We start from the raw sequence: 72,089 nt of genomic DNA on the forward strand, positions 1-72,089 counted from the left end.
TGTGGGTACGAATTAAGGGACAGGCTGATACAGGTGGCACACCTGTGGGCATCTATTATAGACCTCCTGATCAGGACGAAGGAGTTGATGAGGCTTTCTACAGGCAACTGAAAGCAGCCTCACGACTACATGCCTTGATCCTCATGGGGGATTTTAACTACCCCGATATTTGCTGGAAGACTTACACAGCCAATCATTCACAGACTAGAAGGTTCCTCCAGTGCATTGATGATAACTTCTTAATGCAAATGGTGGACAAACCAACTAGGAGAGGAGCGCTGCTGGATCTAGTACTCACCAACAAGGAGGGTCTGGTTGAAGCGGTGATGGTCAATGGCAGCCTTGGCTGCAGTGACCATGAGATGGTGGAGTTTAGGATCCTGTGTGGGAGGAATAGAATACCTAGCAAGGCCACAATTCTGGATTTCCGAAGGGCCAACTTTGGCCTCTTCAATCAATTGCTAATGGAAGTCTCATGGGAAAGGGTACTCGGTGGTAAAGGGGTTCAAGATAGTTGGTCAGCATTCAAGGACCACTTCTTCCAAGATCAGGATCAGAGTATCCCAATGGGTAGGAAGTCAAGTAGGGGAGCCAGGAGACCAGCATGGTTAAACAAGGAACTGCTGGGCAAACTCATGCGGAAAAAGAGAATCTATGGATTACGGAAGGAGGGGCTGGCCACTTGGGAGGAATATAGGACAGTTGTTAGAGGATGTAGGGAGGCAATTAGGACAGCTAAGGCCTCCTTGGAACTTAATCTTGCAAGTCGGGTTAAGGACAATAGAAAGGGCTTCTTCAAATACATAGCAGATAAAACTAACACAAGAGGCAATATAGGCCCACTGCTGAACGAGGTGGGTGCCCTGGAGACAGAGGATATAAAGAAGGCAGAGATGTTGAATGCCTTCTTTACCTCTGTCTTTACTCCTGCAAACTCTCCCCGGGGGACCCATATTCCTATAGCCCCAGAAGGAGTCAGGATAAAGGAGGAGTTTGCTTTGGTAGATGAGGATTGGGTTAGGGATCAGTTAAGTAATCTGGACATCTATAAATCGATGGGTCCGGATGGAATACACCCACGGGTGCTGAGGGAGCTGGCGGAGGTCATTGCTGGGCCACTTTCCACTTACCTTTGGTAAGTTGTGGGAAACAGGAGAGGTGCCTGAGGATTGGAGAATGGCAAATGTCATGCTGGTCCATAAGAAGGGCAAGGAGGACCCAGGTAATTATAGACCAGTCAGCCTTACCTCCATCCCTGGAAAGGTGATGGAACAGCTTATTCTTGACACCATCTCTAGGCATATCAAGGATGAGGGGGTCATTAAGAGCAGCCAACATGGTTTTACCAAGGGGAAGTCATGTTTGACCAACCTTATAGCCTTCTATGAGGAAGTAACTAGGTGGCTGGATGATGGTAGAGCGGTAGATGTGGTTTTTCTTGATTTCAGTAAGGCATTTGATACTGTCTCCCACAGCATCCTCATAGATAAGCTAAGGAAGTGTGGGCTTGATGATCAGGTAGTGAGGTGGATCAAGAACTGGTTGAAAGGAAGAAGGCAGAGAGTTGTGGTCAATGGGGCAGAATCTAGCTGGAGCTCTGCAACTAGTGGAGTCCCTCAGGGGTCAGTGCTGGGACCAGGGCTGTTTAATATTTTCATCAACGACCTGGATGAGGGAACTGAATGTACCCTCAGCAAGTTCGCTGATGATACTAAACTGGGAGGAGTGGCTGACACACCAGAGGGCTGTGTTGCCATTCAGCGAGACCTGGACAGGCTGGAGAGTTGGGCGGGGAGAAACTTGATAAAATTCAACAAGGGCAAGTGTAGAGTCTTGCATCTGGGGAAGAACAACCCCATGTACCAGTACAGGTTGGGGGTTGACCTGCTGGACAGTAGTGAAGGTGAAAGGGACCTGGGGGTCCTGGTGGATAGGAGGATGACCATGAGCCAGCAATGTGCCTTTGTGGCCAAGAAGGCCAATGGCATCCTAGGGTGCACTAGAAAGAGTGTGGTTAGTAGGTCAAGAGAGGTTCTCCTCCCCCTCCACTCTGCCTTGGTGAGGCCACATCTGGAATATTGTGTCCAGTTCTGGGCTCCACAGTTCAAGAAGGACAGGGAATTGCCACAAAGATGATTAAGGGAGTGGAACATCTCCCTAATGAAGAGAAGCTGAGGGAGCTGGGTCTCTTTAGCTTGGAGGAGACTGAGGTGTGACCTCATCAATGTTTACAAATATGTAAAGGGTGAGTGTCAGGATGATGGAGCTAGGTTTTTTTCAGTAATGTCCATTGATAGGACAAGGGGCAATGGGTGTAAACTGGAGCATAGGAGGTTCCATGTGAACATCAGGAAAAATTTCTTTACTGTGGGAGTGACAGAGCACTGGAACAGGTTGCCATGGGGGTTGTGGAGTCTCCTATGTTGGAGATATTCAAGGCCTGCCTGGACAAGTTCCTGTGTGATGTACTCTAGGTTACCCTGCTCTTCCAGGGGGGTTGGACTAGATGATCTTTTGAGGTCCCTTCCAACCCTTGGGATTCTGTGATATGCACCAAATATGAAACATAGTAATAAATGAATTACCATAATAGAGATTATCACAGTGTCCAGCAGAACCTGAAGTTCTAAAGAGGAGCTGCAATACTTACTGAAGCTGGAGCCACAGACATTATTAGAACTTCTAGCCATTATGCAGATAGCTATAAATTTTCAGCAGTTTGGCAGTTCACCCATTTCCCACCAATGTTTACTTATTCTAAAAACATAAAGGTCAAAGCTGAAAAAGAATAAATTTAATTCCTTTATATCCAAACAAAATTAACTTGTTCTGGATGAGATACATAGATGAGAATAGGACATGCAGTTGTAAGATAACAATTTATGGATTGTCATATAATTTATAAACTGGGCAAACTGAATTTATGAACTGAATTTTAGAAGATTACAGTAATGCTGCCCCTGAAAAATATACACCATAAGGAGTTTCATAAAATATCCAGCACCTTTATTGTTTCATCTCACAAAAAAATTTTGATCATGAAAATGTTTCAAGGTAAATAAGTTTATATTAATTTTTAATACTTGCATATTAGTTTAAATTTTACCACTATTTATTTTATACTAATTTTTATTTATTTTTCCTGTCTTAAACTAATAAAATCTAAAAATTACAAAATTTGGGGGATTATATTACTTCTCTGTTTCCACATAATGAATTCTTCCTGCTACTGGAGGCACGCAAGTATTTATTAAAATCAATAGTGTCTCTTCACATGCTCTGAGAAGTATTTCCTAAGCAGTTTCACCTGCATTCATGGATTAATATTGCAGTCATTGAGAGTATGTACATTCTTGATGGTGAATCACATTGTAGTGCTCCTGCTCACACAGGTGTCCCATTGAAGTCAAGATAATTATTAGGGCGGCTAAAGTGTGTGAAATGAGTATAGTGAAAGGAAAATAATCCTTGCTCATTGATGTAAATGTCAGGATTACCTTCAGCTTCAATGGTGTGGGTTTTAATTCTGATGATATTCTTACATCAGGCTTTTAAAGTAACTGCAATCAATGGGATATCTACTTCTGGCATACTTGAACTGAGGATCAGCATTTGTAATTGTATCCTAAAAACCTTCTTGAAAAGTTCCTTTTACATTCTCCTGGATTTATGAATTTAAACGTCTCTTTTGGGATTTACACATTTAAACACATATTTCAAATGTATATCATAGTTAACACTCTTGTTTTCCATATGTTTTTAAATGCTCTTCCCAGAAACTAGTGAGTTAAGCTATACGCATAGTTCTCCAAGGGAACACATCTTTCAACAGGATTTGATTTAAAATTATTCGCTTGTGAAGAGTTAGATAATTGTTTATTCAAAAATATTTGGTGTCATACCATTTTGAAATGACAGCTGGGGCATGTGTTAGCATAACTTGTAATTACAATACATAAACATGTTAGCATGTTGTAACTGTGACACCTAATATCAGTAGCAAAAAAAATAGAATCACAGCAAGTACAAGTTAGGATGGCACCAGATTTTCCAGAAAATTCCTGATGTGTTACCTCTACATAGTTTGAGTTACTATATTTAAAAAAGGTCAGTTTATTTGCTTTCTCTTCAACCCAGATTGTGCTATCTATCTCTCAGATTCCTTGCCAGTCTTCATTATTTAGAATGCTTTCCATTCTGTTTAATTCCTCCTCGAAGTTTCCCTCAGATGACTAGCACTCTTCCAAACAGAATATATTCTAAGTGGAATCAGTTTGTCACTTTCTCCTTGGTACCAATCTAGTATTCTGAAAATTTTTTAAAGTCAGAATGAATTTTAACAATTAAATCTTCTGCAGCTTCCTTGGTGTGAGCTGAATGCTTAGAACAACTAAAAAACTAAGGTACAATTAAGATTGATAATAGTTTATAGTTAGAGACAAAATAATAGGACGTTGATAATAGGACAGTCAAATAATTGTGCCCCCACAACTGTTTGTCATTTCCATCTATGCAATGGTGTGAAACAAAAGAAGAAAAGCATGCAATAGCAACTAAAGAAATAATGGGTGGGAGAGACGCTCATCTGGTGAGATGCTCATCTGGCTATTTAATATGATGTAGTCCAAGAAAAACTGAACAAATAACATGAGTTATTTATTAATGAGATCAGTCAGGCTCTCCAGTGTACCTCCCATCCCATCTTCTCCAAGTTTTTCCACCTGTGCTCATGGTGAGGAGTTCCCTGGATCAGCCTCTGGAAGCAGAGCTGCCTGAGGAAGAGCTGAGAGAACCCTCACAGGGGGAGGTGTCACTGCCTGTTTTCCTGCTGCCCTCAGTGCTCCCCAGCCAAGTGCTGCTGCTCCCTGATAAGACCAATCATGAATGTACTTCCATCATGTGCATGAGTCTTAACAGTGATGTATCTATACTGTCTCCAAGATTCTGCCACTAATTGTTTTCTTGCCTTCTGTAACAGCTTCCATTAACTTCCCTATTCTTTTTCTTATGACAGTCCCTCAGCCAGGTTACAAATGTCCATCCTGTCTTTCCGATGCCATGCAGAAAGCACTTGGGGATGTCCTCTCAGTTTTAAGGCATCCACAGTTATTCTTGAGAGTCTGACTCTCTTTTGGTGATGCATTCTAAGGCATCTCAGGTCTGAGGGCCAGCAGAACACCAACAGGCTCTGACCAGCCTCATGGGGGTCTCCACTGACACCCCTGCTCTTGGCACCCCTGCACAGGGCTCCAGGATGGTGCAGAGAGAGGCTGCCATGGCTAAAGAGGTGGCTGGCCATGTTGCCACTCTTCGCTCCTGCCTGTTTCTGTATGCAGGCACTGGCCCTTGCTGCTCCCTGACCTTAGGTTAAGAGTTATAGCTTCCTTGTCCCTCAAACAACTGTTGTTTCTTAACAGTCCTATCTAGTGCATTTGATTCCTTCACGACTTTCTGCTAGTTTGGACATTTTTCTCCTTCAGGTCTCCTGAGGTTTCACAACCTCAATGTCAGTGCTGATGTGTTCACTGGGACAATTTAGGCTTTTTATGGGGAAATCTGAGAACACTGGAAACAGACTAGGATCTCTGGTCCTCTCAACTGATCCTCACCTGTTGAGAGGTGTTGACTAGTAGTAGATAGGTTCTTGGGCCGTTTTGTTCTCCTGGGCCTCCCTTTACAAAATCCTTTTCTCAGCTCGTGGGTGAAAAGAGAATGGCAGCCCTTCTAGCCCAGTAAATACAGTTGCCATTGCATAGGCTTTGTGTCAAACTGAAGAGACAGCGTTAGGTGTTGTTAGGCTTTGTACAGATTCGCTGGCCTGGATGCCAATGGCTTGCTGCATTTCCCCCCACAATCCAAATTGTAGCCATCAACCTTGAGACTCAGGGTGTCTGTGGAAGTGTGAATATAACACCAAAAAAGGGGATGACACTAAGAATTTGTGCATATTGTCTTAACAGTATACAAGTTGAATTATGAATGCTAAAAAAAATGGTGATTGGATGAACAATAATTCCTTGATTAGACTGCTAACACACTGTGTTTATTTTGCCCAGAACAAGACAGAGCTTAACAAATATTGGAAATTCAAGCAAGCTACTCTAACTTGGATCCCATAAACTGGTGACAGCATGAAGTGCCCCAGATCTGTCAAAATCTTGCCATGCATTGCTGTTGGTGATTGAGTCTCCTGCCACTTCTAATCGGTATGTTATACCTTCTTCTGTTGTATTTAGTCACTTAATAATGTATGGAATCCTCTGATCCTTTTCTGCCCCATTGTTCTTGTGTCACTGTTTTGGCTATTAAACAGACTTAGTATAAGGGTCTGTTTTTTAAAGTCTTATGCTGAATGTAGCCCTTTCTTTCTGCAAGGCTCTTTTAACATTACCTACTTTTGTAACCTAGCATATGATGTAAATATATAAATTTGATTTAGTTGATGGAAGGCCATCAGTTTGGCTTCTGTTGTCTCAGATCTTCAGCTTCTTTACCAGGTTATCTTCAGTAAAATGGGTAATGTTGATCAGGATATTTTAGTTATGTGTCCCGAAACAGAAATCTTGTTCTATTACATTACTCTTTGCAAAAGTCCAGACAAAAACTTAGTACAAAACTAAACTGCATATGAAGCAACTTTTAAAAACTGGTAAATACATTCCCTCAATTAGAAATTAAGAAATGTTAATGTATTATTAAGCTTTCTTCTAAACAACTCGTATGAGTCTATGTAAAAACTGAAATGCAATCTAAATTACTGTGCTATGGACCTCTAAAGCAATCATTTTATCCATAATTTCTTAAAAATATACCATTTAATTCTTTTCTAGTTAAGCAAGCCACTTACTAAAGAATCTTTGCAAAAAAAAAAAAAATCCTGTTATGGATTAACTTCATAATTTGGCTACTGCATTTTGTAAAAACTAAAACACAAAGGGATTGTTTGGATTTTTTCCTTACATATATTTTTATATATCCTGTAAATTATATCTACTTGATCAACCTGATAGTGGACTACTGAGCAGGAAAATTACTTTTGCTTTTATTTTTCAATTACAGCTTCTAATTTTTGTATTTGCTTTTGAATTTCACCATTTTGTAGTTTTTCTAGGTTAATAGAAGTGTAAAAGGCAATCATCAGCTGCAAAGATTAATTTTTAGAGTTTTATCTGTGCAAGGCAACTTTTAAAAACTTTATTTGTTAATAGGTTATTTTTGACAGAGATATTCCAGGGAATTCATCAACTTTTCATGCACAAATTTTATTTTTTGTAATATATTTTAATACTTTCCAGCTTTTATATTTCCCATATATAATTATCATGACTAAGAAGTTAAAAAAGACCCTGCCCAGAAATCACTCACAGAAACATTATTTTTGGCCAGGAAGATAATAGTTAGTGAATGAAATCAGTCTTAATTCTCCTAAACAAACAGAAGTTTTATGTATTAGAAACAGGGAAAATCCTTGAAAACCCCATGGCAAGTTATGCTGCATCAATAAAAACATGGAACAGAATTGTGTAATTTCAGCTTTGCTACACTTACTAGTAAAAACTTCCTGTAAAAGGCTGCAACAGTTTGAAATCTTTGACATTAAGACACTTCTAAAAAACCAAAGCAACAAGTTCAGGATTCATATATTTATCTGAATATATACCTGAAATCTAGACATAAATAGCTAGCTGGTAAGAATCCTTGTTCTGTTTGACTATAACTTGTAAAACTGCTACAAACCTCATTTAATCTTGATCCCTTGATTGTGAAGAATGTTGTATCAGACATGACAGCCATGCCTCAAAACATATTGGACTTTCCAAAAATGGAAAATATCCCTGTCTCAGAAAAATCTGAGATTCCTGAGAAAACTCCGGTATCTCTTCTTTCAGTGTTTTAGACAGGATATTCACCAGATATAGCAATAAAACTGCCCAAATCTAACAATCATATGACTTTGTCACCTATTTTGCAGTGCTGCCTCTAACACGCTACCAAGTTTCTTTGTATAAACATTTCTTTCAGAGATTTTTTTAAAGCACAAAGGGAGAGATTTGGTATACTCTCTAGATGCATATTCATAGGAATGTTCTCTGTTAGTAAAGAGGCAAAGTCAATAGTAACCAAAACTGTAACACAATATAATTCTACCACCCCACCCCCAAAAAAGTCAGTTTTTTTTCTGCTGCTGAAATCTTTTGTTTGTGATAGATGACAGAATCAGAGTGGTCAAGGCTGGCAACGACCCCTGGAGGTCATCTGGTCTAACCACTTGCTCAAACACCACTTCCAGCCAGGTGCCCAAGCGCCTTTTGAATATTTTCAAGGATGGAGACTCCACAACCTCTCAGGGAAACCTGTCCCAGTGTTTTATCAGCCTCACAGTGAAAAAGTGTTTCCTGGCATCCTAGCAACACCTCCTCTGTTTCAGTCTGTGCCCACTGGCTCTGGTCGTGTCACTGGGCACCACTGAAAAAAGCCTGGCTCTGCCTTCTCTGCATCCTACCTTCAGGTATTTATAGACATTAATTAGATTCCGCACCTCCATCATGCTGAGCCTACTATTCTCCAGGATGAACAGCTTTTGCCTACAGGAGAGATGGTCCAATCCCTTCACCAGTGTGGTAGGCCTTCACTGAACTCTCTATTAGATCCATTTCTCTATGTTCTGGGGAGAACTGGGCACACTACTCCAGGTGTGGCCTCACCAGTGCTGAGTAGAAGTGATCTTTGGATGAAGCCAGTGAAGCAGAATGAACATAGAGGGCGTGCACATTTTTACCTGCCATATAAATGTTATAAATAAATTAAACTCAGAGCTACTGGAAAAAAAAAAAAAAGGAGTTGCCATCATGGTGAGCATCTAAGAGAGAAAATTTGTGGATTTACCCGTTCCTGCTCTGTACATGTAGATTTTACTTACCATCATAAATGATTACTACCTGCCTACCACTAGAGGTCATGTATTTGCTAATGAAACAAATTGTGAAGCAGATAAAATTGAAAATTTGTTTTTGTTAAAACTGGGAACCAGGCAGAAATAAAACCAAAGAGACTGCCCAGTTCTTGAAAACACTGAAGCTAGTGTTTCTGAAGAGAAATTAAAAGAATTAGTTCTCCTCCATTAATCTGTTCATTAGATTCCAAAAGTAGAAAGTAATCCATGGAATTTACTATGTGAAAAATCAGTGACTGTGATAAGGCAGCACTGTTTTCTCACAGCTTCCTTTGAGTAAATTCTGACCTAGGCCAAGAAACTGAAAATTATGTGGAGAGAGCTACCACAGTAGAAATAAAATAATCCACAGAGGGAAAAGATTTTATTCAGAGTGCCAAAATATCAGAAATAAAGTTGTGGAAGTATCTGACATCTGAAAAATTCAGCAAACACTGAAAAGCTGCCCAGAAAATTAGTTTGTTAGGATCCCAGGTAATCTACTTTTCATCTTATTTATAGCTGGTAGAGTCAAAGGGAGCATTGTACTGACAAAATGTGTCATGTTTCTGGGAGATAATCTTCTTACAATGTGAGAGTGGGTCTGTGAACCACTTGGCCTTCAAATGAGAGGGGATGGCTTCAAGACACCTGACAAAGAATATCTTAAATATGCAGTTTTTGGTCTTATCTGATGGCAAAACTCAATCACTTTTGCTATTCAGAGACTGGCAGTTCTCAGACTTCTTGAAAAGCAACTGTTTCTTAAACAAATCCACAGGTCTTACCTAGCATTCCTCTGGTGGGTTTATGTCTGAACAAAAATGAGACACAATGCAATCGCACATTACACAATGCAATGCAACTTGAGAACTACCATGACTTCTGAGACTGCAGAAGCTGTAGCTGATCAAATACAACACTGTGAAGGTAGAAGAAGGCTACATGTTATAACCCTTCCACAAATTTAGCAATTTCTTCTTTAAAATACTTGCTTGCCTCTCTGCAAGGTATTCCAGTATGAATTTTATGATATTATTCTGAGTTAACGATCATTTTTTTCCCCCTAGAATGTAGTTTCCCATTACAGGGAAAAAGTTCCTTCACAGGAACTTTGGATCAGAAAAAGACATTCTAGTAATCTGTTTTCATATCCATATCCTAGCCATAATTTCATCAAGCTCCACCTAAAGTTTTAATATTCATTAAATTCATTAGAATTTTCGCAGAAAGCAGCTTACAGAACAACTTCAACAGGTCTCCATTAACTTGATAGCTAACGAACATACAAATTGTAGGTCATATTTGCCTTTTCTATGAGCAACCTCCATCTGGATCAGCAGATTACCTACCTCATTCTATTACCATTTGTATCTGAGCACTCCAAATACCTGACTGGAAAACAGTTGTATTTTATAGTTTTAGGCAGGTCATGTATTCAGTCTTAAATGCCAGGAATTTAAACTTCTTTAATAGCTTGTAATGATACAGCAGAAGCATAGCAGTTTATAAAAGCCAGTTGGATCTCTGCAAATAGCTTATTGAGGAACAACAGTATCACTCAGGAAACATGCCAGTTCAAAAATACATTATATTTCATTCCCTCTCTCTCTTCCTATCCCCGTGCCTTTCTCCTAAAATCACAGAATCAGTTGGGTTGGAAAAGACCTTTAAGATCAAGTCCAACCATGGCCACCACTAAACCATGTCATTGAGGTGTTCATCTACACGGTTTGTGAACACTTCCAAGTGACTGTGACTCCACCAGTGCCCTGGGCAGCCTGTTCCAATGCCTGACCACCATTTGGGGGAAGAAATTGTTCCTAATATCCAGGCTAAACCTCCCCTGGCACAGCTTGAGGCCGTTTCCTCTTGTCCTATTGCTTGTTCCCTGGTAGAAGAGACCAGCCACCTCCTGGCTCCATCCTCCTTTCAGGCAGTTTTAGAGAGTAATAAGGTCTCCCCTGAGCCTTCTCTTCTCCAGACTAAACACCCCCAGTTGCCTCAGCCATTCCTCAGCAGACTTGTTCTCAAAGTCCTTCACCAGCTCCATTGCCCTTCTCTGGCCCTGCTCCAGCACCTCAATACCTCAATATACTAGCATGGTATAAACTCTTTGAAGTGAACTTGTATTTAATCCCCTGAATTATCTGATTCCCTATTTAATTCTCAGAGTAGTTCTAGACTGGACACCACTATGATACCCTCCCCAGTATTCATAAAAATACTGTTTGCTTCAGCTGAACAGACTATTTTTCATCATGAGCACCACTTACTTCTCTTTTTCCCTTCCTTTCTGTCACCTTCCTCTGATGTTAAAACCAAAATCATCAGCTGGAACGGTGACAATTAAATGAAGATAACAACAAACCTAGCTGACCTGTCAAATTAAAGGAGGTTCTTATGTCTCATTAGCAGTGTAATACTTAAACAATTTAGTGGATTATTCTCACTACTCTAGCATACAGACACTGTAGTGAAGATCAGGATATTAGACCTCTGAAGAAGCTGTTAACTGGGTTGTATCTTGATAGCTATTTGAGGAAAACCCACTCCAGATTATTGTCTGAAATTATAGTAAAATAATTTCAGGATCTGGGGGCTGTCAGTGACCAGCAGTGGAACACTTCACTGGGGAGCAGCTGTCTGAGCTCCGGGCGGCTTGGGTGGCTGCAGGGCTGGAACAGTACTTGGGAAAGACCCTGAGGTGGCTGAGGCGGAGGGTGGGGAAGGCCCTATGTCCAGGGAAGCCCCCGGCCCTCCAGCTCCAGCCACCACTGGCTGCCCCTGCACACTGCAACAGCAACAGCTGATTTCTCACTTGGAATGAATACATAGTATTCACAAAATTATCTTCTCTAACGTACCGGTTTTCTTTTTGAAGAAGATCATCTCCATGTAGTTTCTGGACTTGAAATACTTTTTTCCTAATAAATATTTGAAAATGTGTGGTTCTTTCTGAAGAGCTGTGACACCAGGGAAGAGAGGACAGTTGAGAATTCATGAAGATGCCCTGGTTTTCATTGTGAAACCAAAGCCACAGTTCATGTTTCCAGTTTCAGTCTTATTTCACTTGTCTCTAAAACGTTTCAAACTCTTGAAAGGGGAAGGGCTCTTCGACAAACACGTACTACCCAGAAACTACATTAGTGATGGGTAATTGATTCCTGGACTCCTTCCCAGTTGCTCTTGTGCAGATGAGTGAAGTTAACTTCCACTGTATGCAAACAGACTCAACACTTCCTTGAACTCTCGACAAATTCTCATGGTCTGCAACTGAATTAACTTGCTCAATGGCCAGAAGCTCCTGCGGGTGGAAACTGTAGTACAGGAGGGGAAATAATACTTCCAAAGGATGGCATTTGCAGATATCGAGGTGTTGTTTTTTTTTTGGTTGGAGAGGGGTTTCCACACCCAAGCAGGTCATATGCCAACTCTTGCCTAAAGTGGGAAAGTATCTGGAAAAAAAAATCCCTTTCAGTTTTTCCAACACTCACAAAGAACATCTTGAGGTTGGGCTCTTTTTTGTGGTTTTTTTTTCTTTCTCGGAAGAAACATTATTTTCAGGTGCTTGACTTTCAATTGTTTTCAGAGCAAACCCTTCCCCGAATACGGACGTGCCCTTCTGCCGCTCAGCCTCGAACTGGCAGTCAGAGGAAGAAGTTGATTGGACACACGAACCCGAAACAGAAAAGACCCCGGCCCTCACCCCTGGCCCTCCCGACCTGATAATGTCGGTCATGCTGTGACCGTTCCATGGTTCCCGGAGCAAGGACTCCCCCGTCATGGTGCCCGTGCCCGCGGCGCTAGGCCCGTTGCACCGGCCGTCCGCGGGACAAGTGCTGGCGCGGTCGGCGCTGACACCAGCGGCAAGCGGGCTCGGAGGCATCTTCCGGACACGACCCCAAGAGGAGCAGAGTGGGGCGGGGCGGGGCGGGACGGGCAACCCTCCTCAATAGGAGGGGGAAAGCGCCGGCACCTGACCGCCCTCGTGGTATTTAGAGGAGCGCTGCAGCCGGTGCTCCGCCGCGGCATTCTGACGGGTGCCATGGAGGGTCGTGGCATCGAGAACCCGGTGTTTGACCCGCCCAGCCCCGACGCCGGCAGCCAGCGCCAGGCGAGCTCCCCCAAGGTAGATGGCGGCATCCCCGCGCAGTTTGGGGAGGGGCTCTGCGGTTGGGGCTGCTTTACCCCTAGGGCTCTGCAGGTCTGCAACAACCCTGAGGGCTTCCTGGCGATGTACAGCCTGCTGGCCATCTTCCAAGGTAAGCTTCTCCGGAGACGCAGTGAGGTGCTGCACTCCTCCCCAGCTTCGTTGTGGGGCCTTCCTGCTGCCCTGGGCGCATCTTGTTCTCCGTTCTGCAGCTGTGGGGGAGCCTGGTTTGGGGCAGGAAGGTGAAGAGTGGTGGTGGTGGGTGAGGGGAGATAGGGTTCCTCCAGCTGCCTGAGTCTAGTGTTAGTGCTGAAAAGTGACGTTAGTCACTAGACTGGCTACGGGAGGAAGTGTCCCAGTGTCCTGAATAGTACTGCTCTCTGTACTTCTCTCAGTTCCTCATTTTCTTATTTTCCCATCCACCTTTTTGACCACTGTCAAGCCCACGGCCCCATCAGCTCTGTGCTTCATGCTCTGCTTTTCCCTCTACTGGATCCCCATTGCTCACGTTCAGCTAGTGCACCATATGTGCTGTGCAGGTTGAGACAGCTGGTCCAGGGAAGAAAACAAATGCTGTAAACTTATAGACAGCAGTGTAGTGCCCTAGCATGTACTTTGTTGCCTCCCAGTTAGAAAGGTACCTTAGCATGGTTGAGTGGGACTTCGGGTAATTTATGTGGCTTTAAAAACATTTGGTTTGTTCCGTGAATCCCAGTGCAGCCATTTTTAGCACATAGCTAGGGGATTAACCTTGAGGGGAACCTGAAATTTTGCTTGCTCTTAATATCAGTTGTTCAGCTCCAGATATTTTTTTTCTGTGTTTTTGGCTTTCTGTAACAAGATCTATTGGGGCCTTTCCAAGATATTGGCCTAGGAAACAGTAATAATTGGATTAATGTTCAGAACCCTTCAGCTTCATTGGACTAGCCAGAAAAGAAAACTTTTTCCTGAAAAAAAACAGGAAGCTTTTAAGCTCATCCTTGTTGCACATGAGAGTGCTGTAGGGGGGTGTGGGGTTGGGGGGGGGCATGTAGAAGAAGAGATTCGGTGCTGGGAGAGTAGGCAGCATATGTCAAAGACACAAGGTTACGGATGGCTGTATTCCTGCCTGAAACACTGAAGTAACTGGGATGGTCTGAGGAGAACTGAGCAGCAATATCATAAGAAACTCTGCCCCTTAGGATGACGTGGGTGTTGGTTATGCCACTTATGTAGCTCTTGGTCCTGTTACCTAAATGGCGATGTATGCCAGACCTCATAGAGGTACCTACCTAATGTAACTCAAATTTAGGGCCTAATGTGAGGAAAATTCTGATGCTTGTTTTGGAGGCTTATGTAGGTGTAGCTATTACAGCCTTTGTGGCATTATTAATTATATGTCATCTGGATTTTCACAAGTACCCTTCCTTTTCCTAGATTATAGAAAGGAAATCGGGCACTGATTGCAACTCTTTTTGAGATGTGGAAAAAAAAAAAAAGGATATTTTCACACAAGAAATTCACTACTGCATGTGAAACTTTGGAAAGATATTCAAGGCTTGCAGCTCCAGAACTTAGATAAAAGCACTGGGTTTTGAAGTTGTGTGAGCTACTACTGTACTGTAGCTTTCCCCTCCAAATTACAGAAGGCATCACTAAGGAAGATAAAATACGTCTCTAAACTTGCTAATATTTAATGTACCTCCAGGAAAGTTTATTTCCTAATGTGCTGAAGAATAATGAAATAATCCTTAACACACTTTTGATTTATGTAAGCTGTTACACTAGACTTTTTTACACAACGAGTGAATACAGTAGGTGGTTTACTGCAGAGACATGGTACAAGTGTATAAATTTCTGTATGTGTGTTTCTAACTGAAGGCATGTATTTATTATGCTATCTTCTAGCTGCCCTAGGAAATAAGTTATTGTTATCATTAACATCTGATATGCTGCATTTTAGCTTCTCAGGAGATTGCAGGTGAAACTTAAATCTTCATTTCTGGCTGTTTCTGTTTCAAGGACATGTGAAACCTGTATTTCAAGAATAGAAGACACTACTTTGTGTAGAACATGGAATACATGACTAATACCTGCTTTCTGTAATGGTACTCACAGGTGCATAAATGTATGATTGCATCTTGTCATGCAGTAATCAGATATGCTGCAGTAGCAAAAAAGTTATCTCACTATCTTGGGTACAAGCAAGACAGTTTTTTGTAATGTCAGTAATAATTTTGGTAAATGAAACAGCAGAACCACTGTTTGAGCCTAGCCTGGTCTAATCTGTCTGAAGACTTTGAAAGCACTAATACTTAATATGAGGACATATTGTGGACAATAAGATTTGTTGCTGGAAAGACTTTTAAATTATTATTTATTTTTTCTTTTTTAATTGTGTGCCTGCAATCCACGGCTTCAAAGCCACAGTACTTTCAAAACCTGTAAAGTGCTTTCTGTTGAGTGGATGAATTAAAAATACTCCTGTGTCTTGTTCGACCAAATGAAGTTGGTTTATGATTAACCTAGATTTTGTGGTTCAATGCACACTGTACCTAAACGTCTACTACATCTTCTAAACAGATGTGGCAAGACAATAAGGGTTTGGATGATAGTTAAAAAATAATTTGTACTACTCTTTAAGTGTTGAGATGTCCTTGTAGGATTTGTTTTTCAGATCAAGTTAGTGTCAACCAGGTTCCATCTTTCCTGAAGAAACTTTAGTGATTAATCACTATATGAATGACAGCACAACTTCTCCAATGCAATCATCACATTTACTTTTTTTACAGATTAAATGTAATTATCCAGTAAGATTAACTGCAAGGTTTTATGGCTGTTAGGATGTAAATTAAAGGTGACAACTTAAACTACACATAAAGACACTGTCCTGAATACTGCTATTTAATCCTATAGGAATTTAAGTGTGGTGGTCAGACTTAAAGATAAAATCATAATTGTTAATGAAAAGGCCATAGTAGGATGTTAGGAAGCTATGATTATGCCAAGACTTAATTCATTATAGAATGATGAAGTGTTTAGTTATGGTGTGTATTTCACTAATAAGATAATAGCTGGTTGATCACAGATTTTGAGTGATATCTTTTTTTTAATACGTAGAGCACTCCAGGCAGAACTGTTGAACTTCAGACTGTGTAGTTGCACTTCTGGATGGTGCAATGCTTGTTGAAACTTAACTTAAATACATGGTTGTCCCCAGTCATCTGTCATTCTGTTCTTAGAATGACAATAGAGAATTGTTTGAATTTTAGAAAGAGGAAGGATAACTGTGGGGTCCGTGTCAGACTGCAGAAGTCTTGACCTTATTTGCAATTGTGACTCCAAGACTAACAACTTTTTTTTCAGGTTGTATATTTTATTATGAGCACAGTTTAATTAGGCTACCATGAAGTTATCTGACAGCTAGAAAGTATGGTTATTCATCTCACTTGCAGCAGAATACTATTTGGGAACTGTCAGAAGTAAACTCCTGAAAGTTTAACTACTTGGTGTTGGAAAATGTGAGGCAGGATGGGAGATTCAAGTTTGTATGTACAAACAACACATGTAAAAAATGAACAGTGTTTATAAGCATGCATTGGCAGCTGCAGCTTATTTGCTTCTACTCCTGGATCAGTTTTTTGGAGTTCACCTGTGCTGAAGTATGGAAGCTTGTGCAAGGTCTTTTCTCCAGGTTGTTTTGACGCTTCTGGAGCTTGAAGATTCAGAGGGCAAACTTTTTTCTCAGTTATAGTAAATCACCTCAGTTAACTCTGAAACAGTTGCATCGTACTTTTAAGTATGTTTTATATTACAGAGAAAGGGTGTCTGTTCAGAAGCTGCTTGGTATCTTCCCTTCATGGTGGCAGAGAGGAAATGTTTGACAATTTTTATTTGAAAGCTGTGTCCTGAACTCTTCCGTTGTAGCTTGTATTCTAATGCAAGTCAAACTTGACAAATTTTCTTTTAATTTGTACAGAATCTTATAATGCTGCAATGCATTTTGTTTGAAATCTGTGCCTCAGACTGAATCTGGAACCTTAATACATTAACGGAGTTTGAGGCATGTTTTTTTCCAAATTAATATTTGAGTGTTGAATCTTTAATGCCCACAACAGAGAAGAAAATGGAATAGTTCTGTGCAGTTTGGCTGGCTTAAGTTAGCACTGTATCATTCTACTACCTACCTGGATTTTAAAGCTAATTAAATACCTTTAAGTATAGCTTTGTAAATATATTTGTTTTAACCATTCCGGCATACAGTGGTAACTTTACCCTTGCAACTTTATCAAATTAAAGTACCTTTGAGTAATTTTTTTTTTTTTTGTAGGTATGGTGGTAAATGGCCTGATCAACATTAGTATTTCAACAATTGAGAAGCGTTACGAGTTGAACAGTTCACTCACTGGCTTAATCTCTGCAAGCTATGATATTTCTTTTTGTATATTGGCACTGTTTGTATCTTTCTTTGGAGAAAGAGGGCACAAACCACGATGGCTTGCTTTCTCAGCATTTATGCTAGGACTGGGCTCACTTATATTTTCCTTACCACACTTCAGTAGTGGAAAATACCACTTTGGAACTAAACTTGAAGGTAAGATTATCCTTATGTTTTGGAAGGGATTTTAAAAAGTCTGTGTAGCTACTTGGTGAAACTTTTACTTTGGTACAACATAATTAATCTGTCAGAGTCCTAAAAATATCTTTAATCTGAAAATAAAATGATTCTGTGAAATTGTGAAGTTCAAGAGGTGCCTCTTTGCACAGTAGACTTCCGTTTTCAGAAGAGATCTGTGTGTCAGTGTCAGTTCTTTCTCATAAGCAATACTTGAATAAAATTTTTTTGACTTGTGCAGATGAATGCAGTTGAAATTTACTTTGTGTAAAAATGATCTGGCATTTCTTTGAATAGAAATGCAAGTTAGGTCAGTGATTGTCCTGAGGTCAGCAGTAGCAGTCATTTTTCTCTTTCTTAGTAGCTGGTGCAGTGCTGTGTTTTTGACTTTCAGCCTGGGAACAATGCTGATAGCACCGATGTTTTTAGTTGTTACTAAGTAATGTTTACTGTGACCAAGGACTTTCTGAGTCTCATGCTCTGCCAGGGAGGAGGGGAAGCCATGAGGAAGCAGAGACAGGATACCTGACCCCATCTAGCTAAAGGGGTATTCCATACCACAGCACATCATGCCCAGTATATAAACTGGAGGAGTTACCCAGGAGAGCTAGATCACTGCTCGGGTCGGGCTGGGTATTGGTCGGTGGGTGGTGAGCAGTTGTATTCTCTTCCTTTGTTATTTCCCTTATCATTATTATTATTGGTGGTAGCAGTAGTGGTTTTGTTATTACCTTAGTTACTGGACTGTTCTTATCTCAACCCATGGGATTTACATTCTTTCCATTCCCTTCCCCATCCCTTCAGGAGCTGGGGGAAGAAGAAGTGGGGAGAGTGAGCGAGCGGGTGCATGGTTCTGAATTACCAGCTGAGCTTAAGCCCTGACAGTGACGTAGAATAAATGTTAAAACCGTTACACTTGGTCTTGCTGGAAGGTGACTACATGTTGCAGTTCTTTTAGGCTTTGAACTATTAAAGGCATCTTGTAACAAGTTTCATCAAGGTCTTCTAATGTTGATAGAAACTTGTGGGTTTCTTTGAAGTAGAGGTAACAAGCAGTACTGAACTATACTGCACAAAGCAGTACTGAAATTGTGGGAGTAGCCAGCTCTCAGGAGGTCTTGTATATCTTTTCCCATAAAGCCAGATTTTAAGTGTAGTGTGCTTAATGCATCTCAGCTTAGTGTGGTACACCTGTAACTAACAAACATTCAGATATGTTTAAAGCAAGATGACTTAATATTTCAGGATTGTCTTAATTGTTACTGCAGTATTTAATCAGATTTATGCCTTCAGTGACTAAGCAGAGTAGTGCTCACTAAAAAAAATAAGTAGCTGTTAAGCAGTCTGATGAAAGGGTCTCAGTATTCTGGTGGCTGATTCTCAAATTAGTGTTTTTCAGGTGTTAGTCACATTGCATACTATGCTGTCCAGACATCAAGCATTAGTTCAGTAACTTTGGCAAGCTATTGTTCCCCATCTAATAAGTGAGGATGTGAGGCAGAAGTCAATTTAACTGTTAAGGCCAAAAGGAAAAACTCTTCAGTGTTTGGAGATAGAGCAGATGATTACTTGTTCCTGGCTCTATTACTGTCTGCAATTTCACTGTTGTTCTCCCTACTACACTAGTATGGAAGGGGAGCTGAATTTAATGCAAAACAATTCCAACTGGCAAGGTGGGAATCTGAAGGGAGATGGCCAACTATTGCAGGTGATCTCTCTCTCTCTTATCAATTTTGGTTGAAATCTCAGAATCAGTTACTGTTTCATCAGAGATCTGTCCCTTTGCCTGCCATTAAAGATGCTGAGGTGTGATATCTGTTAGGGGTCATACTCTATATGGACTTTTGAAATCTAAAAGCTGTAGGAAGAATTTTAAATGGAGCATATACTTTTTTCTCCATGGCAGTGTCAGCATGAATTCATGCTGGTTTGACTATTGTAATGCAGCTACCAGTGCTGTGACTGTGGTGAGCAGATTTAAGGACTTAAGCTGACTTAAACAAAATGTTGTCGAAGATAAATGACTACGGAGTGCAGGGATTGTCTGCACCATGACAAATCTGCAGGTGCTGTGTAACAGCATCCTTTAACAGTTAAATTAACCGCAGTGTATGATTTTCTAGGATGTCTGGTTTAGCTAGTTCTGATGATGAAGCATCTTAACCATACGTTTAGCTGCAGAAGTAAATAGGACCATACCCTGAACACTTTGCTTGTAAAAGTCTTTTATTCGATGCTTTGTACTGAAATTTTTGAACAGTTCCTAGTTGATTACTTGAGTATTTTTTTCATGTGTCATACGCGAGTACAATGAGCTTCAGCTGCAGGACAGCTTCAAAGTATGATTTAGCCTGGTATTTGATATATCTGCCAGGTTAATTAACAGATCTTGCCTGGAATACGAAATACATCTAGTGTTCAATATAAGGCTGACAGACTTCCTGGAGCTTAATGTTTTACCTTGAGATTAATTTAATTTTGAGTATATACATATCCTACTCTACAAAACTATTCAGTTGCAGATCTTTATCACAGTAACACTTTAGATAGTTTGTTTTCTATTGAAAGAGTAGCTAACCAATGGTCTACCTATTTACAGAAATCTTTAGCAACATCAAACGTGCCTTATCTCTAGAAAAGCTTCAGACTCAAAATTGTAATGCAGATGTAACCTGCTGGTTTTTCTGCTTTTTCAGGTTACATAGGGTCGTCAGTGTTGCAGCAGGCTCTGATATTGATAGTCAGGAGCTCCATCTACTGGTTTGTCTGTGATAAAACCATTTGTTATTGGTTACCCATAGTACAGAGGACTAACAACTGCCGATGCTATAAGCAATGTGCTTTTTAAACTTCCATCTCGGATCTCATTGAAACATACTTAAATTTGTGAAAGATGTCGGTTACAGCACATGTGAAGTGTAGATCTTCACTTGACACAAGATAACTTTATTGTGAAGTTGGTCAAGCACTGGAACAGATTACTCAGGAAGACTGTGCAGTCTGTTTTGCTTTTAAAACCTTGCTTGGTGAAGTCCTGAGCAACTGATCTACATTCTGCTTTGACACTGTTTGGATTAAGTTTGACAACATGACTCCCTGATACCTCTACCAACCTGAATTATTCCGTGAGTCTCTTCAGTGACAGCATGTGAATGACTTCTTTGGGGGAAAAAAAAAAAAAGAGCTGTCATTGTTAATAACACACCCTAGCCATTTGAGTTGAAATGTGTGTTGTGTGATCTAAGAAGAGGGAGAATGATTTGAACACTTTTCTTCAGCTCTCTGTTCCACTGGAGACTCAGGTGATAGCCAAGTCATTTAGGGTATGAGAGTGAACCTTCTCAGAAGGGCATTAATTGACCTTCCTTCCCAGAACATGCCAAGGGCAATTTAAGAGTAGAGAAGACTGTGGCATTTGTGTACTAATGGTGAGAGAATGTGTGTGATGCTCTGCTCTAATTTGACATCATTAGTATATCTGTGGTTTTTCTGTTGGGTTTGTTCTCTGAAGAGATTATCTAATTAGTCAAATAATGGGTAGTGCTGCTCTTCTCTGTATTGCTTGGCCTAATTCTCTATAGCATTTAGATGTGCTGTAATACTGTAACATCTGCCTTTAGAAACAAAGACTAAGTCTTCATTCAGTGTGTCCATTGAAGCTTTGAGTTTCTTATTCAAGACTTAAAGGTGAGACATATTTCTGTTTATAAAGGAACAGAAAACAAGCTGTTCTTTATTTCTCACTCCTGGCAACTGTAAACTATTCCCTGCCTGCCAAAAGACAAAAAACCCCCACACCTGCTGGCTGCAGTTCAAGGTACAAAGAAAACCAAGTCAAGAGACCTGTCTTCGGTCTAATGTAATTGGTAAAGCATCTCACAGTTGGTTCTATACTCTTGCCTAGTATGTTGTATTAGATACTTGGGGATATTTTGGCCTTTGCATAACTTGAATTCAGGTAGAAAATTTAAAGCATGCAGGAAGGCTTATAATGACTAGCTCTGTTGGATGGTGTTGCCTTTAATGCACTTCTGCTCTTTAAAATGCAAGTCTAATCCACTGACTTTTAGAAGGAAAAGAAATTTAATAAGAAAATCTAGTTAAAAATGGTCAGCCACCCATCTTAAACTTCTCCCAGAGTCTTGCTTAGCTAAGTTTAGAGTCTCTGGGTTGTATAAAAGGCAGTACCTTTTCACCATTGTTCTTATGACAGCAGCAAACAGGCTTGTGGATCTAATCCAGGTTAGATTTAACCTGTGCCACTTTTAACAATCTGCTTAAACCTTTGACTGGTACAAGATTGGTACTCTTAGCTTTGTGGTAAATGATCTTTGCTTTTAAAATGTTTCTTGGGAACATGGAATATAGTCTATGACTCCACTCAGCAAGTGCATGTGTACTTGGTGACTTTAAAAAATACCCAAGTCTGATAACAAATAAGAGTACGGTGATTGTATTAAAGTGCATATTGATGGTTTTCTTAATTTTGTAGTTACACTAGATTACGTGATTCTGAAAACAAAGTAATGTAGTAAACTTCTCACCTCAATGTGAGGATAAATTTCCTAGGCATTTAAATTGAAGAGCTAGAAAAGTGAAAGTATCTATAATCAATTAGTTTATGGCAGTCTAAAAGCCTGAGACAGTGTAGGTGGAGATGGGAATTCATGAAGAGCCACATTCTGTCAAGAGTTTGATTTATATTACCCTACACAATCTACTTATTTTGTGAAGATCAAATTAGGCTACGCTTTAGTCATTAGCATAATTTGTGGTATTTTCTTGCTCTGCGTTACTTGTTTTCTGATATATTTTATCAAGTTACTATTGTTTGTGTACTACAATAAAATACCTAGCTAGCTGCTGTTTTAGGGTAGCCCGGTAGGTATTGGAGACTAACTTATAACTGCAGGTATATTGCATATATATGCACTGCACATGAATACGTGTATGTTAACAAGATGTTGCAGGACATGTTTTTTTATAATCAGTTTTAGATCCTGTGCATTTAAATAGTACAAAGCTAACCTGATTTAAAGATTTGATTTCTTTCAGAAAAGAGGAATCATAGAATTATATGTTGGGGTTGGAAAGGACCTTAAAATCACCTAGTTCCAACCCCCCTGCTGTGGACAGGGACACCTCACACTAAACCATGTCACCCAAGGCTCTGTCCAACATGGCCTTGAGCACTCCCAGGGATGGAGCAGTTCCAGTGCCTCACCATCCTCACAGTAAAGAACTTCCCCTGTTTTAAGTTTAAACCCATTACTCCTCGTCCTATCACTACGGTCCCTAATGAAGAGTACCTCCCCAGCATCCTTATAGCCCCCCTTCAGATACTGGAATCTGCTCTGAGGTCTCTGCTCAGCTTCTCTTCTCCAGGCTGAACAGCCCCAACTTTCTCAGCCTGTCCTCATACAGGAGGTGCTCCAGTCCCCTGATAGTCCTTGTGACTCTCCTCTGGACTTGTTCCAGCAGCTCCATATCCTTCTTATGTTGAGGATGCCAGAACAGTACTGCAAGTGTGGTCAGATGAGAGCAGAGTAGAGGGGCAGGATCACCTCCTTCGATGTGCTGGTCACACTTGATGCAGCTCAGAATATGGTTACTTTCTGGGCTGTGAGTGCACACTGAAGCTGGCTCATGTTAAGTTTCTCATCAACCAACACCCCCAAGTCTGTTTTCACAGGGCTAGTCTGAATCACTTCTTCACCCAACCTCTAGCTATGCCTGGGATTGCCACAACCCAGGTGTAGGACCTTGCTGCAAAAGAAAGCAAATAGAGTATGTTTTCCATTTATTCTCAAAACCTTTAGTCTTCAGAGTAGTGATTCATAATAAGCTTTTCCCTGTGTGGCTTCTGCATAGCATTAAAATGAGTATTGTTCAGAAGTGGAAAGAGGAAAATTTTAATGATTCCTTCTCTTGAAGTGAGAATTTCCCATTGCTCTATATTGGCTGGTTTCTGTGCAACAGCACTGAGTCACCTGTTGTGTGCTACGTGATTTCACTTCCGCTATGGTGTTGTTCTTTCAGGAAGAAGCCATGATAAAGCCCATGGATGCATTTATAACATCAGTGTCGACAGTTCTCTCTAAATATTTGCTGTGTGGGAAGCACTTCCTTACGTTTTTATATCCTGTGAGACCAAAGTGTGGGCAAGTTAGCCCTTTGTGTGCTTAAAGTCTGAAGTGTTTTTAAATGTAAAACAACCTGAGAAAAATCATGTAATAATTGTGTAGTAAAGTATTGAGAACTTTTTGGTGTACTTATTTAATCTGAAGTGTGCTTTCATATATTTGATCAATGTGTCTTGTTTCTACCGCACTGGTGGGTTTGTCCTGTTCTTTAGTGTTGTGTGCTTTTCTGTGGACAAATCTGAAAACAGCTATGATGCTCCTTTGATCTTGTCCCTGGGGTATCTGCTATTAAAAGTGCAGTGATAGCAAGGGGAATAAGAGAAAACCTACTTCCTGTCTTCACTCTTTTCTCTTCCATTCTTATAATGCCAAGCATGACAGGATCAGATGCAACTTCAGGCTGCTATACCTCTGCTTCCCTCTTTGTATGTGTGGACAAGTTGAAAAGCTTTACATTAGCTTCTCATTCTGTAGATACAGCAGTGTGTGCCTCATGAGCGTTAGTGGTGTGGGATTTTAAGGTTGGTTTGTTTGTTTTTTTGGTTTTTGTTTGTTTTTTTTTCCTCGAGAAACACTTCTCAATAGAGTGTATGAGAAGAGAGGGTTATCTGTGACTGACAACTGCACTTTTCTCTCCAGTAGTCCAACTTTACCTAGGTTGTCCAGACTGTTTTGTCACTTAAGAGCAGAAGTTGTTAGTGCTCTCAGAATAATTAAAAAGTACAAGAACAAAATTGTCTGTTTCCTAGAAGTATTCAGTAACCTGTTGCATGACAATTTGACAGGTTTGGCTTGCTTTGTTTGTTTTTCATATTTGGTCAATAATACTTTCAAAAAGCCAAAGTGTTTTAATAAGCCTATTTTACCCATCTTTCCTTCCTGGTAAGGGAAAAAAACCTGAGCCATAATAGTATTTCTTTTGGGGGATATGATGTCACTGTCAAGTGGAGTATATTACTAGGCCTGAAAATGATAATTGTGTGCAGAGTACTTTGTCTATAATTTAGCTTTCAGTATAGGGTTATTTTTTATTTCTGTGTGTGGGTTTTGGTTGGTTTTTTTTTTTTTGTAGTATGAGGGGGTTTTTTTGTTTTTGTTTGTTTGTTTTTGTTTTCTTCAGTTAGACTGTGACAAGCTTGGAAACAGAATTTCAAAGTCTTGCTCTCTGTCTTTCAGACACGTGTCAAATTCCAGGAACAAGGTCTGCTAACTTCACTTGCAGTGCCAGCGCAATGTCTTCACTTTCCAACTATCTGTATGTTTTTATCCTGGGACAGCTGATGCTGGGAGTTGGAGGAACACCACTATATACTTTGGGGACAGCTTTTATTGATGATAGTGTCGCAAAACACAAATCTTCCCTTTATATAGGTAACTTTTAAAACTGCTTATAACACATTGTCTCGATAGGTCACAGACTGCAATGCCTTTGAAATGTTTTTATGAGTTTCTCTAATTAAATCTGTCTTGTCATTGTTCACTTAGGTGCATAAAGTGTTTATCAGCTACTGTGCATGTTAGGTGGTAGTCTGGTGTGTCAAGTCTTGTCAATAGTTGTTTGGGGGAGTGTGGTAATGCTACTTTGTACCTGTCTTGCTATTTTTTCATGTCAGTAACTTAAGGTTATTAAGTGGCTAATATAGCCTGCCTGTCAAGAGCAGAATGAGCTGTAAAGAAAGTTTGCTTTTAGTGTCAGTCTTTGAAAACTACTGTGTATCAGGCTAGTAGCCAGGCTTTACTGTGTCCTGTATCAGATTTATTTACCTTCTAACAGTAATCTGTGCATCATGTGATCAATGTAGTTCTCTAGCCACATACAAATTTGCACTTCAGGAGGAAATAGTGGAAGTATCTTTCTTTAATTGACAGTAAACGGATTGTTTAGAAACATGGAGAATGTGTCTTACTGCAAAGCTGTTTGAAAACAAAGCAATAGTATTTCTTAGCAGTGGTTTTTAATTTTTCCTAATCAGCATGGCTATGTGCATTTTTACTGCCAAGTTCGTTGCAGTATAAGTGTGTTTTCTGTGGGTATGAAGATGTTTACTATTATCCCCATTTTAGGTGTAAGCTGGTAAAAGTATGTTAGCTATACTGGTAATTGCAGGAGGAATTCAAAACATCTTAGATTCCTGGACTGTTTTCCAGACTAAAGCAATATTTCTAGGGGGCAAAATTGAAATTATCATCTATTTACATACAGCTCTTGCTTAATTGTTCTAGACAAGCCACTTCATTTAGTGCCAACAAATAGAATAGTTGCACATGTTAAATCTTAAATAACAAAGACAACTTTTATTTTTCCTATTTCTTTATATTGAGAGAGAAGATTACACTTTCATTTGTTTCTTCTGAGGCCAGTGAATTAAATAGAGCAGAATTACAGATGTCTGCGTGATGGGGGGATCATGAAGTAGCCTGAAAACTACTAGGAAAATGCTGTCACTGTTCAAACTTAAAAATAACAGATCAATACAATAAATTAATGTTTGTGCAACCTTCAGACAACTGCTGAGTTCAGAAGAACTCCATTTATATATATTCTGTCCAGTATAACAGGACTAAAATGCGAGTGGACAGGTAGCTACAGTAGTCCTTAATTATTTTTCTTGCTTCTATGCAATGTATCGAAGATTTAAAATACATTGTGTTGCTTTGCCTAATGTGAGGATTGTGCATCTCAGCAAAAAGAAGCAAACTAAAACTTTCTTTTAGTGTCTGTAAATAGCTCCTAATATCTTAAAATGTAAGCTTGCAACTTGTAGGTTGGTATTTTCTTTCTCTTCTGAAACTGGGTGCATTTTCATGAGTGTTCTCTTGCTGAACTGAGGTATCTGCGTCTAAAGCCAATAAAAAGTTAAGCAATTCCAAATGGTAATTTAAACTGAATGGTCTGTAGGAGGAAATAGGTAGCTTCCTAGCTAGGTTTGATGTTCTGTAGATCGAATGTGGACTTCCATTGGAAAGATCCTTTCAGCATGTCATTATTTCCAAAATATAGGAAAACCTGGGATATGTCAACTGAATGTTTATTTTACTTACTGATACTTAAAAGTCCCCTTCTGTGTCCCTTCCTCCTCTTGCACTCCTTCCCCACCCCCAATCCTCTTGCTGTCTAAAGAGCATGAGATAATGCTGAATAGTGAGGAAGCAACTTTGTAAACAACTGAGAAATTCAGATTCTTCAACCTGAAGAGTTGCATCAGGCTGAACCTCTGACTTGCAGCTTTTAAGGAGAGTTTCAGATTTTCTTGTTAAGAGACAAGTACAAATTTTGTCTTCTGCATGCTGTAGTTGAAGTATGACACTAAAAAAAACAGATTGAGTTATGGAAACCATTTGGTCTGAAGCTGATTCATGGTGTTTTAAAACAAAGCTTTAAAAATGTATGGTGAACTTGATGTATTTTGTCTTCTAGGAATTGGTTATGCCATGTCGCTGCTGGGTCCTGCTGTTGGCTACATCTTAGGAGGACAGCTACTTAATATTTATATTGATATCGAGATCCCAGAAAGGCAGGCTACAACTTAGTCTTTTGCTTTCTGTTTTCTTCCCCATTAATTCTTATTAAAATCTTCATCTGTTCTCCATGTAAGGAGGAAAAAGTGGTTTTGTTTGGAAAATACTGCATTTTCAAGAGCTTCTTTAACTTGGTAACAAGGTGCATTCACAAGGGCTTCTAGCAAATGAGTTACTTCCCACAGTGAGTAGTCACTCCATTGTGTGTGAAAGTTTCGCTGTAGTGCAAATACTTTGTTCTAGCTTTTTCAGATGCTAGCTGTTTTAAAGCTGATTAACAAAAAATGCTTTATCTTCTGCTGAGTTGCTAATTTAGGGTTAGATTGCAACTACTGATTTATTGTGCAGAAAGTTTCCCTGAGGTGGGATATGGGGAGTAGGATACTGCTACTTACCTTCTGGGGAAGAGCTTGCTAGAAAATTTACCAGTTGAGTAGTCAAAAAATGACAGAAACTGTATTACTATCCAGAAACTTCATTTGCATTTTTATTTCCTCTCTTTTGGGGACTTTAGATCAATACAGTGATACTCTGAACTTCTGTATTGTCTTTCACTTAACTCATTGACTTTGATTCTTTCTAAAAACAGTTTTCTCAGTATCTTAATGCTGCAGAATCTTGAAATCAGAGTGAAATAGTGACCTTCAAATCAGAATGAATTTGACTGAGTTGAAAGCTATATTTAGTAGAATGCAGTATTATAATAGAGCTGGTGATTGTGCTTTAAACAAGCCACCAATAAATTAAATACATGTAGAAAAGAAAAAAATTACAAAATTAAAATGCCTTCTGTTAAGTTAGTATTTTAAACAAACGAAAGATCTAGTTCACTGACATCTGAAATTACCGATTTAAATTCACAAATTGTAAACCTACCTTTTGCAAATTATTTTTCTAGTACAAAGATGGATCCAGATGACCCACGTTGGCTTGGAGCTTGGTGGATAGGATTTCTTGTGTGCTTTGTCGCAGTTTGGCCTCTTATAATACCTTTTTCATGCTTTCCAAAATACCTACCAGGTAAACATTTAACAATAATGGGCTATATTGGAAGAGAGATTTGTTTTACTTCTGGGTTACAGGCTGCCGGGCTGAGTGATTGCTCTTTGTTTCTGTTTATCAGTTAACTGTTTTTTAGCTAAAACCTGGGATAAATACCTTGTTTCCAATATGCAGCCTTTAAAACAAGCAAATTAGGGCTTTGTGTATGTACTGTTGTATGGTAACACTGGAAACCAGTAGAGCATGGAAAGTGATGGTCACAATTTGGAAGGTGCTTGCAGCTGAGCACCCAGGACTATATTTGAAGATACTGTGTTACCCATCAAGAAACATATGGAAATTTCATTGACTTAACGCATGCATGCATGCATGCATGCATGCATTGTCTTTGACTCTGTTGCCTTATTGTTTTGGGTGGAATAATAAGACATGGATCAAAGTATCCCAGAGCATTGTTCTAAAAAATAAGTTTAATACAATTTCTGTTCAGGTAGTTATTATCTAGCAGTCCCTTGAAAGAACATCTAAAGTGAATGTATTGTGCTTGCCTGGAAAGAGAAATGATGGAGGAAAAGAAACAATGGAGTAGGGGCCTGGCAAGAATGTGAGGACAATTAAAAAAAATAAAATTGAATGAGTTTCAGGATAGCTTGAAATTCTTAGGATATTTCTAATAATATCTTCTTACAGCCAAGGGTTTCTAATGGAAGCATGATGCTTTCAGCCAAATACTTCTTTCTGCAGCAGTATGTTGTTGATACTTTTATGGATCTGTACCAGTAAAATAGTCAAGAATACCTAAAATGTCTGAGCTAGTTTTGTGAAGGAAAGTAAACATTTACTTTGTTTTTTCTGACTTCAAGTCCAAGAGCACGGGTTTTCAATGATTTTGTTGTCAGTAAATATGTCCATTTGTAGGAACAGCAAAAATACAGTCTGAAAAGATCTCTGAAACACATGATGATGGAAGTGAGCTGCTTGTTGAGACCCAGGATATTGGAAAAAGCTTTAAAGACTTTCCCGTGGCTCTCCTGGTAAGGGAATTGTGATTTTACTAAAACTGGTATATTCTGAGAAATGATTTTTTTTTTTTTCAGGTAAAACATAAATGTCCAGAAAGGTAATTGCTTCTTTTATTGTGTTGTGGTAGGTAAGTCTCCAGTGCTGCTGCTAATTTAATGCATATTCATTTTGTTGATGCTTAGCACCGTTAAAGTAAGAAAAGCATATTAGTGAAGTTCCAAATGAGAGTATCTGCTTTAAAATATAGTGACTTCTAGATTACATGGTACTACAATGAAATAGCTTTGAGTGTAATGCTAATTTTCCCCCATAGATACTGGTGAAGAATCCAGTGCTTATGAGTCTAATAGTAGCCAGTACTTCAGAAGCTTTAGTTGCCACAGGCTTTGCCACATTTCTACCAAAGTTGATAGAAAACCAGTTTGGGAAAACATCAAGCTTTTCAGCAACCCTTGCAGGTAATGTGGCTTTTCATTTTTACATGTTCAATTCATTTGTGCTGAGTACCTCATTAACATTATAGTTTATATTGGCATCTTGTGTTTGTCAAGATATTGCGAATAGACTTGCATGAAATGCAGTTTTCATAGCCGAAATTATATTTTTGAATTTTCTTTCCTGTCCCGTGAGATTAATTCACCAAGGGTAATTCACCAAGGGTGCAGATCTAATCATTGTCTGATAGTAACCATAATTTATTCCTTCTTGTTAAAAACACATTTAGTTTTCCTGATTAAAAATCAGCTAAAGAAACATTAAGCCTTAGTCCCTACTGCCTATGAAAGGCAGCTGGAAAAAAAAGCAGTGCTTACTACAGGTGAGCCAGGGCTTGACCTGGCTTTTCTGTTCTTCAGTTCTACCAAGTTACAGTGAGATAGCTTACCATAAAATGGCTAATCAGGTTATGTTATAAAATTACTGTGCAGCTGCTTCTATGGTTGCCTTATTGTCGCTTACTCCCATTATCCAGTATGCAGACCTAAGAGGTAGAACAGAGGAAGATTATGAATAGATGAATATTGGAGAAACAAATGAAAAAATCCAATGGAAGAGGTGCACTAGGTAGGGTCACATAATTAACTCTGACACAATTACTTCTGAAGAACAGCATCCAGATCAAGGCAGATAGGCCAACAGATGCTTACAGTATGGCAGACTTAATATTTCTGGAATATGTCTTGCTAAATTACTTCAGCTGTATAGTGCTGCAATGTAAGCATATGCTAGTTGAAGTGTTCTAAGAGAAATATATCTTTGGGAGACACTTTCTGAATTACTTATTTCCCTGGATAATACCACATAGTACTTTCCCTATTCAGACATCATAGCTTCAAAATTGAGTATTTGCAAGTTTTGCATAGAAATTCATTGGATTACATGCTCAATTGTTAAGCAGTAATCAGCAGTGAAGTGGAAAAGAGGATATTCCTTTATTTGTCTGTAGATCTATACACTATTGCCTGTAGAATTTCTGACTGGAAAATATTGGTAGCATTAACTAGATGTACAGCTTTAAATGCCTACACTAATTTTGAAAGCTAGCTGTACCTGAACTAATGTTGAGCTAGCTAGTCTCAGTGTTACCCATGGCTATGTTAACTACTTAAAGCACTTTTGACTCTGTGTATGTGGCCTGTGCAGTTCTGCTACAGTACTTGAACTGTCTTTAAAAATAGCTGTCTCAGGTCAGTGCATGTTAAACTGAGTTCTGTGTGGTATTGTAGATTAGCCATAAAAGTGCTCAGCTATGTATCTGGACTCCTAATAGTATGAAGATTAACCATGGGTTATATAGACAGTGAAACTGGCACACTGTTCTAGACTTTCTAATCTATTTTTTTCTAATCTTTATGTAGATGCCTTATTGTATCTTGTGCTGTCTCTTGTATAGTGGTGATTAGGTTTTTTTATTAAAAAGCTCAAAATGTGAATGTTTAACAAAGAACATGAATGTGAAGAATGGACTGAAGCAGTGAAAGAGCATTACCTGTTTTCATTGAGTGGCTCAGAGATTCCTGCCCAGTATGTAGTACACTTTAAGTAATTGAGGTTTGCTATGTTGAACTTGGGTTTTGGACAACTGGAAGTCAATTATGCTGTCAAGTTGAACTTCTGGAAAGGCTAAAGATAGTGTGAAGGCAGAATAAATTGCTTATGCTAACACATTCTAGTAAAATGGTTTGAAAATGACATCACATGGACTTCATCTTAAGATACAGGTAACTTCTGTGATTTTTTTTTTTTTTTTTTTTTTTTCCCTTAGGATAAAATTGCATTTTAAATTGCTTCACTAATTATATCTTTCATTTTTATGTAATTGCTGGTGTCTTGTTTTCCTCTAGGGCTTGTATTAATTCCAGCAGCAGCACTAGGCCAAGTCGTAAGTGGCATCTTGGTTTCGAAGTGCAAAATGGATTGCAAAAGCATAATCAAGTTCATGATAGGCACTTGTTCAGTGGCCCTACTATTAAACACAGTGTTTTTATTTGCTAAATGTGGAAATGAACCTTTCGCAGGTGTCTCTGAAACATATAATGGGTAAATATGTTTTAATGAACTCTCGGGTTTGGTGATAATGTTTAAAATAAGCTACTTCACAGAATGCAAAACCTTTAAAAATGTCATATATTGCCTTTCTGTATGCAATGGAAGTGCTTTACGGAACTCTAAAACCTTGTTCATGGAATCTTCATGTAATAGGTGATTCAGAAAATGTAATAGTACATTGCCTACAGAATGTTCTGAGCAGGCTGGTCCTGCTTGCAAAAATCCCAGCTTTTGTGACCATTTTATGTGTAGCCATGGTATTGACTAAAGCTAATTTTCTAGCCCTGCAGAAGTGGTATGTCTTTTTGTGTCTGGTTAACCAGCTCTTGACAATCTTGGCAGTTTTTGAGTCTGTTTGTCAACGTTTTCATGAGAGCCCTGATGTGAACTACACCTTACAATGGTTGCAGATTTTTCCCTAGAAAAACTAAGACATTATTGTAGCATCAGATTCTAGCATATCTAGCCTCCATTTACAGTGAAAGGTTTATTTTTTTTTTTTAATGGTAAAATGGCTGATAGAGATAGAAATTTAATGCCCAAGAGAGCATAGGTCAATTGACCAACTTGAAGAATAAAATTGGTGGAGTAATATGGCTAACTGAAACATAATTAAAAATACTTTTGTCTAATGTGTATAGGAAGACTTCTCAAGAAAATACATGCTTTCCCTTAAACAACACAATTCTCATTCCTTATAAGAATGTAGTGTATTGCACATCTTTAGATATTTGTAGTAATTGCAATAAAAATTCTAGGATGAATGTTCTTCCTGTTTCTGTGAACAAAGCTTACTCTGGAAACCAGTAGAGCGGTGGGGAAAAAGAGTCAAAAAAGAGAAGACAAAAATGAAGCAAGATTAAAAAATAAATACCTGCTTTGATAAGCATTCTTTAGAGAATGGATTTCTAGGTCTGCTTGTTTTAAAAACATTGTATGTGATTATATCACGATCATAGGCACTATGTTGTATAAAATGTCTAATCTTGCCTTATTAAGGCATTAATTATAAGATTATGATTTCTCAATTCTCACAGTTTTAAATAGCACACACTTCCATAGTGTGAGCAGTGTTTAAAAGCAGAGGAAGGTAGATAGCTGTGCCAAAACTGTGCTCTCAAGTGGTCAGTTATTCTGTCATGAATTGACAGAGGCAGAGGCAACTTCAGCTGTTTGAAGGTCTGCCAAAGAGCCAGATACTGCTGTGCAAAATAACTCGAGTAGACTGGTAGCTAGGGACTAGCTACCATTTGAAAAAAAAATCATAAGTATGAGCAGCCTGCTGTGTAACTTACTGTGTGAGTAATTTACCAAAATATTTTTGTTTTCCCCAAATCCCCCATTTTAACAAAGTGCTTAGGCAGCACTATCTTGTACAAAAACTGTATCTGTAAGCTATGCTTCGATGCATAAAAAGGCATTTGAATCCTAGGATGGGGAAGAGTGTCTCTACACTTTACTGACACAGTAGCATGAAGTATGCAATGAAAATACAGAAGATGGGTTGAGGGGGGAAGTTAGTTTTGTAGCCTCTCATGCATATAGGTAATACTTCTGGGAAAAATGGTAAACATCTAATAAACAGACATACATAGTTTCTTTACTTGGCATTGTCATGCTTTTTGACTGACTTAATATAAACATATAACAAATAGAAGAATGCAGGAAAGTCACATCTTACTCACTGAGGCAACTAAGTGCACAAAAATCACACCATGTGAAGTCTCTTAATTTTCCTAGATCTTTCAAGGGTATCATTGACATAAACATAACTGACATATTACAAAAATTTCCCCAAAATAGTGGCATGAAAGACTAATCAGATATTTTTCAAGTGTCTCATTTAGGTAAATGTAAAACCAGTAAAATAGGTAACCTTAGGTTAACAGGACAGAAATTCAGAGGGCTTGGAGACAGTTGTGATTGAAGGCAGCTACTTAGTCTTCCCGTTCTCTAAGAGAGTAGAAATTTAATGCCATGATACCTTAACTATTCATTTGTACTTCCTTCTTCTTAAAGCAAAGTTAACACTCATTCTGATTTCATCTTTACAGCTTGATGTATCAATTGACAGGAAATTCAAAGGTCAGGGTTGACATTTGATGCTTAAAACATAGCTCTAGTGTGAAAAAATGCTAGCTGTAAGATTACTGTGGACACTTCAGAACTGTGATAACTAGGATGCAGACACTGATTTGGGAAAGTTTATAGTTACAAATTGAGCAAAAGAATCTATACTCAGCAACTGAATACTGAAGAAGTTATATAAAAAATAGTATGTGAAGCTATCTAGATTCCTACACCAGGTACTGTGATAATGAGAAGCTGACAAAAGGTAAAGCTGAATTGATTTTCTTCCTTGGTTAAATACAGTTGACTTGTGTTTTATAGTTCTGTGTAACTTCAGCAGTTGTGTAGGTTAGGCGTTGCTGAAGACCTGTCATATGCAGAGTGTGTGTGTGTGTGTGTGTGTGTGTGTGTGTGTGTGTGTGTGTGTGTATATATACACATGACATTTGGAGTTTACGAGTCCTGAAATAACTCTGCTCAGTATCCATTATAAGCAATGGTTCAGTTTTATGTAATTCCATGTTACATGTTGGATTATATTTTGTTGGATATACAGCCTGCATCAAAATAGTGGCACTAATGTAGTGCCAGTTCTGTATCTGCTGTCCATGAAGCAGCAAGCAGCTGAAATATAAATTTGTTAAAGCTTCTAGTACATAAGCTTGTGGAAGAGTAGGCAAGTGCCTGATTCCTGCTTATGTTATTGAACAAATTCTTCTGAAATAATAAATTAAGAGAGTGTTCTGAGAGTCGAGTTGGAAATGGATGCAGATTAATTTTTGTGGAGATTTTAAAATTATTAATGGCAAGCATTCTCTTTCTTTGAAAAATAGCTTGGAGCTGGGGAGTGGGGAAGGCTTTTGTAAGTTCAGTACTAGAGCCACGTGAGTACAGGGTCCCTTTTGAGTCTGTATTTTGGTGAACAAAGTATGTTGTTTGTAGTAACTCTGCTTATTACTAGATAAGGCTATAAACAGAACTAATGTGGATTACTTTATCTGTTAAAACCTTCAAGTTTTATTTTTGTCAAATTCTTTTGCCCAGTATTTCCTTGAAAACTGGAAGAAACGGAAATGCACTACTTCTGTAGTTCCGTGCATTCCAGCAGGTCTCTGGTGCTCCTTGTTTTGCTTTGCCGTGAAAGAATACCCAACCTATAGAGCTTTAGAAGACCACTTAATGCTGGGCTTCTTTAGAAAAGAGATGTTAGAACAACTTCCATGTCAGAAGAGCCTACACTAAATTGTGTTTTTTGTGTATGTTACTATCTTCCTCTAACTATGCATAACTAAGTATTTTTTTTAGTCCCTCTTTGTAGGTCAGGGAACAGAGATGTTTTCTGCCCATGTAAACAGAAGAAATGTTGCTACTGAATTGATTACATACTTCTAGGCTTGACATGCCTCATAGGTTAATGAGTCTCTGTTCAAACAAATCTGTGATTAGTGAATTTATGGTTCACTGTAGTAGTGCTTTAAGCCAAAGCAAACTAACTTTGATTCTTCTATCTATGAAGAATGAACTAATGTAACTTAATAAGATTCAACTGTACAACCACCAAACTAAGTATATTGGTAGTTAGGATGTCCCTAATATTTCATGTGCAGTTTGAATTCTATGTAAGTTATTGCTTTAATTATTAGATAAATTATTTCTCCACTTAGTATTTGTGCCCATTTTAAATTCTCTTGAAGAAATCTGTCTCTTAGGTAGTGAATCTGGTAACTTTCAATTGACAGTACAATATTTAAATTACTGACAGCGTTAGTATCCTGGTATCAGCTGACTGAGCTCTTAAGCTGTGAAACTTCTTTACTTAGTAATGCACTGTTAGAAAATCAAGGGGTGTAATCTGTTTTCTTCAATGAAAACTTAAGAAGGTCCCGCACATCATAAACTAATACTTTATTTAGCCCTACTTACAATAAAGTGGGGCTACTTCAAATACAACCATACTATGTCCTATACTGGAAGTAAATGCCTAAATCGAGAGTAGTTATAATAAGCAAGAGCTAAATTACACTCTGTTCATTAGTTATTCCCAAAATAGTGAGAACATCTTTGAGGTCCTTGTGGGTGTGATAAGACTTTGTATGTCCTACCCCTCTGCATTTAGCATGTGCAGCCATCTCAATGCTTAACAATGTAGATGTCTGTGTAACTGTTAAAAATACTAAAATGCAGTGGGATTGCAAGTGCACTTTAATCCAAAGCATGGAAAAAATCTGTGATCAGCAGAATAAATAACACCAAGTACAGCTTTTAATCTTCTTGATTTTATTTTTTTTCTTAAAAATCTAAAAAGAACAAAGTCAAATTAATGAGTGTGGGGGAGGGAGGAGATGATACAAGAATCATGTTGAGACACAGTTTTGTCATCTGTTTTGTGGAATGGAAATTAGAGGAATAATCTATGAAAGGAATAGTAGTATGAAAAAAACTTGGTATAGAATAAATGGGAAGAGTTGTAAGTACTAAGAACATGGCTTATTTTTAAACAAAAAAGTGCATAAACCACTTGAATATTTTGAGATTTATTATCCTGTAAATAATGCATTACTCATTTATGTCTTCTGGTTTTAAGCTACTTTATTAAAAGCTTATTAACTTTTACCTTTCAGAACAGGCATGCTACATAACTTAACAGCACCATGCAATGCTAACTGTGGATGTTCACGGTCTATGTACTACCCAGTTTGTGGCAGAGATGATGTACAGTACTTCTCTCCTTGTTTCGCAGGATGTGCATCACTTGTTATTAACAAGATGGAAAAGGTACTTTATACTGTGAAGGTAGCTAACATGGTCTGTTCTGGTTACCTGCAAAATACATTCTGTATTGAAAATATTCTTCCCTTAGTATGACAGCAAATAATGGTATTTATGAATCAGTGATAGTTACTACAAGAAAAATGGGTGTGGATTGGAAACACATATCTAAGTAGGATGAATGTTGGTACGTGTCATTGTCCAATACTCTGACCAGGTGCTTTTAGATATTCCTCTTGTGGGGGTGTCAAATTTACTTGTGACAGATGATGTTACACAGGAGTTATGATTCAGGAGTGTGATAAAAATATGCTGAAAATACAGTACAAGTTACATTTAACAAAACAGCGATTTCAATACGAAGTTCAGTCACAATACCAATGTGATTCCTGCTACTGGTCTCTATTACATACTCCTATCCCTGTGCTGAGCCTTCCTCATCACTTGGAGTGCATACCTGGGTTGAAACTAGGTCAAATCCATTTAAAGCTCTCTTCAAAATTATTTTGCTGGTTGCTTGATTTTTATAATTTATGTTGGGCTGAGCTCCTTTCCTCTCCTCGTGCTGGTCTGTCTAACTCAGGGAGATTTTCACAATGTATTAATGAATTCGAGGAGAATTGCACCACTAGTTGATCTGGTCAGCTGACATAGCTGTTTCTTTTCTGTATGGATTTTTTTGCAATAGATGTGGTCATTCATATTTTTGTATAGTATTATGTACTGCATATCATCATGCTGCTAACTCTAAAATCTTTAGTTTTAAGATTTTGCTTTGTTTGAATTGTGTGGGCTTTTATTTTAATGCTTGTACCTAAAACTTGCTCCACACAAAATGGAGACTATAGCGGTCTTTAGATCCTCAAACCAAAAATACCTTTTGCTCAGGTGAGCTGGATCAGTCAAGCTCTGCTGAACCAGTTTTAAAAATGAGGGTTACAGTGTCATGTAATCATCAGGAAATGGACTGTTTGTCCTATGGCAAAGTCAGGAGTTATTCCTTACATTTAGTGTGATGCTAACCCAATTAACATCTGCCATATTAGTATTACTTAATGTCATTCTTGACCTAATCTTTCTTTTATAAATTATTTGTAGATGTACCACAACTGTTCCTGTATTGGGAAACCAGAAAGACAAGCTGGTTTAGAAGACCTCTTCTGTGAAGCTGTCTCTGGGAAATGTCCAACACAATGCAAACTTTTACCTTTATTCCTGACCTTCTTCTTTTTTGCTGTTGTTTTTACATTTATGGCTGTTACTCCAACAACTGTAGCCATTCTCAGGTACCCTTTTTAGAGCTGAGAAATAGGTAGATTTCTTGTGAAAGCTCAGATGAGTGAAATATCCTAATTTCTTTTGCTTTGGAATGTGGACTTAAACCAATGTGCAAGGGACTTCTTATTTTAGTACTTTGTGTAGTAAGCAAGCAGCACTTCAAGCAGAGGCCTGTCATACCATTGTTCAGTAGTTCTGTAGTTACATTTGGTTAGTAGATTGAACATTTCTACATCTTTCCTACTTGTGGTAAAATCACACTTTTATGGGAGCAGTCCTCTGACTGTTTTAGTCAAAACAAGAAAGAATAAATGTACTATATGCTCGGATAAAGAAAGTATAAAAGTGGCCTGTGAAATCCTGTGTGCCAGGATTTCAGATTGTACCAGAAAAAGAACAAAATAGCAATCAGTGTTGTATTCTCAACCTCTCATTCTTGTCTCAGTTCAGAGTTCTGACTTGCAAAATTGAAGTCTGTTGAGAACTACAGGCTACCTTTCATATGATATTGATGTTATATGTATGGTAGTCTATTATATAAAATACGACAGCATGTATATGGCTGTTAACCAGTGGTTTGACTCTTTCAGACTGGTGAAATTCATATGCAAGGAAGCTAAATTTTTTTTTTTTTAAATAGATGGACCTCGTTCTGAAAGTAAAGCTCTTTCACTTTATGTTGAAATCTGACTTGCACCTCTAATACTTCTAGAGAGAAAATGTTCATGATGTGTAGGAATACATGCAGTATACATATGATGCTTTGGGAGGGTATGATTAGATGCTCTTTTTACAACTTCCTAGGTAGGGAGTTCGGGAGGGGAATGTTACACTGCAACAGTGATTTGTAGAAGCCTCTGCTTCAGGGTTGGTGTAAATCTAGAATTAACAGCTTGGAATTAACAGTTTGTTGTGTTAGTGTCAAATCAGAATGACGTGAAGTGTTGCATCATCTTCAAATCTGAGCTGACATAGTTTTGTAGTCATAGTTTTATTTAGATAATTCTAAGCACTTGGAATTTTTAATCTTTGTATACTTCAACTGAAATATTGAAACAGTTTTTATGGAAGACTGTAGAGCAGTTTAAATGTGCAAACCCTAATTTAAATACCTAAATCATGGAATAAATTACTACACTATGTTCTGATACTTTTTTAGCAGGCCTATTTTGTGTAGCTTCAAATTTAAACCCATGTGTTTGTAAGAGTGTTCTAGTGGTAGGAGTAACAACCCGCACTATGCAAAACTAATTCTTTCCTCTACTTTCCTGTATGGGTATGGAGGTCCTAACAGTGGCTGCTCATAATCTCTCATTTTGGATGTTTTTCTGTGGTTGTCGTACATATTCCAGAGTGGTGGAATAATTCCTGAATATAAGAACTCATAGCAGCCTTCCAGTATCTGAAGGGGGCCTACAAGGGTGCTGGAGAGGGACTCTTCATTAGGGACTGTAGTGATAGGACAAGAGGTGATGAGTTCAAATTTAAACAGGGGAAGTTCAAGTTAGATATATGGAGGAAGTTCTTTACTGTGAGGGTGGTGAGGCACTGGAATGATTTGCCCAGGGAAGTCGTGAACTTCATCCCTGGCGGTGCTCAAGGCCAGGTTGGACAGAGCCTTGGGTGAGATGGTTTAGTGTGAGGTGTCCCTGCCCATGGCAGGGGGGGTGGAACCTGATGATCTTAAGGTCCTTTCCAAACCTAACTATTCTATGATTCTATGATATTGTGCTCTAATGGGATCTTAAAGTTAGAAAAAATACTTAAATTTAAAACAGGTATCTGTTTACTAGGTAATGTAAACCAGAATCTGTTTACCAGATAGCAAATGGTAAATCAGTGGTATCTGTGGGGCATTCCTCTTCTTTCTGTTCCTATCTGTAGGGGTTAATTCATATAAAAAGAAGAGCAGAATTACTGTAAGTGTACTGTGAGTGTGCTGAGGCACTGGAACAGGTTGCACAAAGAGTTGTGAATGCTTCATCCCCGCCAGTGTTCAAGGCCAGGTTGGATGGAGCCTTGGGTGACATGGTCTAAGGAGAGATGTCCTTGCCCATGGCAGGGGGGTTGGAACTAGATGATCTTAAGGTCCTTTCCAACCCTAGTTATTCTATAGTTGTATGATTCTAATATTTAAGTAGTAGAGTCTTTTTCGCACTGACACTGCTTCAAAGATACAGTTTGTTAAAGAAAACAGTGCTGAAACTAAATTGCCTAAATGTAGTTAGGCTATATTTAATCTTTATCGTACTATTTTAAAGACACTGGCAGGAGAAAAGTGGTGCTGGTGAAATATCTGAGAGAAATAGGTAGGAGATGAGGAGGTAAATTTTGGTAGTTATTAAATCAACATGTTGATTTGTATAACATAGGCCAGAACTGATTAATTGTAAGGTCGGGTAACTACATATAAAGGTTATGGGAAATACAACAGCTTGTGATTTGCTGAAGTCTCAGTTAATCTATTACTTCTTTAGGAATAGTAGCTCAAGATTGCATTTTAGCACTGTCCTTTATTTTCTTACTTTTTCTGTGGAAAAAAAGATGCTCAATAGTATTATCAGGGTGCTGCTGGTAAGCTAGCTTTTTATTTATACTATTTGTTAAACTAGTTCAATCTAAAATTCTTGGAGAAATTGGAGTTCCTCTTTTGTCAAAATACCTTTTGAAGTTATTTGCTTACTTGTTCTGCATACTGGTTTTCTAAAACTTTCTGCAACTAACATGTTAAAAGGGTGTATTAAGAAAAGCATATTCACTGAGGGACAAAGCAGAAAAACAGAACAGGTAAAAGTTGTTTACTAAGTCTTAAACTGCAAATCTTGTTTACAGGTGTGTGCCAGATAAACAGCGCTCATTCGCTCTTGGAGTGCAGTTAGTGTTTGTACGACTACTGGGTATGACTTTCTTGTTGAAACACTTGCCTCTGAATAATCTACTTGCTTGATGTTTTTCTAGGCTTAAAAAATAATGCAGTAACAAGCTTTCAGAGGAGCTTCAAGCAGCCTGTTGTTGGCTTATAGAGTACACTTGTTATAAGGCAGATGCCTTATAACAAATTCCTTTTAAATAGGGCATGCATGCTCATTTTAGCCTTTCTTCTTATCAGAACAAACAAAATAAAAGTAATTACTATTCTTTAAGCAAAAGGCACCTGCTGTTGCTTCCCCAAGAAGAAAACCTATTCTGAAAGTTAAAAAATAAGAAATCAGCGATGTAATAGACAACAGCTGTTTGTAGTTAATATCTCAAGTTCCAGAAGTTAAAAGAAAGTGACGCAGTCTCACACAATCATATTCTTATTGGACATGGCAATATATTTTGAAGTGGAAAGGTTGTCTTCCCTCTTCTGCCTTCCCTTTAAATTCCTTTGACTAATTTTAGCCTTTATTGAATTTGTAGATATTTGTACATAAGTAATTACTAAGCTTATATGTGGGAAATCTACTAATTAAATTCTAAACTTAAGTGCCTCCAAAATCTCAGTAAGGTGAATCGCCTTAAATAAAACACTAACTTAAATGTAGGTATTCTCTGAACCACTGATTTGATTTTTTTTTTTTATTTTTTTTTCCTCTTTAAACTCTTGTTTTAGTCTTTACCATTTTAAATAGTATATGTAGTTCAAGACTGGCTCAAGGCTCAGTTACTGGTTAGGCTTTTATATTTATATTATATTTAGTACTGCAGCCATTCCCTGTCATTTGAGATCAAATATCATAGAATCCAAGAATGGTTTGGTTTGGAAGAGACCTTAAAGCTCATCTAGTTCCAGCCCCCTGCCATGAATAAGGACACCAGCCACTAGACCAGGTTGCTCCAAGCCCCATCCAACCTGGCTTGTGAGTTCTGATTTGCTCTACTTACTGGAATTCCAATTATTCCAAGTCATTCTACTAATAAAGCACAACAAGAGTAAATATCGTCACAGGTATTAATTAGCAGGGAGGTATTGTTAAGTGTTTTGTGAGGGCTTCTCTGATTCATTCTACTCGGTTATCTGTGGCAGAATCTCAACTCTTGACTTCACTGTGTAGCAGAGGATAGTAGAACTTCTTGCACTGTCTGTATTAACTGTCACTGAAGAAGGTGGCAACAACATTGATACCAGCAGGATATTTATGCTGTACATTTTAGGAATCACACAGGGGTCCTAGACAGAATAGCTGTGTTGAGGCCGTAGCTGCTGAGTAGCTCAAGAACAGTTTAAGCCTTGAATAGGTTAGGTAGACATGTAGTGGTCAGCCTGGAGTGTTTATGATAAAATTGGCTGGATGCAAAACACTTGTGCTTTACAAAGCACTGTGTAACAAAAATCACACAAGTTTTGACATATTCTATGCGAATCATTTTAAACACTACTCACTTTATGTTAGTTTTTCCCTGGAAGCTTGGCTGCATCTAAGGAGTGGGAAAAAAATAAACATTGACATTGACTGAACATATCAACATAATAATATGTTTGGTTTGTGCATTTGGAACAGGTTAGTGATGATCTGAGTGAAGGGACTTTTTTCCTTCAGTTAAAATCCTTCTTACTAGCTGTTTTCCCCTGATTTCAATCACACTTTTTTTTTTTTTTCCAATAAAAACTAAGAAAGCTGAGAAGGTCGAATCTTTTGAACAAATCTCTTGCTTGATAAAATGAGACCTGTATAAAGAATTAATTAACCCACACCCTACCTGGTGAGAATCATGGAAGAGGCACACTTGCTATGTAATATGAGCCCTATGATTTTGATTAAAATGTTTACTGTGTGGCTCTCCCATTTTATCCTCTCACCATGTCTAGGCATTTCACCATACTCATTAAGATCAGGTAAGGTTATTCTGAGTAACTGAAAATTCTTACACGTTGCTGTGTTTTTTTAGGTACTATTCCTGGACCAATTTTGTTTGGTGTTGCTATAGACAACAGTTGTACTCTGTGGGATATTAATGACTGTAACACTAAAGGAGCCTGTTGGGTTTATGACAATGAAAGAATGGCTTATCTGCTGATGGGCATAAGTAAGTGGCTTCTTCATATTAAGTACATGTACAGTGTAAGAGATATACTGACTTGGACTGCTACATAGGTATTACTTTAAAATGGAACCTTAAACTTGTTTTTAGCAACAGTGTTTTTTAAAAAGTGTTAATTTTTCATAAGTATTTAAACACAAAATAATAATTGGAAAAACCACATTGAATGGCTGTTAGAAATTACCTAAAGAAAAATATTTCCAATAACAATAATATAAAAATAGTTTTGTTCTTTGGTTTTTCTTCATTGTCACACTTTATCTACTGAATTCTAAGGGATTGAGCACATGTTTTAGTCTTACCCCTCAGTTTGTTGGCATGTTAGGGTCTGAGGAATATTCTTCCTTGTCATATTTCAGTTTTTTTCCCCAAATTAATATCAAGGTTTTGAAAATATCTCAAACACTAGTCAGAAATTTTCCCAACTTATATAACAATCTGTTCTCTTACAGTATGTGAGATATGTTATGTCTGGGGGAGGGAAGGCAGGCTAAGCTTGCATCTGTGATAACTGCTTTTGTGCTGTCTTCTAGCAACTGTAATACAGTGCATAAACTGAACTGCTGACACCTAATCTTGAAAGTGAAACTACAGGAGTCACAACTTGAGGTTTCAGTATCTCTCAGGCATATTTGTAATAAAATATAATGCCTCCTCTTTTTCACCCCTCTCTTTGTCCCACACCAAGTTGCACAAACACCACTGTACCAGTGAGTAGTAAATGAACAACCTTTTAGGGTAGCTGAGGAGAATACTTAACAGGTATGTATGTGGGGAGTTTCAGTTTGTGGCAAAAAGAATATTGGTACCATGAAATACCATATGGGAACAAGAAATAAGGCAGACTTGCACTTCAGGTTAGAATGTGGTGAGTAAATACAGTACTGAAGTAATGGCAATAGCTGCTACAAGCAGGAACTCTCAGGCAGGTGAGTGGTCTGAAGTTGGAAGACTGCCTTTACCTGCCCTTTGCAGTTCATGTAAAATATGCTGAAATTCACAGAATCCATTTTAAAGTCTTAGCTTAATTCACCATATGAAACTTCAGAAGCAGCAGAAATACTGTTATCTGCTATTAAAGGTGACTGCAACAAGGATTCTCTGTTCTTTGCATTCAGGTGCTTTTTGCAAAATCATCACAATCATCTTCACAGTCATGGCAGTACGTTTGTATAAGCCTCCCGCAGCCAGTGCAGTCCTCTCATGAAAGGATTCAGAAATGGTATCAGCCGTACACACATAAGTCAGGAGCTAACGGGACCTTTCAAAAGCAGCCAATAAGAACAACACTTGTACCAAAGTTTGTGTACCTAAATAAAATTTAGTTTGTCTAAATAAAAAGATCCTTTTTGATTCTTGATAAACTAAAAGTATTTGTGAATGTGCATAGTGTTCTCTGACTTGCTAAGCATACTTTTTAGAATTCCATTGTGTACATCCAAGAAAGTGACACTTAAATTTGCAGTCTGATTTTTAGATGTTTCACAATTTCTTTGAAACAAGCTGGAATACTCGATTTGAAAAAAAAGAGGAAAAATAAACTAGTGAAGAGAGAAGTAGTAGAAAGTAGGAGAAAGCAAGTAACTTAATACATTAAAGGAAAATATGAATGTTTAAAATGGACTTATTTTAATGTGCACATAGTCTGGGCTAGTGCCTAAATTGGGGATTTTGACTGTAGATACACTTGGGGATGTGCAAGTATGGCCATGTTTTGAAGATATTTTTACATGTTATCTTCATTCCATAAGTTCACTTTCTAGTATTGTAGAAAAATGTGAATAGTTGTTACAGGATAGCTGGGTTTGCAACAGCAACATATTTGTTAACTTAAGTGCCTGAGTTTTTGCCTGTTACATATACAGAAAATTGCTGTCCAGCTGCTGTCTCTTAAGCACTGTTAAAATTTTTCTATAAAATAAAACCTACTCTTTTACTGTGTCTGTGTATCCTCTGTCATTTTGAAGTGACTGAGTTCTAGGATTCTCAACTCCAAGAAACGCAATGCTGAAAGATACCAAAGAATATGTATGTGCCCCGAGTTCAGCAGCAGCAGTTATTTTTCTCCTTTTTAGTAGGAGTGGTTTTGACTTTCAGCCTGGGAACAACACTGATAACACTGATGTTTTTAGTTGTTGCTCAGTAATGTTTACTTTGATGAAAGACTTTTTCAGTCTTGTGGTCTGCCAGTGAGGAGGGGCAGGGAAAGCTGGGAGGAAGCAGGGGCAGGACACGTGATCCAAACTAGCTGAAGGGGTATTCCGTACCACAGCACATCATGCCCAGTATATAAACTGGGGGGGGGATTACCCAGAAGGGCCAGATCACTGCTCAGGTCAGGCTGGTTATTGGTTGGTGGGTGGTGAGCAATTGTATTGTGCAGCACTTTGTGTTTGTTTTCTTTTTCCCCTTTTATATTCTCTCCCCTTGTTATTTCCCTTATCGTTATTATTGTTGGTGGTAGCAGTAGTCATTTCCAGTACCTGTTACTGGACTGTTCTTATCTCAGCCTGTGGGGTTTACATTCTTTTGATTCTCTTCCCCATCCCTCCAGGAGTGGGAGGGAAGAAGGCAGGGCTGTGTGAGTGGTTGCATGGTTCTGAATTACTGGGTGGGCTTAAACCACAACCATATGCAACCATCAAAATGTAGGAAAATATAGGTTTAGTTGTTCATTTTGACTTTCACACTGCATGCTATTAAAACTTTTATTTGTACAGCACAACAGATGTGCAAATTAGTCACTTTTACCAGGTACTAAACTATATTGCCTGATACTGAAATATTCAGTATTGACTGTAACTTTTTAGCAAGATATCCTCTGCACTTGCTTCACTGTGTTAATGTAAAATTAATTTCTTTTGCAGTGGCTGTGCATGTCACTCATGTAATGTATGCGTGCCCTTTTCATCTCATTACAGAGGCTGTACTCATTGACTCTACTTCCGGCAAAGAATTATGGAATATGAGTCATGTTTCATCTATTCTTTAAATGCAGCTGTTAAACTTGGTAGAGGTTAAGTATACAACTCAAGAAGAAGACCCTCTATAACTATTTAGAGGATATTCCTATTCAGGAAATAAAGCAAAATAATCTACACCTGCTGAAAGCTCAAGACTTAATGGCTTTTGAGGCAGAGGAGGAATGGGGCAAAATGCAACAACAGAGTTTATGCTTGCTCTATTAACTTGAATGTCTCCTGGTAACACAGTTTCCTTATAAATGGGCTCATAGCAAGATGGGTAACTTTCAAGGAAAGACCTACAAACTGATCTTCCATTAGGTTTGGGAATATGGGTTAAAAATCTCAATTCAGTTTCCAGTTTCTGATATGGTTTGTGCTGGGTATAGCAAATCACTTAAACATAGTAAAGATGTGCAATATGCTGGCTGAAGTTTGCTTCTCGTGATCTGTCTTAGGCTGTGAAATCATAGACCACAATTTCTGCTGATTAACGTCATTGTGCAGGTTAAAATAATTGTGGGGCGGAGTAACAGGAACTTCCTCTTTGTCGTGGTTTAAACCCAGTCAGGTAATTAGTTCGCTCACTTCCCCCCCTTTCTTGCCCTCCCCCTGCTCCCGGAGGGACAGAGAGGAGAATCGAAAAGAATGCAACTCCCACAGGTTGAGATAAGAACAGTTGAGTAACTAAGGTATAACACACATCACTACTGCTACCACCAATGATAATAATGATAAAGGAAATAACAAGGGAAGAGAATACAACACCTCAGCACCAGCTGACCAATAACCAGTGTCCCTTTGAATGTGATTGGAGGTATCTGTACAAAATGTCCTGAAATGTCATTGTAAACATTGTAGTCGTAAACAAAGTAGACCCAAGTATGTCTACTTATCTGTTATGGACAGAACCAGATTCTTAGGAATGCTGCAGCTTGCTAACTGTTTTTACATATTTGAAGTTCATTACTGAGATGGTGACAGTGGGCCTTGTGCTGCTTACTGGTCTAAAACATGTTAAAGGTAGATCAGGAGTAGGAAAGTTAATAAAAAAGCATCTTTCATGTCTGAAAATCTTTAAGTCTTGTTGGTTGAGTAATATTTCAGTTTATCAGTGAACAAGTGGGGAAATAAATATGTAGTCTTTTGTTACAGTAGCTGAACTTAACGCTTGTGATTTAACATATGGTGGGGGGTGTTGTTTGTTTCTTGTTTGGTTTTTTTGTTTTTTTTTTTTATTCCAGCAGATGGCTCTGTTTCTGCTGACATGAATTAGATCTATTTCTTTTTTGGTAGGAACATTACAGGTCTGTAGAATGCAGAGAAGAAAATATGCAGCTTTTGCAAAAAAAATATTCTTTTACTGGAAGGCTGGCATATTTTGTCTGTTTTTGCAATGGCACTGATTTTTTTTTTTTTTCTGGTGGTAAATACATGAATATGCTTGTTCATGGTTTCTTTTATTTTTATGACATATTTGTGCAGCACTCTATGCAAGTCTATTTTTGTATGGGTTCTTGTGTTTCTTTTTCCCCAAAACCAGAAATCCCAAGGCAGCAATGGTCAGTTAGATTAGAGAAGCTTTACAAAAACACAGAAGCAGCAAATTAATCTTAGATCTTAGTAATAAATGAATAAAATAATCAAAAAGGCTGGAATGTGTTATTGGTGTGCTGCTCCCATAGCAAATAAACTCAGAATACTGAGTCTGCTGTGCAGAGGAGTCTTATGAATTTGGGCTGCCTACTCCTGTGTATACATTTCAAAGTCTGTATAATGTGAGTGCTGGTAAGTGGTTATAAAACACCCACTCCAATCTACAGAATTCTTTAGTAAATGCACAAAATAAAAGTCCCGGGGGTCATAAAAAGATTTGTTCTCATCATTATTAATCTTTAGGCATTAATACTGAATATGTAATTTTTTAGCATAATTTGAGCACTTGAGAAAAGGTGAAATATAAATCAGGAAAATAAAATCCAAACTAAGTAAGGACATCATCGTTCCCTCCAAATTATTCAGGCATTTCTAATACATAAGGCTAACTTGAACCCTGTTTTGCCCCCAGTATTTTGGTCAGAGATTGTCTTTAAAGGTGCAAAACTGAGGAAGTACTTAGCTTGTTTGGAATAAAAGCAAAATCATAAAGGAGGCTCATTTGGTCTGAAGACAATGAAGGTTTTGTTATTTATTTAAAGGGAATCAGGGTTCTTAGACAAATTGCAGGACAACTGTTTAATATTTGGGGGACTTGCCATAAACCCAGCTGGAGGAAGTTGGTGTCACAAAATTGAAAAGGTTTGGTAACTTATAAACCTCGTAAGAAATGACTGAGCTATGACAGGAATGCAAGCTGGAGAGAGGAAATCTGTGCTTTTCCTACCTAGTCATCTTTTAAAAATGTCTCACTTGTCATGTTTTAATTGGCTAGATGTAGAAATTGGTTTCACAGATTTGGATTGCAAATTAATGCAAATCCACATCTTCACCTTTGCACTTTGCTTTTCTCAGGCATCTGTTGTCATTTGTTTGAATGGCAAACTGTCAGGCTACACATAAAGAAGGCTCCAAAACACCTGCAATAAGTGAACTGAAGCTGTTCCAGCAAGATATTGGCAAATAAACATGCTGGAACAGGAGATATAAAATGAGACAAAGGAAATGAGGGCTGAAAATCTGACACATGAAAGGAAATGCATGCAGGAGATGAAGAAGCTTACATTGCCATTGTATTTCATACTAGTCAAAGTCAGTGACCTTCATCTGACATGCTTGAAAATCAATTATTTGTGCTTATGGGAACACAAGGACGTACAGCTGATGATTGCCTAGGAGCATAACCTCCTGGAAGCAATCCCTGGAAACAAATCTGGTACTGTTTGCAAATTACCATATGTAGTGGAATAGCTAGGAGAAAAGAAATGCATTATATGCAATTTAAAGAGCTTCAAGTTTCTGATGCTGTAAAAATGTTTTGCCTTCTTGTAAGGCCATGTCTTTCATATGCATATATGCTAGTCTAGTTTTTGTGATTTTTGGATTACTGGGTAATAGGGCAATGTTTCTTTTCAAGTTAGCTGGGTTTGATCTTTAAAAACATTCTCTTGAGCATGGCTCTGCTTTTCTGTGGGTGCCCCATTGTTTGCAACAACACTGCAATGAAGAATCTCTTTAACTTTACGTTTAAAAAAAAAAAAAAAAAAGACAAATGTGACATATCCTTGTCAGTTTCCTTCTTGTTTAAGATTTTCTCCATGTCCTCCTTGAGAAATTTTTGGCTCTGAATGATTCTGTATGAAATTTGACGGACAAAAACAACACAAATTGTAGAACTTCTAGAAAAATTCATGAAACTTCAGCAGAAATGAATGCCTGAAGTTTCTGTAGTGAGATCCACTAAAGAAAATTATAACTCAGCCATCGGCCCTTTTAGAGCTAAAGGTCAGCCAGATGATTGCATGTAGATCTGGAGGAGCAACTGCTGCTTGTAGATGCTCAGTGAGACAGCACTGGGAAGGCTGGAAGCTGTGCTGCTGATGTAGGACACGGCCACAGCAAAATAGGCTTGGTTGATCCAAACTCATCAATCAGCTGCTTTCTGTAAAAATCTTTGCTTTCCTTTCACTTAGATACAGCTTTTGATTGCTTTCTTGTGCGACCACATACCTCTCTGCTCTTGTCTTACTCCCAGAAAAAGGGAGAATTTTAAGATTTTTAAAAAGCAACTTTATTCTTTCAAAAGTATTTGCTAAGATGTGAGTAACAAAATGGGTTTTGGTTTAACCTGCACTAACCAATACTGAGAGTAATACAGGCAATTATTTTTATATTTAAAAAGCTTCAAGATAACACAAATTTCAGGTTCATTTAGATTTAATTCAGTTAGGGCTCGGACTTCATAGTGGTACTAGTTTTACCAGGCATTTACTATTGAATAACTGTCTTGCACACCCTGTTCACTGGAATAGGTGTAAAAGGTCTTGCCTAGTGTTTTGATCCTATCTCTCTGTGTGGAAATGTTTAACTTTAATCATGTAATCATTTAACTTTCAAAGTATCTGTAAATTTGAAACTAAGCAGATGCAAAAATATTTGTAAGGAAAGGGATATAAAGCAACTCTGAGCTACCAAGGCAGTGGATGCTACCATGAAATGGTTTTCTCACCATGTTCATGCCTTCAGAAAAACATATGCTGTCATTTAAAGCATGAAGCCCATAAGAAAGACAAAGCTATTAAAAACAATTACATAAGCGATTAGATGTTATAATTCAGTTGCTGTATAAGTCTTTCCTACTTCGTGGATCATCCTGCATTTTTCAGTAGGACTTATTACAACCTTTTGGGGCATTCCTGTTTTCTCAAATACCTGAGCTGTTATGGAAAGTCTACCTCAGAGCCTTTGGAATTATATTTTTTTAATCAGTATATTTCAAAAAGCACTCTGTGTTGCCTTTATTTGCTAATAAGCTGAAGCATCTTGGTCATTTTTTGAATAGTGAAGTTGCAGTCCAGGGAATAGTTAAGTAGGTATTTTGTTTAGCTTTTTCTTTATTACTCAAGAATTTGAGGCTATGTATGTGACGAGAACTAACCCCTGAGCTTTGACAAGTTTGAAAATTATCCATGTCTAAGTTGTCCTCCTGTTTATTAGTGAGAGTCAGGCACTAAGGTGCTGAAGAGAACTCAATTTCTTAGCCCAGCCAATGTAGGAAGCCACTCTATAGTTTTTTTGTATGTTGTTACTTGGTCTCCCATGCAACCTTTGAAGTGCTTTACACAGTTGCCAGGGAGCAGTCCTCAAACTAGGTTCTGGGATATTGACTAAAGCAATGAAAGTTTCCCTGTATTATGTATCAGTCTGGTTTTTGTTTTGTTTTGTCTTTTTTTTTTTTTTGATTTCAAGGCATGCAAACTGAAAAAAAACCCCATGTGAGATTATGTGTGAAAAGCAAACAATACATGCTTTCTGCTTTTCCTGCATTGCATTCAAACAACTCAGTGTACAGTGGTCTACTGGAGAAAAGACTGCTATCCAAACATGCCATATAAAAAAACTTCAGGGTGCAAGAGCAATGTTCCAGATGACTAAGCAGGTAAGAATTCAGCCAATCAGTAGTAGATGCTAAGTGTTTTTATTTTCTATTTTCCCCTTTGAACTTGTACAGTGTGCATGCTGTACTAAAGATGTGCTTGATTTAAAGTGATGTTGAAGCTTTTGTAAGTCAGTTCAGGACCGAGCTATTCTAAAACAATTGCTGTAATGGATGCATTTGGGATGATACATATGTGTGGGATTGTGTGGAATGCACAATGTTGTTAAATAACAGTTCCATTTACTAAACTGATTGAGCTCTGTATTCTTTGCTATGCATAGTTGTATGGTGGGGTTTGGGTTGTTTTTTCCTTTTTTTCTGGTTTGGATTTTTTTGTGTTTTGTGCTTTGTTTTGGTTTGTTTTTTTTTCAGTAGTACTTAAGCAGGTAAGAAGGCTGTTGCCGGAGACTGCATGCATTAATTGAGAAAAGTCTCCTTTTTTTTTCCTCCCACTTTTAATTAAAATAACAAATGTAAAGCTGTTTGGAACAACATGGTAACTTCTAAATTCTAAACTTCTGTAAAACTCAAACCCCCAAATGAACAGTTTCTATGATCACTGCATGAAACATTTATGGAGATATCCCTGCTGGGCCAGAAAGTGTGTCTCATAATAGGATGGTTTGATGTCGATGTTAAAGCCCTTAAGCTACAGAGCAACAGTTTGTTAACAATAAAATATAATGGAAATCAGTATGGACTGGATAGAATTTGATTCAGTAGAACATCTGTCCTGGACGCGAGAAGTAAGACACATCTTTGCAAGCTACATACAATAGCGACATAAAAAATGAAAAGTTGGAAACATATAGGCAACATATAGGCATATTAGCATGTATTATTTAATCAAAATACTTAGTATTGATGAAGATAAAACTTGCTCAAGAGCAGAATATGTACCAACCAAGAGGTATACTCCCAGGATAATATAATGAATAAGCAGGGAAAAAGATCTATACGCATTTCAATTAGGTGTTTTTATATTCAGCTAGCTTCGTGCTGGTGGTTTTCCTCCTCAGCTAGAATATATTATTATATGCTATTTGTTAATGAAGATTATTATGCCATGAAGTCAATTTCAGGAGAAGCCAAAGAAAGAAGAGATGGAATTGCTACAGACATGAATCTGGAAAAAACTTGTGTGATTGGTGGAGTGGGCATTCTGTGTAATACCTTGTATACATATAATTGCATATTAATGTGCCTTTTGGAACATACTCTTCAATTTCAGTGTTTGGGAGAGCTTTGTGTTTTGTGTATTGTCTTATGATGGCATTTGGTACTGAAATAAGTGCAATTCAACATGTTATCCCTTGTGTACATAACTGGCAATACTAAAGTTGGTGTAAGCACAGTGATTAAGTTCATCTCTTTCTCATAGAATCATAGAATCGTTAGAGTTGGAAAGGACCTTAAGATCATCTAGTTCCAACCCCCCTGCCATGGGCAGGGACACCTAACGCTAAATCATATCACCCAAGGCCTCATCCAACCTGGCCTTGAACACTGCCAGGGGTGGAGCATTCACAACCTCCCTGGGCAACCCATTCCAGTGCCTCACCACCCTAACAGGAAAGAATTTCCTTCTTATATGCAACCTAAACTTCCCCTGTTTAAGTTTTAACCCGTTACCCCTTGTCCTATCACTACAGTCCCTAATGAGGAGTCCCTCCCAAGCACCCCTATAGGCCCCCTTCAGATACTGGAAGGCTGCTATGAGGCTCCACTCCACTCTTCTCCAGGCTGAACAGCTCCAACTTTCTCAGCCTGTCTTCATACGGGAGGTGCTCCAGTCCCCTGAGCATCCTCGTGGCCCTTCTCTGGACTTCTCCCAACAGTTCCATGTCCTTTTTATGTTGAGAACACCAGAACTGCACACAATACTCCAAGTGAGGTCTCACCAGAGCAGAGTAGAGGGGCAGGATCACCTCCTCCGACCTGCTGGTCATGCTCCTTTTAATGCAGCCCAGGATACGGTTGGCTTTCTGGGCTGCAAGGGCACACTGAAGCCGGCTCATGTTCATTTTCTCATCAACCAGCACCCCCGAGTCCTTCTCCGCAGGGCTGCTCTGAATCTCTTCTCTGCCCAACCTGTAGCTGTGCCTGGGATTGCTCTGACCCAGGTGTAGGACCTTGCACTTGGCATGGTTAAACTTCATAAGGTTGGCATCAGCCCACCTCACAAGCATGTCAAGGTCCCTCTGGATGGCATTCCTTCCCTCCAGTGTATCAACTGAACCACACAGCTTGGTGTCATTGGCAAACTTGCTGAGGGCGCACTCAATCCCACTGTCCATGTCAGCGACAAAGATGTTAAACAAGATTGGTCCCAACACCGATCCCTGAGGGACGCCACTCGTTACTGGTCTCCAGCCAGACATTGAGCCATTGACCACAACTCTTTGTATGCAGCCATCCAGCCAGTTCTTTATCCACCGAGTGGTCCATCCATCAAATTGATGTCTCTCTAATTTAGAGACAAGGATGTCATGTGGGACAGTGTCGAACGCTTTACACAAGTCCTGGTAGATGACATCAACTGCTCTACCCTTGTCCATCCGTTCAGTAGCCCCATCATAGAAGGCCACGAAATTGGTCAGGCAGGATTTCCCCTTAGTGAAGCCATGCTGGCTGTCACCAAGCACCTTCTTGATTTTCATGTGCCTTAGCATGCCTTCGAGGAGAATCTGCTCCAAGATTTTGCCAGGCACACAGGTGAGACTGACTGGTCTGTAATTCCCCGGCTCATCCATTTTCCCCCTCTTGAAAATGGGGGTTATATTTCCCTTTTTCCAGTCATCGGAAACTTCACCTGACTGCCATGATTTCTCAAATATGATGGCCAGCGGCTTCGCAACTTCATTTGCCAGCTCCTTCAGGACCCGCGGATGGATTTCATCAGGTCCCATGGACTTGTGCACGTTCAGATTTTTAAGATGGTCTTGAACCAGTTCCTCTCCTACAGGGGGTGCAAGGTCTTCATTCTCACAGTCCCTGCATCTGCCTTCCAAGACTTGGGTGGTGCAGTCAGAGCCTTTGCTAGTGAAGATGGAGGCAAAGAAGTCATTCAGAACCTCAGCCTTTTCCAAATCCTGTGTAGCCAGTTCTCCCGAGAGCTTCCTGAGGGGGCCTACATTCTCCCTAGTCTGTTTTTTATTTGCTATGTACCTGTAGAATCCCTTCCTGTTATCTTTAATACCTCTAGCTAAGTTTAATTCTAACTGGGCCTTAGCTTTCCTAACCCGGTCCCCAGCTTCTCAGACAATATCCCTGTACTCTTCTCAGGCCACCTGTCCTTGCTTCCACTTATTATAAGCCTCATTTTTCAATTGAATTTTCCTCAGGAGCTCCTCATCCACCCAAGGAGGTCTCCTGGCCCTCCTGCTGCACTTCCTTCTGGTTGGGATGCAACACTCCTGAGCTTGTAGCAGGTGATCTTTGAGTATCAACCAAGAGTCTTGGGCCCCCCTACCCTCTAGGGCTGTATCCCATGGAACCTTCCGAAGCAGGGTCCTGAAGAGGCCAAAGTCTGCTCTCCTGAAGTCCATGGCAGTGAGCTTGCTGCACGCTCTTCTCACTGCCCTGAGGATCTCAAATTCGAGCATCTCATGATCGCTGCATCCAAGGCTGACCTGGAGAGTCACATTTCCAACCAGCCCTTCCCTGTTGGTGAGCACAATGTCAAGCATGGCACCTCTCCTTGTCGGCTTCTCTATTACTTGCAGAAGGAATTTGTCTTCTACACAATCGAGGAACCTCCTGGACTGCTTGTGCCGGGCCGTATCGTCCTTCCAACACATGTCAGGGTGGTTGAAGTCACCCATGAGAACAAGGGCCTGCGAGCGTGAGGCTTTTCCTATATGTCTATGGAGTGCCTCATCCGCAGGTTCTCCTTGATCAGGTGGTCTGTAACAGATCCCCACAGTAATGTCTCCCATAGCTGTTCTCCCTTTAACCCTGACCCACAAACTCTCTGTTGGCTGCTCACCTGTCCCCAGACAGAGTTCCATACTCTCCAGCCTATCCCTAACATAAAGGGCAGTTCCCCCTCCCCGCCTGCCAGGCCTGTCTTTTCTAAGGAGCCTGTAACCTTCCATTCCAACACTCCAGTCATAGGAGCCATCCCACCATGTTTCTGTGATGCCTATTGTATCATACCCCCGTAGACGTGCACACATTTCTAATTCCTCTTGTTTGTTCCCCATGCTACTGGCATTTGTATAGAGGCATCTGAGCCGAGCTCCAACTGAAGCCGGCTCATTGGCTGGAGCAGCTGGGATATCTCTACATTGCTCTGAGCATTTATTATAGGTGCTGGCAACTGACTGGGTGTGTTGGAATGGAATGATGCTCCCCTCCCCCAACACATCTAGTTTAAAGATTCTCAAGAATTAATAACCTAAACTAGACTGACAGAAGTGATTCAGTTAATTCTTCCATTTGTTGGCTTGTGCAGGTTTGTTTTGTTTTGTTTTTTATATTGAGATATTCTCTGCAAGTAGTATGGTTTATAAATCACTAGCAGAACCAGCTGACTTTGTCTCAGTTGAGTAGGGCTCAATGCTGTCACAATGTGCTCTCTGGTAAAACTGAAATCTTTTTATACACATGGTGAAAGGGCTATAGTATATCATTTATAAGACTCTGTTGTTTGAATAGATTCAGACTTAAGTTGAATGTTATTTCATTTGCCTGTGGAGTTTGTACCAGTTTGCATGGATTGCTTGGTGCATTCACTATATGTTTTGTTGTCCTTCATTTTCATACTGAAATGAATAAAGCAGAAGGTAATGGTTACCAGATTTATCTTGTAATATCTTTTTTTTTTTCTGCCATTATTTATGGCAAGCAAAATATTTGCCTTTCATTTCAATTTTAAAATTTCATTTATAAAGTAGCAGTATCTCACATGTTCTTTACAGGGAAATTAGAAATGGAGAGAATTCATTACTTTTAGATTTAAAGAATCAAAACCATTAGGAAGTTGTGCTGATTACGTTTGTTAATATTTGCCCATACAATAATGTCTTTTTAGCATACTGAAAAAAAATCACTTGTAGGTGGTAGGAGAACTTTATTAGGAGATCCACATATGACATATTTTAACATGAGCATTGCTAGAAGGAGCCCTGTGTTTCATATGGAGACACTTCAGAGTGTTCAGAGGAAGTTCTGCTAAAAGTTTTGTGTCCTCAGCAATCTGAAAAATAAAGCAACTTAATGAGATGCCTGACAGGGCTATTTATATGTCCAACTGCAGCAAAATTTAGAGGTAACTGAGCTACGTTTTAAATACTGAAGGTAGAAGCTCCTGCATGGACTAACTTATTTAACAGTTCAACTTTTATGCTTGTTCAGGCAACTTTAGGTGAGTAGAAGTCTTCAATGTAGACATTCTCAGGGATCCTAAACTTCAGCCTGTGTTATAAAGCAAAGCTGCCTGTGATTCTTCTACCTGGCAAATAAATGTGTATTTGTTGTTGTCAAAGGGAACCATGCTTAGTTGTTCTTGAGTGAATAATTTCTTTTCAGAAAGGATATTAAGAGAGTAAGAGGAATTGGGATAGATAAATGGGCATTGAGGTCCCCTTCTCCCCTTCCCCCATATGCTTCTAAGTCATTGTATTATCTGCACTTCAGTGACTACATCATCAAACAATAAAATTGAAAGCAGTTTCGGCTCTCTTAAAATTATTATCCTAATGGGAGTTTATTTCTTCAAGCAGCAAATAAAATTGCTGAGATTAGCATACTGGCAGCAGAAAATTAAAATGAAAGTAAAATTCTAACTGTCAGCATCAGATGCAGAGCAATACAGCAGTAACCATTAAATCTTATTGTTCCCTCTACAGACAGAAAGGGATGATGATGATGACTTTTTTGACATTTCCAATGCAACCCTGTTGCAGAGTCTGCCTTTTAAAGAATTATGTGCCTGTACAAGATACCCTTTGCCTTCTATAGTACTTGTCTTGGATTCATGTGTTTAATTTTTCCTGCTAATTCTTACTGAGTTGTCTAGCCCTAAAAACCTTCTTACAAGATTAGGTTTATTTTTTCACAGACTAAAAAGGAGCCAAATCTGAAGCATGCCATGTCAGGCGCAGCACGTTAAAAAGGTTTTCTGCCTTTTTTCCTTGACAAATGAAAATGTAATTGTACTGGAGTACAGTTCAACAATACCCCAGTGCCAAAAGTCTTGCCAGATGCTTCGTGCAGCACTTGTGTCCACACATCCAGTATAAAGCTGAGCCTCTGCTGGGCACAGAATGCTTGGGAGGGCCAAATGGCTCTTGAGAGGCTATGGAAGGCATCACAGTGAAATTGCATGCTTGGCAAGGATTCAAAAGGTTTGGTTTGCTGCATTAGCAGTGGAAACTGGGAGGCTGAATTTTTCGAGGGTCCATCAGTGTAGAAATTTAACAAACACAAGTCCTATGTTATAATCTATTTTTATACATAATACTGAAGTTTATTTTAGAGAAAATGGTAAACCTTTCAGAATGCCAAGTACTTAACCTATTTCAGGTCTTGGGTGAACAGATAGAAAACATATTTTCTTAAATTGGAGCTTTTAAAAAAGTTACTTTGATCACTGGAAATACATGCTAGAAGTCAAATTAAATCTGGTGGTGACAGGCTACAGACACCATTTATAGGGCACTGTAACATTTTTGTATTCAGACATGCATCCCATTAAAAATCCCACTGTGGGTGTGGTGAGGCACTGGAACAGGCTGCCCAGAGAAGCTGTGTCGGCCCCATCCCTGGCAGTGTTCAAGGCCAGGTTTGACAGGGCTTGGTGCAACCTGCTCTAGTGAAAGATGTCCCTGCCCGTGGCAGGGAGTTGGAACTGGCTGACCTTAAGATCACATAGGACTGTAAGGTCTTTTCCAACCCCAACCATTCTATGATTCTATGAAAATAATTGTTAGGGTTGCCATAACAAGCCCTAAAGTGACAAGAAAGTACAAATCTGTAGCTATTTCTGCCATGCTCAGAACAGTGAGATGAGCCACTGCATTCTTTATGTGCATAGTTTGGGGGGTTTTCCCCTTACTCAGTTCCTCCCCTTGTATCTTCTATAATCTCCTTTCTTTATCTTCAGCTTACTGCAAATGCAATCAAGTTAGAGAATGTCTAGAAAAACCTCTGCGTACTATGGAGATATTTTTGCTGGTGTTGGACTTCGCTGTGAAATAACATGACCACAGAGCTGAGTTATAGTAATGAGCTAGGAGATGGTATTGCTGGTAATGTGTTTTTTCTAACCAAGTTCATTAATGGCTGTTGTCATTCACCATTTTTCAAGCCATCCCAGGAGGGATAAATTTATACCTTTGAATGGAGATCAGGCTCCATTTTACGCTGTGCTTCCACATCACAAGGCGAAGTTAGAGAAGAGATACATGTGTTTTGATCTGAGAATCTTTCTTCCATTCTTCAATGCAACTTGCCCAGTCATCTCATGTTCTGCTTGTGAAAATATTATGTGGGCTTTTAACACCACTGGGGGCAACCATGGTATGTCTTTGTCCTGGGTCACAGTGATAGATTTGTTTTAATTTTCATGCTTTCATGCCAGTTGTGCATATCACATCTACAAGAAGGCTGGTTGATCGCTTATGAAAAACAATAAAAACATGGAAGTAGGTTTTTTATTGCTGTAATGGCTTAATTGCTGGTGTACTTCAGAAAAACCTTTGCCCATTTCAAAAAGCCATTCAGCCCATTCAACCACACTCATTCAGTCTGAGAGGAGTGCAGTGTCTGCACAAAGCTGGTAGCACTGATCCAGAGGCAGGTTCTGCAGTTTGTGTTTAGGACAGAAGTCCAAATTTTAGATTCATGAGATCCCTTAGTGACTGTTGTCTCTCTCAGGAAATGCACAAAGTCTAGAGGCACCACAGTATCTGCTTGCAAACTTCTCTAGATGCTTGAAGATGTGCCTTTGGTGAAGTCTCATTAATTGTATTCAAACTAATTACATTTCTCTGATAACTGGAGCAGGAATACACATCTCTTGCCTTCCAGCTAATTGTCCTAACAAATGAACACATTGTCATGGTGTGTAGCAAGCAGCTGGAAACTAGCTCTGCTCATGTTCTGATTTGACCAAAGGATATATGACTTTAATTAGTGTGATGTCAAACTCAAGTTAATAAGCTCAATTGTAGCTCAGGCTTAGCACCATGCTAACATGATTGCATGGCTCCTCACACTTGGAGCTATGTGTCTGCAAGCCTGGTACCTCCAGTCTCCCTGAGCAAGAAATACTGAATGATTCCTTACATAAGGGAATGTGCTGAAGGGGAAAGGCTGAATATGCTCCATCTCCAGCAAACATTCTTGCTTTAATATTTTTTCAATTTCATCTTCCATAAAAAAAAAAAAAGAAACACAACTTTACTTTTAGGAGAAAATACAACACATACAATTGCATACAATAACATGCAGTGAAACAGACAATAAAAAGAAACAACAATGTGTCTGTAAAACAACCATGTAAAGCATGATTGGAAATACATTTCTGTGACAATGACGTCTTGGTGTTCCATATTTATTTTCTGTTGAAGCTCCCAATAAGATGTGCTCAGTTAATAAGTCAAAGCAAGATTTTTTTAATAACCCACACAGCATGCCCAGTGATTTATCTGAATTTTAAGCTGTGTTCATTCCACTTCCTACACCATATAAACAATCTGGAGTCAGAATTTCATTGGCAATCCTGTTGATGTATTTTGCAAATGAGCATCTTTCTTTTTGTAGAATCATAGAGTAGTTGGGGTTGGAAAGGACCTTAAGATCATCCAGTTCCAACCCCCCTGCCATGGGCAGACAATATCACCCAAGGCTCTGTCCAACCTGGCCTTGAACACTGCCAGAGATGGAGCATTCACCACTTCTTTGGGCAGCCTGTTGCGGTGCCTCACTACCTTCACAGTAAAGAACTTCCTCCTTATATCTAACCTGAATTTCCCCTGTTTCAGTTTAAACCCATTACCTCTTGTCCTATCACTACAGTCCATGATGAAGAGTCCTTTTCTGGCATCTAATTTTCCTCAGCAGCTCCTTATCCATTCAAGGAGGTCTCCTGGCCCTCATGCTGCACTTCCTTCTAGTTGGGATGCAACACTCCTGAGCTTGTAGCAGGTGATCCTTGAATATCAACCAACAGTCTTGGGCCCCCCTACCCTCTAGGGCTATATCCCATGGAACCTTACTGAGCAGGTTCCTGAAGAGGCCAAAGTCTGCTCTCTTGATGTCCATGGCAGTGAGCTTGCTGCACGCTCTTCTCACTGTCCTGAGGATCTCAAACTCAACCATCTTATGATCGCTGCATCCAATGCTGCCCTGGAGCTTCCCATTCCTCACCAGACCTTCCCTGTTGGTGAGCAAGACAACTAGCATAGCACCTCTCCTTGTAGGCTCCTCTATTACTTACAAGAGGAATTGGTCTTCCACACACTTACTTTCCTCAGTTATTTTGACTCTAAGGCTTTGGCAGTATACATTACCATAAACTTGATCTGGATGCTGAAGTAAAGAGTTGTGTCCCAGAAGACAGAAAAAGAAAATATATGTATAAATGACAAGGTTACTTTTTGTTTTCAAAATCATTTGATCTTGAACCAACAAAAATTGGTTTGGACATGGTATACAAGAATTTTTTCCCACAGACATCTAAAACTTTAGCAGTTATCCCAACTTTTGGTCTGTTTCTGTTTGAAATCAATCTAAAACTTTCACTTTATGGAGCAGAAAATTACCAAAATCTCAGAAATGTAGTCTAGTGCCTCCTTCAAAATAATACTTCAAAGCAATGAGAATATTTAGAAGGATGTTGATCGTTGTCATATATAAGGTAAATCTACATGCTACTTTTAGATCATGATATAATATATTTATTATATAGTACATAGAGACTGGGAATCAGGAGAAAGCACCTTTCCTGTTCAAAGAGATTCAGTCCAGTATTGAAGGACATATGGGGCAAGGCTGCAGTTTTGCAGTTACTTCAAGCTTCAGTGGTCACATTCCCCAACAGTACACCTGCATCTCAGATGAATAGTCACTTCTCTGATTTGATTTTCTGACCAAAACATGCTGGCAAAAATAAATGGTTGTTGAAGGGAGAAACCAAGGTGTGGGGTGAAGGGGTGAGTGAGGGAAAGGATGAAGGGATGACCTCCTGATTGTAGGTGACGGAGTTTGTGCTAGCTCCGTACACGTCAGTGGAATGATGGTGCGGAGGGTGGAAAATCTGGTGAGCATTAGTGCTGTACGTGACTGAGTCATGATGTAAATTTGTTCATCTATCATTTAACATTGCATAATCTTATTTAACTTGTGACTGTTTATGCTTATATAACCTATTGAAACAGGAATAAAAATGGATGAAAGTGGGTTTTCTGCTGTTGTTCTATAAGGGGGCATCTGAAACACACATTCTAAGGAATATAAAAAGATTTTGTGAGAGGCTGTGAACCCGTGAAGGTTTAAAAAACTTTAAAAACCTTAGCAAATTGGTGTAATTTTTGAATTAGGATTTGGAATAGGAAGTCAGACTAGATGACTTCCAGAAGACCTTTCAAGCCTGTGATCCTATGATCACCGTAAATGACCTCTCCTAGACTATGTATTAAGGATGTGGTAAAACTTGGTGGATTTTTGCCCTCATCTCCTAGAGAAAGTATGTCTTACAATTAAGTGGGAGGTAACCTGTATGGATTCTAACCATTTTTCTTTACTAAATGATCTGAACCTGACTATTAGGAATATAGTTTTTTTTCACCTTCAATCCTCTGCGCTAGCTCCTGGTTAGCTGTTTTGGATCAGGCATATGTGCCCTGGATATATCAAGAAGGAAGTTTATTTTAGTGAGCTGCAAATTTTGACAGCTTAATGATGATGATTCTTTGTGGGCAGTGATTCTTCTTTCTCTAAACTTTAATTGAAGAAACAGAAAAGCTACATTCCTTGTGCTTTAACGTTTGAATGTGAAGAAGGTGACTTAGCATCAAAAGAGCTCAATGAATGATTCTTAATCACAGTTGGATTCTTGTTAATTACTAGCTGGGAGGAGTTAATGGTCCTGAGCTGCATCTTGGACCATTAACCACTGAGGAGATTATTTCTTAGTAAATGCCTGCTGTTAAGAATTTTACTATTACAAGCTAAATGTACTTTAATGTCTTCTGAAATGCTTGTGGGTTTTTTCCCTCCATTTGATTTGCATATGGGATGTCATTGCTGGACTTAACTTTTTATTTGATATCACTTGAATTGTCAACAAAGAAAGCACCAAAATGAAAGTTCCTTCTGGTTTAAAAACTGAAGGAGCAAATACGCAAAAGTATTTTATTATTTGAATTGAATGAAATCCATTTTTTTTAATACCCTTGAGCAAGAAAGAATTTCTGTCCTTCCCAGTGTGCTTGGGGTTAGCATAAGGACAGGAATAGTGATTATATGTAACCTACATAATTTGTGTAGCATTGGGTTTGTTGCATATTGGGAATGTGAAGCATCTGTAACTCCTTGGAATATGCACTCTACGCATAAGTGCACTCAATGTGTTATAGTTTTTTTCTTTACACTCATTTTTTATGTTAGCAACAGCTATGCAAATAAGTTTGATATGAGTGATAATGAAATCTTTGTATTGTCTCAAATCAAGTGATGCACTTAATGTTAGAAAAGATGGGAATAGGAGCAAAGTCTTAGACAGATTAATGAGTTTGTTCTGGAAAATTTCCACCTAAAGCAAGCATCTTTAATATAATGATTTTATTTACTGGCCCGGGAAATTACAAAAGCCCTACAAAATTACCCATATGTTGTTTGTTTTTTTGTGGTTTTTTAAAAAAAAAGAAAAAAATCCATATTACAATTTTAAAATCTTTGGCCCTTCTCTTTCTTTTAGAATATACAGTAGTATTTCTATCCCATAAGATTACAGTATATCTAGTCATAGAAGAATTCATATTGAAACACCTCCCATATTTCCCGTTTTCCTATCGGTTTTGAAAATGATATGGCAAATATAGTCCCTGGCAGTCTTCTCATTGACTTGATCTTCATAGCATACCCAACCAAATTGTGGTTTTTGATAGACAAAATGCAATAAAATGCTACTTTGTAATGGAAGATCTATGCTGAACTTGATGTGTAAAAATGCGAAAGTGTTATTAAACGATTCTGTCCTGGTTGAGAGGGAGGTATAGTAAAAGTAATTGCTTTACTTTTACTGTAACATCTAACAAACTGAACAGCAGAGTTGCTTCAAATTAGAGAAAGTCTGTTCAGTCTAGTCTGCTTTTGCCTTATAGCTGATCTGAAACCACTGAGCTTATGAGAAAATATCCTGCTATTTTTGTTTGAAGCTGAACACGATATGCCTGGTTCAGTGTTCAAGTAGTAAAGCAAAATCTAGAAAGAAGGATATGGGAACTTGTTTTTGATACTCGGATGTCCCAGTTTGTTGGGCTGCCAAAGAAAACACTGACAAAGGAAGGCACATTTCTGTTGAAAGACAGCACTATAAGAATAAAGTTAGTGCTCTGTTCTGGTGCCATAGATATAAAGGCAGGAATTAAGCCAGTCACCAGAGAGATTCTTGTGGACTTACATTAAGTAGAAAACATTCAGACGAAAAGGCGGCACAGAGGTCACAAAACAGATCTGAGATTGGAATGGGACATCCAGGAACTGACCAGAATGCTTTTATACTTGGACTCCACATGATCACATTTCATCCCATTGTATCATAATGTATCATACTACGCTATCTGAAGAAAAGAATTTATCAAGAAACCATAATGGGTATTGCAATATAGGGCTTGCAACTCTTTTCAAAGACGTTTATTTCACTGCTGTGATCATGTCGTATCCTTCATTTCCTTATTCTATCAGCATCTGACAGAAAAACAAAACATTATGTAAGGCTGCTGCTTAATTTTGTTGCATAGCATGAAATTTAGTAAGCACTAAAATGGCACTGCCAGAGATAATTCTATAAAAGATTTCAGTTGCATTATCTGTATAAGTTCAGGTTGTGATACCCTGGGTTGTGCAGAAAAACACTTTTTATTCTCTGCAATATGACTACTTATGAAGTACAAATACATGTGAATATGAGCTTAGAGCTTGAGGTTTCTTTTTGCATTTTGTGCATTAACGAATAAATTTTTTACAGGGCTGTGTACATTAAAATTTAAACTTTAGCTTCCTCCCAACATTCACCTTTTGCTATCAATGACATTTTAAGGACAGTTTCCAAGATTTTTGAATAAAGAAATTAATGAAATACAAACATCTTTTTTTTTGGTAGGGTAATTTTGATCTCCTTTCACTTGCATTTTTTTTTAATAGATTATGACTGCAGCACTGGAATACGTATTTATTCAGAGGTCCTGACTTCCTGAGAATAGAGTGCATCAAGGACATCTGGTATGTTGTATGAGAAAGAAATTATGTTTTATAGAGAAGTTAATAATGCAGAATGCTATTAGTTCATGCAGAGTTTCTAATGGCTAATAATTTTCACTTTTGTTTCTGTATATGTGTACATAGGTATTAATATAGATAAATATATCTTGCAAAGCAGCTCTTGCTGCTTTAACATGTTTGTTGTGTGACATATTGTCTCCTTGATGCTTGTCAGGATTTCAGCTAGATGGAGGAGGATATTAGGATTCCCTGTGGTTAAGACAAGCTAAAGAGCAGAGTTTTGAAAGATATTATTGCCATTTTATTTTTGACTTGCAAGTCCAAAGAGAGCAAAGTTTTCCTCATGCCCATTGACTTCTGTGCTATGGAAGGACAAGACATTTCTTTTATTATCATAATTACATTATATTACATTATCACTAAACAAATTATGAAGCAAAGTTTCTACAAAAGTTTTCACAAAAGTTTTCCCATGTTGTGTTGCTGGTCTGAAATGTCAATATCAGTAAAGTAATGTATTTTTAAAGTGAATTTAAAAATGTTATTTTAAAACTCTTGCAGTAATTGAACTAGACTAAGTTTTGTCCTTGGAATTTTTTTTTGCTTGTATGTTTCTTTGTCAGTTTTAAACCTTCAACTTTTAGCTAGTGTTCACTCACTGGGAAAAATGCATTTTACAGAAAATTAGTTCTGTTGAGAATAAGCCTGCACAAGCTATAATTTCTTACTTGCTGCAAGACAGGGATCAAGTATGAGCATCTTTCTTTTCTTTTCCTTTGGTCATCTCCCTTTAGTTGAAAGTTTAGTTGAAACTGAAAATTAGTCTCAGTTTTTAAACACTTTATTCTACGAGTACTATAAGACTTTAGATGTTCACCTGCTATTAGTAATCCAGTGATATCTCTAGCAATATTAATGTACTGGTAGGACTACTAGCTCACACTGTGCCATAGAAAGTGTAAATAAAATGACCTTATTAACTCCTAAATAATTGGAACTAAATCTTTAATATTTTGTATTTATGAAAAAATTTGCAAAGCAGCCTGAACTACCACTCTTCAGTCATTAGTAGCAGCAGCTACAGCATATCTGTTTTGGGAAGAATTGCTGCCACGTTAGTTTTGGATATCTCTAATAAGGAAAATCTTAATATGAAATTTTCATGTTCAGTCAAAACCAATAAAGAGTGAATATTCACAGTTAATGGTTTGTCCATAATTTCCTTGCTGAACAGTTTTTGTAGATATTGTTGAGGGAGTGACTTTAGAGTAATTATGACTGTCTGAATGGGCTGAAATCTTATACAAATGCACAGAAGTAAATTAATTTTTAAATACGTTTATTATAGATGTTTTGTATGTTTCTAAGTGTATAAACTTTCCAGAAACAGGGTTTATACTCCTATCACAATTTTTTACTTAGCTGTAAACCACAGAAGTTTCTAATGTCTGGATGAGACATACAAGGTCATTTCTTTGCATGTACTAAAATGTAAATAAATAATGAAGGGCTATGAGCAATTAATTTTATATTTAGAGGTAGATAAATTCTTACAGTCCTCCTTGCCAACTGATGAATAGCCATTTGATTCTCTCTTCTAGTAGTATCTTCCAGGGTTCTCTAAAGAAATAACAGTGTATGTTGAAATACCTTCTACTGAAATAATAATGGGTATATGAAGATAATACTAATCTTACATTAAGGTGCAGTGACTCTCTTGAATCCACTCCAAAACTTAACAAGATGGCATGTCAGTTATATCCAGGGATCATATAAACCACTGAATTTAAAGCACTGAATTGCCATTGAGATTAATTGGTGCAGAAACACCTGCTAAGTAAATAAGAGCTTAAGCAGAGTCTAAATAATCTTTTTTTTTCAGTAGTGGTTCCTTGAAATTATTCAAATACTTTGTAATTTAAATAAGAAATTATGTGTTGGGAGAAATATTAATACAGAACTACTAAACCTTGATTTTTTAAATTTTTTTTTTTTTGAAAGCAGATGCTGGTGGTGGGCTGGATTTATGAACACACATCGTAACAGTCTGATTCATTAGTTTAAAGCACAGGAGAACTTCTAGTGAAACTACATTGCATATTTAATTGAATGAAGGTATGGATCTGTAAATTACTTTGTATTCTTTACTATGGTAGTAAAACGGAAATGCAATAATGAAGGTAACTCTAATAGGTAGCAGTGGAAGATATGCTGCTGGCAGCTGGGTTTGCTCCAAGCAGTCCATTTAGGCTATCTTGATATATAGTCATTATTGTGCTTCTCCTAACAACTTTGCTGAACTGCTCTATAAACTTCTTTACAGCATAAGTACTTACACATTTTAACAGCAGTGGGCTACACTGTATGTCCAATAATATAAAACTATCTAGGCTGTAGCACCAATAATTGCATTTTATGGATTTTAAAGGCCCCACTGCCATTTAAATTAAAAGTAATTATTGCATCATTCATGTTAGAAGTCTATAGATTACAGCTGTTAGGGCTGGTAGGTCCCAGCTGTGAGTATGGGGCTATTTTCTGAAACAGTAGCAGAACCACAGTAACTTCTCCATATGATTAAGTAGCAGATTGCTTTGCTGAATTCATGAACCAGATTCTCAGCCTCAACATAAACTTCCTGAAGGGTTTTAGGAAGAAGTGGTGATGTCTTTTCAGTGTCTTTGTCTAAGGAACCAAAATCTGCAGGTTAGCAGAGCAACTGAGATTCTCCCTTGTGTCTAAGAAAATTGATTCTCCTAAGCTCTGTGTTGCCTTCTATGTGGTACTGAGGACTGCTGGCACACTTCTGCTGTGTGCTGTCCTCCTCCTGGATACAGAATTTTTCCACACAGTCATGATGATTCATTGGAATCTGTATGTTCTACAAAGTGTGTTTTTTTTCTTTGGATGAAGTGCTATTAAATATCAAGTGATGTTCTGATCTATGCTTGAAAGGGTGGTATATGCTCCCCTCTAGGGGAAAGCTCTAATGACTCCCTGGCCACTTGGTGGCTACAAAGTCTTGTCCTGTCAGACTAGCTGTTTTCACATCCTTCATCACTATGTGTTTTCACATCATTCCTAGGGACTGTTCAGGACTAAGCTCTGAATAGCTCAGGGTTTGTAGCATGCTTACCTCAGCAGCAGCTCGGAGAAGAGGGTCCTGAGATCTGCCAGGACTGGGTGTTGCTGCTATTAAGAGAGTCCATTTGGACAAGTAGGATTCCGTTGTTCTAATTTTTGCACGGACCTTCAGGACTGGTATTTCACAGACATTTAAATGAATTATGTCACAGAGAGCAAGAATAAATGCTCTCCAGGAAACTCTGCACTGAACAGTTGCAACAAGGATGCCCAAGATTTGCTGAGTATAGAGTTTTGTCTCCTCTAGAGCTGAACCTCTGATGGTTGATTCAAACTTCTCTGGTATTGACAGAAGACCATTTAAGAGGTATGGAATATATCCTTTGAAAAATATCTATGGAGAGCAGATGTACTGACAAGTCTTCTCCCAGTTCCTTGTTCTGACCCTACAACTTGCAATAATGCCCTGTTTTTCAGGGGTGTTTGTTGCAAAAATGGTGCCCTTTAGGATTAAAATACTCAAATATGTGTGGTTTGTTTGGTTTGTTGATTCATTGTTTTTTGTTGTTCTTTCTATGGAGTCATACCAATGGTAAAACCAGTCATCTAAAAATATGATGGCTTTAAGTTTCAGCTACCTTTTCACTGGGACTGAGATACTCCTACATTGTCTTTGAAAATGAGTGAACTCTCAGAGCACATTGGAGATGAAAGTTGCCCATTTAAATCAAATATGTTCTTATGAATAGAAGAAGGCTTGCCTTTTTTATTTTTATTTTTTTTTTGGTAGCTCAGTGTGTTCTTTAATAGTCTGACCCATTTTTTAAAGGAAGACTGTCCGTAGCTTGAATAACGCTTGGAAGTGTTTCCTACATCAAAGAGCTTCATTTTGCTGCCATTTTTTCTGAAAGCAAAAAGGTCTTGACAGTGTAAGATTTACTTTTTCTTGGTAAATTTACACATTTCTCAACAAGGCTGGAGTAATTAAATAATAGCGAGTGAAGGCCAAGAAAGAAGAGAATTATGCCAATATTTCTAGCCGAGTCTGTTTCCTAAGTAGTGAAATATATATTCTTCTGTAATATTCAGTAATAGTGACCTTTATGCTTGTCCTGTTTTGGCTGGGATAGAGTTAATTTTCTCCCTAGTATCTGGTGTGCTCAGTGCTATGGCCCCTGCAGCACAGAATCCACAGATTCTGTTGCTGTGAAATTATTACTGTGAGTAGGATCTAAGATTATACATTTTGTGACTTCAACTTCAGCTATTTTTGATGATTTTCAAGACCACTTGTTGGCTGTTCTGGTGTTCCTCAGTGGCTCGACTCTGAGGTACATGAGCATCGGTACATGAGCATGGGACATAAGCAGGGTTGGGCTCAGTTAGTACTTGGATGGGAGACAGCCTGGGAATCCCGGGTGCTGTAGACTTCAAAAAAAACTGTCATGGTTTAGGCGCAGCCAGCAGCCCACAGCCATGTAGCTGCTTGCTCACTCCCCCTTCTTCATCGCCCCCCTCCCAGGGGATGGGGAGGAGAATAGAAAGAATGTATCTCCCATGGGTTGAGATAAGAACAGTCCAGTAACTAAGGTATAACACAAACCACTGCTGCTACCACCAATAATAATAATGATAAGGGAAATAACAAGGGAAGAGAATACAACTGCTCACCCCCTGCTGACCGATACCCAGCCCAACCTGAGCAGTGACCTAACCCTTCCGGGTAACTGCCCTCAGTTTATACACTGGGCATGACATGCTGTGGTATGGAATACCTCTTTGGTTAGTTTCTGTCAGGTGTCCTGTTTCTGCTTCCTCCTGGCTTCCCCTCCTCCCTGGCAGAGCATGAGACTCAGAAAGTCCTTGGTCAGACTAAACATTACTGAGCAGCAACTAAAAACATTGGTGTTATCACCGCTGTTCTCAGGCTGAAAGTCAGAAACACAGCACTGCACCAGCTACTAAGAAGGAGAAAAATGACTGCTATAGCTGAACCCAGGACATAAGGGAAAAGCATATTGCTGGGTGTGGACTCTGAATGCATGAATAATTTGATGTAAAATAAATTGCATGAGAAGTCTAAAATATAAGTAATTAATTAAATAAATAAATAATAAATAAATAACTAAAAATAATTAAATAATAAATAAAATAAATAGTCCTCATCTTAAGAAAAGTTTTAAGTAGGTGTTCATTCAAATGTGTGTCCATGATATATAAGAAATAATACAAAATTATCTGGGAAGAAATGATAAATTCAGAATGTACTTATTGACAAGTGGTGGTGCTGCTCTATACCTGTTTAAATGGTGATAAAATTGTAAGCCAGTGTTCAGTCTTGAATTTGCTCTTTGAATATTAATTTAAATAAGTCAGTTGCTACATTGTCCTGGATTTCAAAATATAGCTACACTTTTCATCTCCGTAGATCTCAGCAGCTGTTGGTGTATGCTGAGATTTGTCTTACTTTGGAAATCACTGAGTGAAGATCTATTAAGTGTGTTTTGCAGGTTACAGACTTAAGGGATCATAATGGAATTTATATCAGTTTTTAAAGTTGTGGTCTTCTGAACAAAATCTGGAAGGAATTGGAGGATTTCAAGTTATGCCTTACCTTTCAGTGCAGCCTCGCAGTCCCTGTGTTGCTTCATAAGACTGTATTAGGAAAAAAGTCCCTCATTCTCCTATCCAAATTTCCCATTGGTTTACACACTTGGAATATGCTCATAATTCTAAGTGGTGAAAACAAATTAAGACCTTCTTTCACTTCTGCGTATTTTTGATTTTTTCAAGTGAATGCCTTTGTTTATGACAGGAATAAGATACAACTTCCATGTTTTAGTCTTCCATTGCATATTCCTCTAGGATTTCTCTGTTTGATCTTTGTTTTCCTATCACAAACTATTGACTTCTATTAAAAATCATTCTAAACTACTGCCAAAAAAGTTCTGATTAGGAGAAAACCAAAATAAACCCCAAACCTTTATCCCACCCAAAACCTTTAGTCTCTGAAGTGGTAATCCATATATATTTATTTGTAGTAGAAGATTCAGTGATGATTAATAGACCCATTTAATTATTTCTTTTGTCTTGGTCTAGAAATGTCCTAGGAATTTATCAAGGTGTGGTCATAAATAGCAATGCTTAATATTTGTAAGAGAAGTTTTGTTGTGGAAATCATGTGTTATTCTAAGTACTTGCTTCTCCATACAGAATTTAGTCCCTCAAGGTAAGACAGTGGTGGAAAAGCTGTAACTACTTTTGTACTTTTACAATCCTGTTCTTAAAACTTGTATAGAGCAGGGAAATCTGAGCGGCTTTCTTGTCCACCACTGATAGGAATCATTGACATTATTAAATTTTTTGACGGAGTTTGACAGAGGTTATCTGTGTTTGACTGAGATTATCTGAGCCTTCTAGGAAAATGGTCCCAGCTTGTGATCTTATAAATTCATGATTTTTCCTGAGTATGACGAGATCCCTAAGCTGCTCTTTTCCTTTGCTAGTAGTTCGTTTTTATCTTTGGCTGGTTTTGGTGATTGATCCAAATGACAGATTAATTCAAATTAACTTAAAATATCATGTTTATTGTGGGGTCATATGGTAGACAATAGGTACCTCGTTCCCACAGCTCTGTTTGAAATATAATTCGTAAGTGGCCATTGGGTGTCACTGTTGCTGCTATTAATAGATGTTCCGATTGCTGTTCCCATCACCATCAAAAGAATAGGCTGGAGGATTAATTCTGGGAAAAGAGGGGTTCACAGTGATTTCAAAATCTGAATTTGACTTCAAAATCTTTTCCTTTTGCTGCATGGGAAAGTAAGACAGAAATACAGACAGCAGTGACTGATGCGAGTAAAGGAAAAGAGCAACAGTAACTGAAATGTAGTTTCCGTATGTATTCTACAAGGTCTAACATGTATAGTCAAATGCGATTGCTTTGGGATAATATTGACCTTTTTCCATTAAGGAACAAATTTCCACTTAAGTTAAATCAAATACTGGTTTGATTGTTAAGGGAATAAAGGAGTATGCTGTCATGCTGTAGTTCTTAAAATAAAGAAGGAGTTTGGAATAGAAAAAAAAAAAACAAAAAAAAAAAAAACCCAAACCAAACACTGAAAAGCCTGAAACTGTGAAGCAGCATTAAAATTAAACTTACAGCTCTTCCCATATTCATTAATGAATGAGTGCTTTACATTAACAGCAAGCATAGAAAGTGACCTGTGGACCTCAGAAGGCTGATATATTTCATGCTACTGTCAGAATAAAATGTGGGTTTTTTTTTTCCTGGGTTAAAAATAAGGCTCTGATACTACGACATATACACGTGTGATTCAAATTACTACCTGCAGGCTCTTCTGTATTAGGCTTTGCACCTGCTCAGAGGCACTGTGACTTCCATGAGCCCCGAAGTCCGTTTATATGGAAATGCTG

At 38.5% G+C, this 72,089-nt stretch overlaps 1 protein-coding gene across 5 annotated transcripts; it reads left to right on the forward strand.

Annotated features, from left to right (window-relative positions):
- Positions 1–12,959: 12,959 nt before the first annotated feature.
- SLCO4C1 (solute carrier organic anion transporter family member 4C1) lies at positions 12,960–44,425 on the forward strand. Of its 5 annotated transcripts, none has more exons than XM_062628499.1 (13): positions 12,960–13,197; positions 17,395–17,658; positions 24,999–25,193; positions 27,241–27,337; positions 28,240–28,361; positions 29,262–29,377; positions 29,680–29,824; positions 31,709–31,904; positions 36,605–36,758; positions 37,851–38,038; positions 40,863–40,927; positions 42,903–43,040; positions 44,174–44,425. In XM_062628499.1, the coding sequence occupies exons 1-13, from the start codon at positions 12,981–12,983 to the stop codon at positions 44,260–44,262; spliced, it is 1,986 nt and encodes a 661-aa protein (XP_062484483.1). In that variant the 5' UTR covers positions 12,960–12,980; the 3' UTR covers positions 44,263–44,425. The 5 variants fall into 5 exon arrangements, 4 of the variants coding, with proteins under 4 accessions (XP_062484483.1, XP_062484484.1, XP_062484487.1 ...); XM_062628501.1 differs by having other exon boundaries at positions 12,977–13,064; XR_009966612.1 differs by lacking the exon at positions 40,863–40,927.
- Positions 44,426–72,089: the final 27,664 nt, after the last annotated feature.

Source organism: Pezoporus occidentalis, unplaced genomic scaffold (genome assembly GCF_034315485.1).
Source record: "Pezoporus occidentalis ecotype Australia unplaced genomic scaffold, CSIRO_AGI_Poc_V1 ctg319, whole genome shotgun sequence".
In the NCBI taxonomy this organism is placed as follows: domain Eukaryota; kingdom Metazoa; phylum Chordata; class Aves; order Psittaciformes; family Psittacidae; genus Pezoporus; species Pezoporus occidentalis.

What these genes read in the sequence shown, in the direction of transcription:
- SLCO4C1 (XM_062628499.1), top strand. Translation starts at nt 12,981, where the DNA reads ATGGAGGGTCGTGGCATCGAGAACCCGGTGTTTGACCCGCCCAGCCCC. An exon ending in CCTGCTGGCCATCTTCCAAG is followed by an intron (nt 13,198 to 17,394) that starts GTAAGCTTCTCC and finishes TTTTTTTTGTAG; the next exon opens with GTATGGTGGTAAATGGCCTG. An exon ending in TTATCTGCTGATGGGCATAA is followed by an intron (nt 43,041 to 44,173) that starts GTAAGTGGCTTC and finishes CTTTGCATTCAG; the next exon opens with GTGCTTTTTGCAAAATCATC.